Here is a 70781-nt window from a genome sequence, read left to right on the forward strand (position 1 = left end):
GGAAATTTTGCATAATATTGGTCCATGGATATGAACCTCACAAGAAATAGTACCCTCCTAAGTAAACCACCCCAACAGGGCAACAGAAAATCACACGTTGGTGAAACAAAACAGAAACCTTCACGTGAGACAGGTACCCAGAGCAAAACAAGGAAAACACTGAAAACGATGTAACAAGCCTGTTGTTCATAATTTCTCTTTCCCCTGAGAGGGGTGCACCATTCTTGCAGGTACTACAATACCAAGTCAATGGGTGGAGTGGACGGAGTAAGGTTCTATTCCAACTCCCCGCCCCAAACATCCACTTACTAAAATGTCCTGGCATAGAGGATGTGGTGTTGTTTCGTGTTGTTTGGTTGCTAAGTCCTGTCTGACTCTATGCATCTCCGTGGATTGCATCACGCCCAGACCTCCCGGTCCTTCAGTATCTCCTGGAGTTGGTCAAACGCATGTCCATTGATGTGGTGATGCCATCCAACCATCTCATTCTCTGTCTTCCTTCTCCTGCCTTCAATCTTTCCCAGCATCACAGTCTTTTCCAGGGAGTGGGTTCTTCCCATCAGGTGACCAATGTATTGGAGCTTCAGCTTCAGTGTCAGTGCTTCCAAGGAGAATTCAGGGTTGATTTCCTTTAAGATGGACTGGTTTGATTTCCTTGTGATCCAAGGGACTCTCAGGAGTCTTCTCAGTTCCAAAGTTCCAAAGCACCACAGTTCCAAAATTCTTTGGCCTCTGACATTTTTGTAGTCCAGCTCTCACATCCCTCCATGACTTCTGGAAAGACCATAGCCTTGACTATAGGGACCATTGCCGATAAAGTGATGTCTTTGCTTTTTAATACGCTGTCTAGGTTGTCGTAACTTTCCTGCCAAGAAGCAATCATCTTCTGATTTCTTGGCTGCAGTCACTATCCTCAGTGATTTTAGAGCCCAAGAAGAGGCAATCTGTCACTGCTTCCACATTTCCCCTGTTCGATTAGCAATGCAGTGATGGGACCAGTTGTCATGACCTTAGTGTTTTTACTATTGAAGGTTTGTTTTTTTTTTTTAATTAATTATTCATTTTTGACTGCACTGGGTCTTTGTTGATGCTAGAGTCTTCTCTAGTTGCCAGCAGGGGCTACTCTCTAATTGTGGTTCATGGGCTCTAGAGTACGGGCTCTATTTGGACCACGGGCTTAGCACGTCATCATGAACTCAGCCAGAGCCTGCCTCTGTAATGTTGGGCCTGGCCTGTGCTGGGCACAGCAGCTGCAGGGAAGTTTCTGTTCTCAGGGAGCAGACAGCTTCGTGAAAATAACCATAGGCAGCCCTCATGGCATGGGAAAGCCATGCAGCACATTTTCCATTGCGGCTGCCTGGCTGCAGGGTGCAGGGCATGAGGTGGGAACAAAACCAAGAATCTACACTGGTCTGCTTGCTGATGGACCTGGCCATGGGCTCAGGCCAGCTCTGCATGTGAAACCGGGTTAAAAGCGGTTGGGCTGCCTCACTTTTCTGAGTCTAAAAATGGGATGACGAGCTAGGGCTTTTGGTGACAGAGTGTGCGGCTCTAAAGCACATGTTCCAGCTTTCTTGCGTGTTTAGCTTGGGTTTTGTGAGTGCATTGCTATTTACCCCATGAAATCACGTGTACAACACTCTGCTTTGTAACTGGACTTGTATTATCACTTTTTTCTGTGACCACCCATTTCATGTTAGCTACATTGTTAGTCAGCTTATCATTAAATTAACCGTGAATCCTTTTAGCGGCCTGTGAAGTGGTAACTAGTCCATTCTGTGGTCTTTTGACACACTGTTTTTATAATTTGCATCATTGGCTAATTAGTTGATGCTTAAAATTCTTTGAGGATTTCTCTGTGGTTTCGTGCTTGATTTCTTTCCGAATATTTGTAAAAGAACAGTTCTGTATGTTTTCCTTGCTGTTGGAGTTCTCTGGCGGTGTGTCAGCTTTCATCATTGGTTTTGATTTCCTGTCTCATCCTGTTGTCTGCTTAGTTGTCATCAATCCAGACCCTCCCCCGCCCCCCGAGGCTGTAGTTTACCCATCCATCTCCCTTCCCCGTCCCCCCATTTGCTCTGGTCATAGCTGTGCTGTGGTCCACAGCGTGTGTGCCCTTAGTCGGGTCTGTGCTTTGTCTTCATGTCTCATTAAATGGTGTTTTCCCCCATAGCAGTAAGTTGAATTGGTGTATCACTATGTAGTTACAGGAGAAGGCAATGGCAACCCACTCCAGTACTCTTGCCTGAAAATCCCATGGACGGAGGAGCCTGGTAGGCTGCAGTCCACGGGTCGCACAGAGTTGGACACGAATGAAGTGACTTAGCAGTAGCAGCACTTAGCAGTTGTGTCAAAGCGGTTTAGTTGCCCCAGGGCATGTGGAATATTCCTGAACCAGGAATTTAACCAATCCCCTACACTGGCAAGGGGATTCTTAATCACTAGGCTAGGAAGCAAGTCCAGTACTGAGTTTTAGGCCAGCTTTTCACTCTCCTCCTTCACCCTCAGCAAGAGTCGTTTGTTCTGGCTTATGTCATGATCTGAACTTTGTGCTAACCTCAAAAGCCTGCCTTGTGTATCCAAAAGACAGTGGTCTTACTTTAGGCCCTCTTCTCTTCGGAACTCTAAGGAAGAAGACCACTCGTCAGTGGCACTGACCTCTCCTTGTCAGTCAGTCACCTGGATAAATGAAATCCCAGTACAACCGACACACTGAGTGGAAAGCCCATCATTTTAACCTCGACTCCAGGTGGAATCTGGTGTTTTTGAGCAGGAACTGCTTGAAGACAGAAAACAAAACACAGAAGTAATGTTAGAGATTTGTTCTAAAGATGACATCTCTGGATGACTGGGGATATCAAGTGGGAGCTTGGACACTTGCTCCTTTTGTAGCATGTATAAAAATGAGAGAGGGGAAACCAGTTTTCCAAAGACAGAAAGGAGTGGTATTTAGAAAAATAGAGGCTTAATTAATTAAGCAGACGCTTCAAACTACACCTCCGAAACTGTAGAAAAAGAAAGCACCAAGTTCAAGATCTGGCTGACTCCAGAGAAGAACCAGCTTCTGCCTTTGGGTACTTCCGTAAAGTGTCCCCGAGGGGGTGCACCGTTCCTGGAGGTACTGCAATACCAGGTCGATGCGTGGAGTGGACGGAGCAAGCTCCTATTCCAACTCCCTGCTCCAAAAATCCATTTAATATATTGTCCTCGGATAGAGGACGTATCAGATATTAAACTGATAAGAACAGATACTACACTTGATCTTAGCCAAAAGGCCGAGAAGCGATACCGTGGCACCGCCCGTCGCTGTCACCGTCCTGCTGTCCTGCATGTTGCACTCAGGGTGACCGGGTCCCCGCTCACTCCAGGTCTCCCTTCCTTGGCCTCGTTGACAGTGCTCTGGCGGCGCTACACCAGACGCTCGAGCAGAAGTTGGATTCTCCACGCTGTAAAAGAGAAATTCCTCATCTGCCCTGGCTGTGTGGATCGCGGGCGGAAGCGCCGCCTCGAATCTGCATGCCCCGCCCTCTGTCGCCAAGAAGGCGCGGCTCCGGCGGGACGGCAGCGCCCTGGGGACGGCCTCGGGGCGGCGGCAGGGGAGCTCCTCCTTGGTGCTAGTGGAGAGGAGAGACCCGACCGGAGTGGGTGCGGGGTGGCCGGCAAGAGGGACCCGTGCGACGAGCTGTTGGCCGAGAGTTTTTCTGAAGCCAAGGTCGCAAGACTCACTCGCCAGAAACGCCCGGACTGCAGTGTGTTACACAGGCCTCCGCCTGCGGAGAGAGGGGCCCCGTAGGGTCGGGTGTGTGGAGGGGGCTTCCCGGCCAGGCGGAGGGCGGGCCGGGCCGCGGGACGGGTTCACTGCAACTCCAGCGCCCTTGTCCGTCGGTGCCTCTAGGAACGAAAGCGATCCCGGGCTTCCTACCGAAAGGTCCCTCCGCCAAGGACCTCGTTTCCCTACCCCTCCTCCTCAGCTGTGGGCTAAGCTAGTGGCTCAGATTGTAAAGAATTCGCCTGTAGTACAGGAAACCTGGGTTCGATTCCTGGGTCAGGAAATCCTCTGGAGAAGGAAATGGCGACACACTCTGCTATTTTTGCCTGGGAAATCCTATGGACAGAGTAGCCTGGCAGCCTGCTGTCAAGGGGGTCGCAAAAGACAGACAGGACTTAGCGACTAAACAGCCACCACCACCACCATTCTGTTGATTGAGCTGTCACAGCCACTAGCCACATGCAGCCAGGAAGCGCCTCGCAGGTGGTTCCTCCCAATTCAGAGGTATTGAAAGTGTAAAACACACATGGGCTTTCAAAGACTTAGTATTAAAAACTGTAAAATATCTCTGTAATTTTGATATTAATTACATATTGTAATGTTATTTTAGATATATCTTTTTTTCCTGGGGAGGAGCCTCCACATGGTTTGGAAGAACCCTGAGGTGGGATGGAACCCAGGCCCTTGTCATCAAAGGCATGGAGTTCTATCCACTGGACCACCAGAGCATTTCTGAAATATCTTAAGTTAAAGAACATATTAAACTTAATTTCACTTGCTTCTCGTTATTTTTTTTTTATGCCTAAGAATATTTAAATTTATCTGTGGGATGGAATTGCAGTCCAGTGGTTAGGCCTCAGTATTTTCAGTGCAGGAGCCCAGGTTCCATCCTTGGCTGGGGACCTGGGGTCCCCAAAGCCAACACAGCATGTCCAAAGGGGGAAAAAAGTTACCTGGTATGAGTCACATAATTCTATAGAAAGCACTGGTACAGATGAAAGTGCTGAGAGGCTAAGCAATTGCCTAATGTGAAACAAAATCAGGATTCCCATTCAAGCATCCTGCTAACCACTGGGGCCTCAGGTTTTATTAACCAGGGGTCCAGAATTCATGCTTTTGAACTGTGGTATTGGAGAAGACTCTTGAGAGTTCCTTGGACTGCAAGGAGATCAAACCAGTCCATCCTAAAGGAAATCAGTCCTGAATATTCATTGGAAGGACTGATGCTGAAGCTGAAGTTCCAATACTTTGGCCACCTGATGCTAAGAACCAATTCATTGGAAAAGACCTTGATGCTGGGAAAGATTGAAGGCGGGAGGAGAAGGGGATGACAGAGGATGAAATGGTTGGATGGCCTCACTGACTCAATGGACATGAATTTGAGTAAGTTCTGGGAGTTGGTGATGGACAGGGAAGCCCATTGTGCTGCAGTCCATGGGATCACAAAGAGTTGGACACAACTGAGTGACTAAACTGGCTGGCTCCTGATATTTCAATTGGGATGATTAAGAATGCCTCTCTGATTAGAGTACTTGTGAAGTCACATGTGGAAATGCAAGCACATGGGAATGCCTTCATGAGAACACTCCAGGGAAAGTCACATTTTGCCTGTAAAATAGGAATGATACCATTTTACAGTGTTGTGAGCTATCTCTACCTACTCACCCTGAGCCTTCCTGTTTCACATCCCACTTTCCCTGGTCTTGTATTTCTGCTGGCCGCCAAGTCAGATTTACACCCATAATGCTCAAATGGCATAGCTATACATGTAGACATGGACACAGACACATAGAATGTAGGGGATTCGCAAATATACAGCCAATAGTGCTGTATTATTGCCGGGGTCCAGCCCCGGTGGATCCAGGGTAATTTGAAGGGGAGACGGAATCGGCATCCTAGGGAAAAACTTATTTAATTACAGATATATAGAGAGATTAGAAACGGATGGAAGTAGGAAATATTAGTGGAGAAAAGATGCTGAATAACAACTTGGTTTACGTGGAATACCAATCACCACCTACGTAGGCCACAGGCGTCTTTCTGTTCTCCCGAAGGAGAGGATGCACTGAGGCTTCCCCGGTCCGATCTTAGAAGCCCAGGCAAAATTAGCAGGCTTGGTGAGTACCCATGTTCCAGATGGGAATTCAGCCAGAAGGGGAAAGAAAGAACAACACGGGGAATCAGTCTTTCCAGAAACTGATCCCATTTCTTTATTTTTCAGGTTTGCTTATATACTTTTGCTATACATAGGGATGAATACAAAGTCATGCAGGGTCAGCAGACCTGACCGTTGTCACAATCAGGTGCTTCGTATAAAATTATACAAAGGTCTTATGGGTTTTACATCATCTTCTGGCCATGAGGACTGCTGACATTTTATGGCCCTTTCTGATAACGGTCAGTCAACCAGAAAACTTATTTTTTTCCAGGGGTGATTTTTTCTTAAACCAGGTGCCACCCTCCAAATAAAGTTGCATTCCTATAGAGTGAGGGTGTAGTGGGTTACAATCAAGAAAGGAATTTACTTCGCCTAAAGTTTAACATGATTAATCTTAAAGGTTAATACTTATTTCTCCAAAATGTTAGTTATATTCATTATAAGGGCAGGGAATATGGAGATTTAGCAGCAAATATTTGCTCAACAAATGAAAAACCCTTCACCAATATAATTTCTAATCAACCCACTATACTATACTAATAATTTTCTAACTTCTCAAAAGAGTCTGTATTTAGAAAGTTTTAAACATCTCGTGCCTCTCGTGGTTGGGAGGCTGTAAACAATCACGTGTGGCAGGATGAATCCGCTCAGGCAGACTAGAGAACCTTCAGAGGAGTTTGTAAGTTGAAACACTCTTGTCACGGCCAGGAATTTTTATTAACTGGAACTGCAAGTTAACTCCTTCTCTGAGAGAAATGGTGATGGGGGAGAGTCCCCCATAAAGTCAGAGGTGTAGGTGAGAGCATAAAACAGACTCTGGTTTTGGGGGTAGATGCTCGGGAACAGGGGGTTTCCTGAGGCTCTATCCCGCCTTTGCGTATGCTGAAGCCTCCTTCTTCATGACCTTTGCCATGGGCGGAGTTCCTCACGCTGGCTCTTTTGGTTGCTGAGCCTTTTTCAGCGCTTATGACAGTGCTCCAAATGTGCTTAGTTCTTGTGAATATGTGTTGACTAAATGGATGAGAGACAAATGAGGTCATGTAAAATGTGCTTAGCCTGGGCCTGACAACTCTTCAGGCCCTCCCATCCCATGAGGTCTGTTCAGATCTGGGTGCTCGGACCATCATCTGCTCACTCATTTGGTTTCCCTGAGAAGGGGTTGCTGTGGTCCCAACACTTCCATCATCTGTTCATGTCTCATAGACTTCCTCCTTGTCCTGCCTGGTGTCCTGCCCATTTGGACAGGTGTTTCAGTCTCCATTCTGAGTTGGAGGTGCCCTCAGGGCAGGAATGACTTCTGACCCGGGTCTCTCTACTAGCACCTGCCCAGGTGTGTCACTTCCCTTACAGGTGATCAACGACAAAATAGGTAAAGTAAGAAAAAAATATTTGTGGGCTTCCCTGGTGGTCAAGTGGTTAAAAATCTGCCTGCCATTGCAGGGGACATGGGTTCAGCCCCTGGTCTGGAAAGATCCCACATGCTTCAAGGCAACAAATCCCTGTGGCACAACTACTGAGCCGGTGCTCCAGAGCCCTACACTCATTCTTATCCTCCTACCTGGGTCTAGCTGACCTTGACTCAGTTGGTCTCGCCAACTTCCGGGTAAGGACACTTCCTGAGACTTGCATCAGGGAGTTCCAATCCAGAAGTCAAGGAACTAGCTTTTTTTTTTTTTTAATTAAAACAATTTGTGGCCACACTGTGTGGCATGGGATGTTACTTCACCAACCAGGTTCAAACCCCCAATCTCTGCTTTGGAAGCACAGGGTCCCAACCAATGGACTGCCAGGAGAGTCCCTCAAGAAGCTGTTCCCAGGCCTCTGATTTACCCGCTGATGGTTTGTTAGTGTCCCTGTGGGGGAACCAGGCGCTGCTTTTGGCACATTCCTGGTCATAATCTCATTGTACATCACTTGTTTCCCTGGGGAAATGTTCCCCCCCGCCCACCAAGTCTCAGGGGAGAGAGGCACTGGACTCACTCATGATACTTCTAAAGGTCTCCCAAGTCCAGAGGTCTTCCCACGAGGCCAGGCAGCCAGCTGTCAGACACAAACCTTGACTCATCCATTCTTTCGTCTGACGCTGATTTGCTAGGTGCCTCTGATGGGACAGAGCTGTTAGGGGTTTGTGCTAAGTCACTTCAGTTCTGTCTGACTCTTTGTGACCCCACGGACTGTAGCCCGCCAGTTTCCCCTGTTCGTGGGATTCTCCAGGGAAGAATACTGGAGTGGGTTGCCATGCTCTTCTCCATTTAGGGGTTTGGGTGATGATAACATCTCTGTTGTCCACTTCCAGGAGAACATTGGAAGTACTATTTGTCAGGGAATATATACAGCCTTGTGGGCAACTCTCTAGAAATCTGTTCTAGACCCTTTCTGCTCAAAGTATGGTCTGTGAACAGCTACAGCCCCATCACCTTGGAGGTGGTTAGAAATGCAGGATGCAGGCACAAGTCAGACCTCTGGCTTTTTTTGAAGGGGCTGCCAGGGCTGCTGAAGCAAAATGCCATAGGCTGGTGGCTTAAAGAATGGAAATGTATTTTCTTACAGTTCTGGAGACTGGATGTCCTCAACCAGTGAGAGCCCTCTCCTTGGCTTCCAGATGGCAGATTTCTCTCCATATCTTCATGTGTTAGACAGAGAAAGAATAAGCTCTCTGGTGTCTCATCTCATAAGGGAGCTAATCCCAATAAGAGGGCCCCATCCTCATAACCTCTTCTTAAACTAAATGCGCACCACTCCCCAGATGTCTCACCTCCAAATAGCGCTTCAAGTATGAAGTTCGGGGGCACGATTCAATCCAGAATCCCTGCCGATCCAGAATCTGCATTTAGTAGGGTCCACAGGGTACCCATGTGTACTTTATTTATTTTTAATTGGAGGATAATTGCTTTACCATGTCGATGTTGATTTCTGCCAGACATCAACATGAATCAACCATAGGTATGCATATGTCCCCTCCCTGTTGAACGTCCCTCCTACCTCCCTTTCCATCCCGCGCCACTAGGCTGAGCTCCCTGGGTCATGGAGCAAATACCCAAAGCCTACCTATTTTACATTTGGTAGTGTATATATGGGGTTTCCAGGTGGCGCTAGAGGTTTGACCCCTGGGTCAGGAAGAGCCCCTGGAGGAGGGCATGGTAACCCACTCCAGTATTCTTGCCTGGAGAATCCCATGGACAGAGGAGCCTGGTGGACTACAGTCCCTAGGATCACTGTGAGTCGGACTTGCTGGAAGTGACTTAGCACACACCCACGCACGCACTGTATATATATTTCAGTGCTACTCTTTCAATTCATCCCACCTGCTCCTTCCCCCTGTTGTGTCCACAAGATTTTTCTCTAGGTATGTGTCTCTACTGTCCATGTGCATTTTAAATTTAATTTTATTTGGCTGCCCTGTGTCGTAGATGCGGCTTGAGGGATCTTCGATCTTCATTGTTGCATGTGGGCAACACGTGGGATCTTTTAGCTGTAGCATGTGAACACTCAGTTGCAGCATGTGGGAGCTAGCTCTCTGACCAGGGATGGAACCTGGCCCCCCTGCACAGGAGCACGTAGTCTTAGGCACTGGATCACCAGGGAAGTCCCTTGTGCGAACATTAAAGGTTAGAAGCAATGCTTTAAGTCACACACGTTGAAAAAGAAATGGCAGTTGGTCAACTTGCATATGTCATTTTGTATGTTTTCTGAGGAAGATGAAACTGGCTTCCTGGGCCAAATTTTTTTATTCATGGAGATAAGCTAAATAGCTAGGAGGACTTTGTGCCAACCCCTTTGCTGAGTCCTTCACACATTTTACGTTCTTTAATTCTCATAATGACACTAAGAGATAAATATTTTCATCCCATTTACAGAAGAGGTTGAGGCTGAGAGAGATAAGTAATCTGCCCAGGGGCTTCTCTGGATATGTTCAGGCCAGGAGTGGAATTCATCTTCCATGTCAGTGGTCCCTCTAGAGTGGTCCCCAGTCCAGAAGCATCGTTATCCCCTTAGAACTTGTTAGAAATGCACGTTCTTGGGCTTGAGAGCCTGAGACACACTGAATCAGAAATTCTGGAAGGAGGCCCGAGCAATCTGTTTTTACCAAGTCCTCCAGATGATTCTGACAAACTCTCATCAGAGCATGCACCCATTCAAAGTTACGCCCCCTTCCAATGTGGGTCAGACAACATGGGTGACTTGACAGAAATTTATGAAACCAAGAAGCTGAATCAGGGACTTTCTGGTGGTCCAGTGGTTAAGAATCTGCCTCCCAGTGTAGGGGACACGAGTTCGATCCCTGGTCCAGAATTAAAATTTGCCCAAGCTGCGAGGTAAATAAAAAGTATTTTTTAAAAAAGCTGAATCAAACATGTAAGGTCGCTGGGGATTGGCCCCTGTTGTGAATGCTCTAGAGTCCCTCAGCTCAGATAACTGGCTGACAGCGAGTTCCCTGCACAGTGTGAGCCTGGCTTTCTCCCCCCAACTCACCTCCCCATCTCTCTCTAGTGGGCATATTCCTCCCATCTGGCACCTGTTGGCTGTTGCTCCCATGGCACTGTCACCCTCTTGGGGCTCTGGCTGCTGTTCCTTCCTGATCACCCAATGCCCTCCTGAAGGCAAGGTCTCCCCTAGTGCCAGTCTCCTGTGCAGATGGATGCTGGAATCTGTCCCCGAGTGGATCTGTCTCCTAAGACACCGCAACCTGCTGCAATTGCCTCTTCACCACCTTCTCCAGCCTCCAGCCTCCTCCCACCTCTGCCTTCCCAGCACCAGCTATTTGGCCTTCTGCTGCTGCTGCTGCTGCTAAGTCGCTTCAGTCGTGTCCGACTCTGTGCGACCCCATAGATGGCAGCCTACCAGGCTCCTCCATCCCTGGGATTCTCCAGGCAAGAATACTGGAGTGGGTTGCCATTTCCTTCTCCAATGAATGCAAGTGAAAAGGGAAAGTGAAGTCGCTCAGTTGTGCCCGACTCTCAGCGACCCCATGGACTGCAGCCCACCAGGCTCCTCCGTCCATGGGATTTTCCAGGCAAGAATACTGGAGTGGGGGTACCACTGCCTTCTCCGATTAGGCCCTCAGTAAAAGCATAAGAAATGTCACTGAAATCAGATTTCCTGCTCAGAAAGTGTTCATTTACATCTCATCTTAAACCTTACAAAAAACAATGAAAAGGGTGGCTTTTCCATTCCCAACCTCAAACTGTAGTGAAAGCCCTGTCTGAAAGGATGACTCCAGGGGAATTCCCTTGCAGTTCAGTGGTTAGGTCTCCATGCTTTCACTGCCAAGGACAAGGGTTCAATATCTGGTAGGGGAACTAAGATCCCACAAGCTCTGGTGGCATGGCCAGAGAAACAAACAAAAAGACCCCAGAAGGAATGAACCTGTCCAACTGGACTCCTCTTTGCTTCAGACTTAGGCAGTGACAGAGTCATCCACTAGGGGGCAGCATCTGCTCCTTTTCTGCCCTGGCCGGGGCTCTGGGACTTGGTTTTGGAGGAGTTGCCTCTGAATGGGCCCTTGGCGGGAGAAAAGGGTATCTAAGGACCCCTCCCCTCAGTTTTTCTTTTTTTAAATTCACACCCATTCTAAGTAGTAGGTTTGGTTTCCCCCATTTTATTCTTTTTTTTTTTTTTTTTGGTTTTGGGATCTTAAATCCCCAACCAGGGATGTAATCTGTGCCCTGTGCAGTGGGAGAACAGAGTTGTATCCAGTGGACAGCCAGGGAATTCCCGCTTTGTTTTACTCTTGAGGAAGCATAGCTGGGATTTGAAATACGTGTCTTTGTCATTCCCTGGCAGAAGCCGCTCTTGGACCTCGTCTCCCGCCCATCGCTCCTCCTGCAGACTCCTCTCCTCCCTTCAGTTGTGCACTCAGACAGGTCCTCGGTTGGGATGCAGTGGAGACAAGGATGTCCTCGGCTGCTTCCTAGGTGAGCTCCACCCATCCTGTACCCTCCCCTACTCCAGAGCCTGCGTTGTCCTGGGGAAAGGGACCTGGAATCATCTAAGCCCCTCATTACATGCTGAGGAAACCAAGGCTCCAAGGGGGCAGGTGGCTTTTTCAAGCCAGTTCACTTGTCAGGACAGGACTCATGATGACTCTCAGCCCAGGGTTCAGCCCATCAGGCCTTAAGGGACGCCTCTCTCTCCAGCGTCATCCCTTCCATGATCTCTCTTTGTCTCCTTCAAGAAATCCCTCCTCCCTGGTAAAGCTCTGAGGGTTCAGTATTACCCAGACCTTGCCTGGAAGTACAGGGTTTTATAGGTATCCCTCCCAACCCTCAAGGTGTCAGGGACCCCAGACCAGGAAACTCCCAGCTAAGGCTGGGTGCTTGGTTCCCACACTCAAGGAAACCCTTGAGTATATTTAGTCAATCCATCATGTAGTCATGAATCATGGAAGATTTCCTGATTGCCTACTGGGTGGCAGGCACAGTGTTGGGCACTGCGGAGCTGTGGCTGAGAAGAACCAGCTTCTGGGCTCAGCACTTAGTCTGGTGGGGAGACAGCTCTGAGGAAGACCCTCCACTCAGCAGCTGGAATCTGACCCAGGTCAGGGAGCCAATGGGAGGAAGCAGTAGGTCCCAGCTAGTCTGTCCTTCTGTCTGGAATGCTTCCTTGCCTCCTGGCCACTTAAACTTGCCTCTGATGTCACCATTGGAGAGACCTTCATGGGCAACTCCCTCCTCATGTAAAGTAGCTCTCCCCCGAGTCACTCTCGAGCACATTTCCTTGTTTTATTTTCCTTGATGGCTTATGCCACTATCTGAAATGACCCTCTTGAGTCACTGTCTGCTTCTCCCTACTCCTCATTATAATGTCCACTCTATGAGGGCAAGTCCTTATCCATTTCACTGAGGCCTTCAACCTGGCAGGCACTCCATCCATGAATGCTCAAAGCAAGAACATTTGAATGTTCTCTCTAGGAAATCCTCCAATGCACTAGGTCCTGGGTTGTGATCTTGTGGAGAGAAAAGCTTGCAGAAATGAGGCTGCCAGGAAACAAAATGGTCATTAATGGAGGAAGGCTCCCTGGGTCCTAGGCTAGATGTGGAGGTGGAGACTGGAGTTCCCATTTAAAGGATACTGGACTGGGGTAGGCACCAGTGTTGTCCTGACAAACTGAGCCCCTTCCTTCACCCCATCTTGCCCCACCTCTTCCTTGCCATTTGTTTATCAACGCCTTTCCTGGCAAAGGCAAAGGATGAAGGGTCGGGCGAGATTGACAGTTTCAGCTCTCTTATCTTTAATCAAGTGACAGGTTCCCTCTTGGGTGAGAGGCCCAGGAGATGTAAAGGAAGTGCTAAGGAAGTTTCAGAGATTGTGGAGGAAACAATATCTCTGAAAGCCCACTTCAGCTAATTTCTAGCTGGGTGACTTTCACAAGTTTCTTAACCTTTCTGTTCTTCAGTTTCTTCTTTTAGGGAAAACACACTTGGGTGGGGTCGAGAATTTTAAAAATTGCTAGAGCTGAGAGTCTTTGAGGACTCCAGCAAACCCAAATTGTTTCAGAGATCTGTTAGATGTTGGGAGCAGTGCCTTGTCCACAGGAGAGAAGAAATAATCCAGTATTTAAAAAAAGAAACAAAACTACTAAAGGCTTTGGACACCTCCTTATTACAGTGTTTTGAAAGATAAAAGAAAATTTGCATAATATTGGTCCATGGATATATGGAGAACATTTGAATGTTTTCTCTAGGAAATCCTCCAATGCACTAGGTCCTGGGTTGTGATCTTGTGGAGAGAAAGGCCTGTAAAAATGAGGCTGCAAAAAATAGTACTCCTAAGTATACCGCCCCAATAAGAAAACAGAAAATCACATGTTGGTAAAACAAAACAGAAACCTTCACATGAGACAGGTACCCAGAACAAAATGAGGAAGACACTAACAAAGCTATAACAAGCCTGTTGTTTATACTTTCTCTTTTCCCTGAAAGGGGTGCACTATTCCTGAACATACTACAATACCAGGTTGATGCGTGGAGGGGACAGAGTAAGGTTCTACTCCAACTTCCCTGCTCCCAAAATCCATTTACTAAAATGTCCTAGGATAGAGGATAATGGTATTGTTCAGTTGCTAAGTCCTGTCTGACTCTTTGTGACCCCATGGACTGCAGCAAACTTCCTTGTCCTTCACTGTCTCCTGGTGTTGCTCAAACTCATGTCCATTGATTTGGTGATGCCATCCAACCATCTCATCCACTGTCTTTTTCCTCCTGCCTTCAATCTTTCTCAGCATCATGGTTCCAATTCCCACAGCGGCTGCTTTCTCACCACACTGTCTGGTGCACTTAGACAGGCACCCAGCACCTAGATCTTGATTGAATGCCGGAGTCAATGGAAAAGGACAAAAAGGAGATAATATGGGGAAGTCGCTCTGGCTTAAACATGATTTGAACTTGTGCTGACCTGAACAGCCTGCCTTATGTATCCAGAAGACACGGCAGTCTTACTTTAGGCCCTCGTCTCTTCTAAGTAATAATACAACTTCTTCAGTGGCACTGACCTCTCCTTGTCAGTCAGACACCTGTATAAATGAAATCCCAGTACAACCAACACATGCTGATTTTAAAGCCCATCATATTAACCTAGACTCCAGGTGGATCTTAGTGGCTCTCTGTAGGAACTGCCTGAAATCAGAAAACACAGACACTTGATTACTGTTGAAGACATCCAAAGACAGAAAAGCCAAGCCAGTGCTTTGGAGGAGAAACTGGGAATACTAAGTGGGAGCTTGGCCACCCCTTCCTTTTGTAGCCTGGGCCAGGCAAAAATCTGGGGAATTTCCTTCTAAGACTGCTGGGCAAAAGGTAATCTTTCAAAAACACAGTTTAAGCAAATCTCACAGTTATACTTTATCAGAAAGAGAACTGGAGAAACGTTGCAGTTGTTCTGCAATTGTCAGGATTGGAAGCACTGTCAGAAAAAGCACAGAAAATAAACTTAGACCAGGTGGTTCAATCGTGGAAAAAAAAAAACCGATTTCTGTTTTTAGGTACTCCAGTGATAACCCCCGAGGGGGTGCACCATTCCTGGAAGTACTGCAATACTAGGTCGATGCGTGGAGTGGACGGAGCAAGCTCCTATTCCAACTCCCTGCTCCAAAAATCCATTTAATATATTGTCCTCGGATAGAGGACGTATCAGATATTAAACTGATAAGAACAGATACTACACTTGATCTTAGCCAAAAGGCCGAGAAGCGATACCGTGGCACCGCCCGTCGCTGTCACCGTCCTGCTGTCCTGCATATTGCACTCAGGGTGACTCGGGTCCCGCTCACTCCAGGTCTCCCTTTGCCTCGTTGACAGTGCTCTGCCGGCGCTACACCAGACGCTCGAGCAGAAGTTGGATTCTCCACGTTGTAAAAGAGAAATTCCGCATCCGCTCTGGCTTTGTGGTTCTCAGGCGGAAGCTCGGTCTCAAATCTGCATGCCCCGCCCTCTGTCGCCAAGAAGGCGTGGCTCTGGCGGGACAGCAGCGCCCTGGGGACAGCCTTGGGGCGGCGGCAGGGGAGCTTCTCCTTGGTGCTAGTGGAGAGGAGAGACCCGACCGGAGCGGGTGCGGGGTGGCCGGCGAGAGGGACCCGTGCGACGAGCTGTTGGCCGAGAGTTTTCCTTAAGACAAAGTCGCAAACTCACTAGGGGCTCCGTAGGGTCGGGTGTGTGCAGGGGGCTTCCCGGCCAGGCGGAAGGCGGATGGCCCACAGTGGGGAAGGGAGGGGGCGTGTGGATGCGGAGGGCGGGGCCGGGCCGCGGGAGGGGTTCACTGCAACTCCAGCGCCCTTGTCCTTCGGTGCTTCTACGAACCAAACCGATCCCGGGCTTCCTACAGAACGCTCGCTCCGCCTAGGCCCCCGTTTCCCTGCCCGTCCTCCTCATCTGTGGGCTTGGCTGGTGGCTCAGATTGTAAAGAATCTGTCTGCAATACAGGAAACATGGGTTCGATTCCTGGGTCGGAAAGATCCCCTACAGGAGGAAATTGCAACCCACTCCGGTATTTTTGCCTAGGAAATCGAGTGGACGGACAGAGGATCCTGGCGGGTCACAGGGTCCCAATGAGTCAGACACTACTTACAGACCCAAAACAAGAAGCAACGTTCTGTTGGTCTGAGCTGTCACAGCCACTAGCCACATGCAGCCAGGGAACGCTGGGCAGGTGATTCCTCCGAATTCAGAGGTACCACTGAATCCAGAGGTAGCAGAGAATTCAAAGGTTTCCAATTTCAAGAGGAAAACACTGGGATTTCAAAGATTTAGTATTAGAAATTCTAACATATCTCTATAATGTTGATGTTAACTACATATTGAAATACTTTAGATACCTGGTTTTTTGTGGGTGTGTCTGTGGGGAGGGGTGTTCCCCAGGGTTTGTAAGAACCCTGAGGAGGGATGGGATGGAACCCTCCCTGCCTTGTCATTGAAAACATGGAGCTCTAACCACTGACTACCAGAGAATTTCTGAGATATCTTGAGTTAAAGAATATATTAAACTTAATTTCACTCACTTCTCTCCTTTTAATATGCCTAACAATATTTGCTTTGACTTGCAGAAGGGAATTTCCTGGTGGTTCAGCGGTTAGGCCTCAGCGCTTTCACTGTGGGAGTCCAGGTTCCATGCTTAGTTGGAGAACTGGGATCCCAAAAGCCACACAGCATGGGCAAATTAAAAAAAACAAACAAACAAACCAGTTTGGTTATGTGTGTGCCTCACATATTTCTTGAAAGCACTGTTACAGATGGAAGTGCTGAGAGGCTAAGCAACTTGCCTAATGTGAAAAGAAGTAGGGATTTGCATTCAAGCATCCTGCTAACCACTGGGGCCTCAGGTTTTTTTAAACCAGGGGTCCTGATAGTTTAACTGTGGATGATACAAATGCCTCTCTGATGAGGGTACTTGTGAAGCTACACGAGGAAATGCAGCACATCAGAATGTTTTAATGAGTATATCCTAGAGAAAGTCACCTCCTGCCTGTAAAATAGAAATGATTCCATTTGAAGTCTTGCAAACTATTTACATCTTCTCATCCTGAGCCTTCCTGTTTCACATCTCTCTCTCCCTGGTCTTGTATTTCTGTTGGCTGCCAAGTAGCTTTGACACCCATGACGCTCACGTGGCATAGATACACGTGTAGATATGGACACAGACACATAGAATGTAGGTATGTTCACAAATATACAGCCATTAGTGCTGTATTGTCTTTCACCTTGATGGGAAACCTTTTGTTTGCTGGTCTATTCTCAGCACCTATGGTATGCTCTGAATACACTTGATTTTTGATGAATATGTGTTGAATGACTGGATGAGGGTCCAATGAGACAATGTATTCTGTGCTTAGGCTGGGTCTGACAAAGTCTTCAAATTTCTGAATCAGAAAGGAGGCCCCAGCTCTGTGTTTATCAAGTCCTCCAGATGATTCTGAAAAACTCCCAAATTTGAGCATGCACTCATTCGTGTGGGCCAAACAACATGCGTGACTTGACAGAAATCTATGAAATCAAGAAGCTGAATCAGGGACTTCCCAGTGGTCCAGTGGTTAAGTATCCACCTCCCAGTGCAGGGGACACGGTTTGATTCCTGGTGCAGAACTAAGATTCCCCCATACATAGAGGCAACTAAGTCTGAGTGCTCTGGAGCCTGTGTGTCACAACTAAGACCCGAAAGAGCCAGAGAGTAAATACATTTTTAAAAAGCTGAATCAAACATGTAAGGTCTCTGGGGATTGGCCTCTGTTGTGTAAGTTCACTCCAGTATTCTTGCCTAGAGAATCCCAGGGACAGAGGAGCCTGGTGGGCTGCCCTTCATAGGTTGCACAGAGTCAGACATGACTGAAGAGACTTTGCATGCATGCATGCATACACTGGAGAAGGAAATGGCAACCCACTGCAGTGTTCTTGCCTGGAGAATCCCAGGGAGAGAGGAGTCTGGTGGGCTGCCGTCTATGGGGTCGAACAGAGTAGGACACGCCTGAAGTGACTTAGCAACAGCTGCAGCAGTGTAAGCTCTAAAGAATCCCTCAGCTCGGAAAACTGGCCGACAGCAAGTTCCCTGCACAGTGTGAGCCTGGCTCTCTCCCCTCAATTCACCTCCCTGTCTCTCTGGTGGGCTTGTTCTGCCCACTGACAGCTGCAGGCTGTTGCTCCCATGACACTGTCACCCTCTTGGGGCTCTGGCTGCTGTTCCTGATCACCCAAGGCCCCTCCTGAGGCCAAGGTCTCCCGAGTGCCAGTCTCCTGTGCAGATGGATGCTGGAATCTGTCCCTGAGTCGCTCTGTCTCCTAAGACACCGCAACCTGCTACAACTGCCTCTCTACAACCTTCTCCGCCCTCCAGCGTCCTCCTGCCTCTGCCTTCCCAGCTCCAGCTATTAGACCCTCAGGAAAAGCATAAGAAATGTCACTGAAATCAGATTTCCTGCTCAGAAAATGTTCATTTACATCTCATCTTACCTCCACAAGAACCACTTGAAAAGGGTGGCGTTTCCATTTCCAAACTCAAACTCTAGCGAAGGTCCTGTCTGAAAGGAAGACTCCAGGGGAATTCCATGGCACTTCAGTGGTTAGGACTCCACACCTTCACTGCAAAAGGCAAGGGTTCAATACCCAGTAGGGGATCTAAGATCCCACAAGCTGGGTGGCATGGCCAGAAAAACAAACAAAACACCCCAGAAGGAGAGAAAGGAACCTGTACAACTTCACTCCACTTTGCTTCAGATTTAGGCAGTGACAGACTCATGCACCAGGGGGCAGCATCTGCTCCTTTTCTGCCCTGGCCTGGGCTCTGGGACTTGGTTTTGGATGAGCTGCCTGCGAATGGGCCCCTGGCGGGAGAAAAGGGAGTCTAAGGGCCCCTTCCCCTCAGTTTTCCTTTTCACATTCATTCTAAGTAGTAAGTTGTGTTTTCCTCATTTTATTATTTCTTTTCTTGGCCTTGGCATCTTATTTCCCAAACCAGGGATGTAACCTAGGTCCTGTACAATGCAAAAACAGAATTGTTACCCTGGACAACCAGGGCAGTTTTCCCCTCTCCAATGTATTCTTGAGGAAGCACAGCAGGAATTTGAAATTCGTGTCTTTGTCATTCCCTGGCGGAAGCCGCTCTTGGACCTCGTCTCCCGCCCATCCCTCCTCCTGCAGACTCCTCTCCTCCCTTCAGTTGTGCACTCAGACAGGTCCTCGGTTGGGATGCAGTGGAGACAAGGATGTCCTCGGCTGCTTCCTAGGTGAGCTCCACCCACCCTGTACCCTCCCCTACTCCAGAGCCTGCGTTGTCCTGGGGAAAGGGACCTGGAATCATCTAAGCCCCTCATTACATGTTGAGGAAACCAAGGCTCCAAGGGGGCAGGTGGCTTTTCCAAGCCAGTTCACTTGTCAGGACAGGACTCATGATGACTCTCAGCCCAGGGTTCAGCCCACCAGGCCTTAAGGGAGGGCCTCTCTCTCCAGGGTCATTCCTCCCATGGCCTCTGTTTTTCTCCTCTAAGAAATCCCTCTTCCCCAGTAAAGGCTTGAGGATTCCATATTATCCAGACCTTGCCTGGAAGGAAGTACGGGGTTTTATAAGCATCCCTCCCAACCCTCAAGGTGTCAGGGACCCCAGACCAGGAAACTCCCAGCTAAGGCTGGGTGCTTGGTTCTCACACTCAAGGAAACCCTTGAGTATATTTAGTCAATCCATCATGTAGTCATGAATCATGGAAGATTTCCTGATTGCCTACTGGGTGGCAGGCACAGTGTTGGGCACTGTGGAGCTGCATCTGAAAAGAACCAGCTTCTGGGCTCAGCACTTAGTCTGGTGGGGAGACAGCTCTGAGGAAGACCCTCAACTCAGCAGCTGGAATCTGACCCAGGTCAGGGAGCCAATGGGAGGAAGCAGGTAGGTCCCAGCTAGTCTGTCCTGTCTGGCCACTTAAACTTGCCTCTGATGTCACCATTGGAGAGGCCTTCATGGGCAACCCCCTCCTCCATGTAAAGTAGCTCTCCCCCCAGTCACTCGCCAGCACATTTCCCTGTTCGTTTTCCTTGATGGTTTACGTCACTATCTGAAATGACCCTCTTGAGTCACTGTCTGCCTCTCCCTACTCCTCATTATAATGTCCACTCTGTGAGGGCAGGTCCTTATCCATTTCACTGAGGCCTTCAACCTGGCAGGCATTCCACTCATGAATGCTCAAAGTAAGAAGGTCTGAATATTCTCTCTAGGAAATCCTCCAGTGCACTCTGTCCTGGGCTGTGATCTTGTGGAGAGAAAGGCCTGCAGAAATGAGGCTGCCAGGAAACAAAATGGTCATTAGTGGAGGAAGGCTTCAAGGGCTCCAGGCTGGATATGGAGATGAGGACTGGAATTCCCATTTAAAGGATACTGAACTGGGCCAGGCCCCAATGTTGCCCTGACAAACTGGGTCCCTTCCTTCACTCTCACTTTGTCCCACCTCCTCCTTGCCATTTGTTTATCAACGCCTTTCCTGGCAAAGGCAAAGGATGAAGGATAGGGGAGAGACTGCCACCTTCAGCTCTCTTATCTTTAATCAAGTGACAGGTTCCCTCTTGGGTGAGAGGCCCAGGAGATGGAAAAGAGGAGCTAAGAGGTTTCAAAGACTGTGGAGGAAACAATATCTGTGAAACTGATATTGTTCACAGCCCACTTCAACTAATTTCTAGCTGGGTGACTTTCACAAGTTACTTAACCTTTCTGTTCTTTAGTTTCTTTTTTTAGGGAAAATACACTTGGGTGGAGCCGAGAATTTAAAATATTCCTAGAGCTGAGAGTCTTTCCCTGGGGGCTCCAGCAAACCCACACTGTTTCAGAGATCTGTTAGGTGTTGGGAGCAGTGCCTTGTCCACAGGATAGAAGAAATAATCCCGTATGAAAAAGAAACAAAACTACTAAAGGATCTGGACACCTCCTTATTACAGTGGTTTGAAAGTTAAAGGAAAATTTGCATAATGTTGGTCCATGGATATGAGCCTCACAAGAAACAGTACCCTCCTAAGTAAACCACCCCAACAGGGCAACAGAAAATCACACGTTGGTAAAACAAAACAGAAACCTTCACGTGAGACAGGTACCCAGAGCAAAACAAGGAAAACACTGAAAAAGACGTAACAAGCCTGTTGTTCATTCTTTCTCTTTCCCCTGAGAAGGCTGCACCATTCCTGCAGGTACTACAATACCAAGTCAATGGGTGGAGTGGACGGAGTAAGGTTCTATTCCAACTCCCTGCCCCAAACATCCACTTACTAAAATGTCCTGGCATAGAGGATGTGGTGTTGTTTGGTGGTGTTCAGTTGCTAAGTCCTGTCTGATTCTTTGTGACCCTGTGGATTGCAGCACGCCGGACTTCCCGGTCCTTCACTATCTCCTGGAGTGGCTCAAACTCAGATCCGTTATTCGGTGATGCCATCCAACCATCTCATTCTCTGTCTTCCTTCTCCTTCTGCCATCAATCTTTCCCAGCATCACAGTCTTTTCCAATGAATGGATTCTTCCCATCAGGCGGCCTAGTCTTGAAGTTTCAGGTTCAGCATCAGTCCTTCCAAGGAGAATTCAGAATTGATTTCCTTTAAGATGGACTGGTTTGATCTTGTTTCCAAGGGACTCTCAGGAGTCTTCTGCACCACAGTTCCAAAGCATCAGTTCTCTGGCCTCTGACATCTTTATAGTTCAGCTCTCACATCCACACATGACTACTGGAAAGACCACAGCATTGACTATAGGGACCATTGTCCCAACACCAAAGTGATGTCTTTGCTTTTAAAACACTGCCTAGGTTTTTCATAGTTTTCCTGCCAGGACACAATCATCTTCTGATTTCCAGGCTCTGTCACTGCTTCCACATTTTCCCCCTTCAATTTAGCCATGCAGTGATGGGACCAGATGCCACGCTCTTAGTGCTTTTAATATTGAGGGTTTTTTTAAAAAAAATAATTATTTATTTTTGACTGTACTGGGTCTTCATTGATGCATCAGGCTTTTCTACTTTCAAGCGAGGGCTACTCTCTAATTGTGGTTCATAGGCTCTAGAGTACAGGCTCAGTAGTTGTGTCAAAGGGGTTTAGTTGCCCCAGGGCATGTGGAATCTTCCTGGACTAGGAATTGAACCAATCCCCTACACTGGCAAGGGGCTTTTTCACTCATTCTGGCTTATTCATGATTTGAACTTTCTGCTAACTTCAAAAGCCTGCCTTGTGTATCCAAAAGACACAGTGGTCTTACTTTAGGCCCTCTTCTCTTCGGAACTCTAAGGAATAATACAACTCCGTCAGTGGCACTGACCTCTCCTTGTCAGTCAGTCACCTGGATAAATGAAATCCCAGTACAACCGACACACTGAGTGGAAAGCCCATCATTTTAACCTCGACTCCAGGTGGAATTGAGTGTTTCTCAGCCGGAACTGCTTGAAGACAGAAAACAAACCACAGGAGTAACGTTAGAGACCTCAATGGAAAGTGGGGGCATAGAAACAAAAGATTCAAGCGAGTGTTCTGGTTCTATCTTGAAGATGGCATCAGGAAAGACTGGGAATATCAAGTGGGAGCTTGGACACCAGCTGGTTTTGTAGCTTGTATCAACTGAGAAGAGATCTCTAGTCTTTCCCATTCTGTTGTTTTCCTCTATTTCTTTGCATTGATCGCTGAGGAAGGCTTTCTTATCTCTCCTTGCTATTCTTTGGAACTCTGCATTCAGATGCTTATATCTTTCCTTTTCTCCTTTGCTTTTTGCTTCTTTTCTTTTCACAGCTATTTGTAAGGCCTCCCCAGACAGCCATTTTGCTTTTTTGCATTTCTTTTCCGGATCTTGATCCCTGTCTCCTGTACAATGTCACAAACCTCCGTCCATAGTTCATCAGGCACTCTATCTACCAGATCTAGGCCCTTAAATCTATTTCTCACTTCAAAGGGACTTGATTTAGGTCATACCTGAATGGTCTAGTGGTTTTCCCTACTTTCTTCAATTTAAGTCTGAATTTGGCAATAAGGAGTTCATGATCTGAGCCACAGTCAGCTCCCGGTCTTGTTTTTGCTGACTGTATAGAGCTTCTCCATCTTTGGCTGCAAAGAATATAATCAATCTGATTTTGGTGTTGACCATCTGGTGATGTCCATGTGTAGAGTCTTTTCTTGTGTTGTTGGAAGAGGGTGTTTGCTATGACCAGTGCGTTCTCTTGGCAAAACCCTATTAGCCTTTGCCCTGCTTCATTTCGCATTCCAAGGCCAAATTTGCCTGTTACTCCAGGTGTTTCTTGACTGCCTTCTTTTGCATTCCAGTCCCTAATAATGAAAAGGACATCTTTTTGGGGTGTTAGTTCTAAAAGGTCTTGTAGGTCTTCATAGAACCGTTCAACTTCAGCTTCATCAGCGTTACTGGTTGGGGCATAGACTTGGATTACCATGATATTGAATGGTTTGCCTTAGAAACGAACAGAGATCATTCTGTCGTTTTTGAGATTGCATCCAAGTACTGCATTTCAGACTCTTTCGTTGACCATGATGGCTACTCCATCTCTTCTAAGGGATTCCAGCCCACAGTAGTACATATAATGGTCATCTGAGTTAAATTCACCCATTCCGGTCCATTTTAGTTCGCTGATTCCTAGAATGTCGACGTTCAATCTTGCCATCTCCTGTTTGACCAGTTTCAATTTGCCTTGATTCATGGACCTGACATTCCAGGTTCCTACGCAATATTGCTCTTTACAGCATCGGACCTTGCTTCTATAACCAGTCACATCCACAACTAGGTATTGTTTTTGCTTTGGCTCCATCCCTTCATTCTTTCTGGAGTTATTTCTCCATTAATCTCCAGTAGCATATTGGGCACCTACCGACCTGGGGAGTTCCTCTTTCAGTATCCTATCATTTTGCCTTTTCATACTGTTCATGGGGTTCTGAAGGCAAGAATACTGAAGCAGTTTGCCATTCCCTTCTCCAGTGGACCACATTCTGTCAGACCTCTCCACCATGACCTGCCTGTCTTGGGTGGCCCCACACGGCATGGCTTAGTTTCATTGAGTTTGACAAGGCTGCGGTCTGTGTGATTAGACTGACTAGTTTTCTGTGATTATGGTTTCAGTGTGTCTGCCCTCTGATGCTCTCTCGCAATACCTACCGTCTTACTTGGGTTTCTCTTACCTTGAACGAGGGGTATCTCCTCACTGGCCGCTCCTCCTGACCTTGAACGTGGAGTAGCTCCTCTCGGCCGTCCTGTGCCCGCGCAGCCACCACTCCTTGGACGTGGGGTTGCTCCTCTCGGCCACCAAAATTAGAGATACCAAGGGAACATTTCATGCAAAGATGGGCTCGATAAAGGACAAAAATGGTATGGACCTAACAGAAGCAGAAGATATTAAGAAGAGGTGGCAAGAATACACAGAACTGTACAAAAAAGATCTTCACGATCCAGATAATCACGATGGTGTGATCACTCACCTAGAGCCAGACATCCTGGAATGTGAAGTCAAGTGGGCCTTAGAAAGCATCACTATGAACAAAGCTAGTGGAGGTGATGGAATTCCAGTTGAGCTATTTCAAATCCTGAAAGATGATGTTGTGAAAGTGCTGCACTCAATATTTCAGCAAATTTGGAAAACTCAGCAGTGGCCACAGGCCTGGAAAAGGTCAGTTTTCGTTCCAATCCCAAAGAAAGGCAATGCCAAAGAATGCTCAAACTACCACACAATGCACTCATCTCACACGCTAGTAAAGTAATGCTCAAAATTCTCCAAGCCACGCTTCAGCAATACGTGAACTGTAAACTTCCAGATGTTCAAGCTGGTTTTAGAAAAGGCAGAGGAACCAGAGATCAAATTGCCAACATCCGCTGGATCATGGAAAAAGCAAGAGAGTTCCAGAAAAACATCTATTTCTGCTTTATTGACTATGCCAAAGCCTTTGACTGTGTGGATCACAATCAACTGTGGAAAATTCTGAAAGAGATGGGAATACCAGACCACCTGACCTGCCTCTTGAGAAACCTGTATGCAGGTCAGGAAGCAACAGTTAGAACCACATGGAACAACAGACTGGTTCCAAATAGGAAAAGGAGTACATCAAGGCTGTATATTGTCACCCTGCTTATTTAACTTATACGCAGAGTACAACATGAGAAACGCTGGGCTGGAAGAAGCACAAGCTGGAATCAAGATTGCCAGGAGAAATATCAATAACCTCAGATATGCAGATGACACCACCCTTATGGCAGAAAGTGAAGAGGAACACAAAAGCCTCTTGATGAAAGTGAAAGAGGAGAGTGAAAAAGTTGGCTTAAAGCTCAACATTCAGAAAATGAAGATCGTGGCATCGGATCCCATCACTTCATGGGAAATAAATGGAGAAACAGTGGAAACAGTGTCAGACTTTATTTTGGGAGGCTCCAGAATCACTGCAGATGGAGATTGCAGCCATGAAATTAAAAGATGCTTACTCCTTGGAAGAAAAGTTATGACCAAGCTAGATAGCATATTCAAAAGCAGAGACATTATTTTGCCAACAAAGGTCCATCTAGCCAAGGCTATGTTTTCTCCAGTGGTCATGTATGGATGTGAGAGTTGGACTGTGAACAACGCTGAGCGCTGAAGAATTGATGCTGTTGAACTGTGGTGCTGGAGAAGACTTTTGAGAGTCCCTTGGACTGCAAGGAGATCCAACCTGTCCATTCTAAAGGAGATCGGGCCTGAGTGTTCTTTGGAAGGACTGATGCTAAAGCTGAAACTCCAATACTTTGGCCACCTGATGCGAAGGGTTGACTCACTGGAAAAGACTGATGCGGGAAGGAATTGAAGGCAGGAGGAGATGAGAACAGAGAATGAGATGGCTGGATATGCCCGACTCGATGGAGACATGAGTTCGAGTAATGTCAGAGAACTGATGAGCGACTGAACTGATCTGAACTCACCTGAGAAATAAAAGTGCAAAAACTCTCAAGATTTTAACACAGAAGGAGGATGTTTCAGGGAAAGAGGTTTGAGCACATCCCACAAAAGGACCTAGCTGAATCCTGGAAAGTGCTAGTTTCTGCTTTTAGGCACTTCCATAAGTGTCCCCGAGGGGGTGCACCGTTCCTGGAAGTACTGCAATACCAGGTCGATGCGTGGAGTGGACGGAGCAAGCTCCTATTCCAACTCCCTGCTCCAAAAATCCATTTAATATATTGTCCTCGGATAGAGGACGTATCAGATATTAAACTGATAAGAACAGATACTACACTTGATCTTAGCCAAAAGGCCGAGAAGCGATACCGTGGCACCGCCCGTCGCTGTCGCCGTCCTGCTGTCGTGCATATTTCGCTCAGGGTGTCTCGGGTCCCGCTCACTCCAGGTTTCCCTTCCTTGGCCTCTTTGACAGTGCTCTGGCGGCACTACACCAGACGCTCGAGCAGAAGCTGGATTCTCCACATTGTAAACGAGAAATTCCGCATCTGCCCTGGCTTTGTGGTTCTCGGGCGGAAGCTCGGTCTCGAATCTGCATGCCCCGCCCTCTGTCGCCAAGAAGGCGTGGCTCGGCGGGACGGCAGCGCCCTGGGGACGGCCTCGGGGCGGCGGCAGGGGAGCTCCTCCTTGGTGCTAGTGGAGAGGGGAGACCCGACCGGAGGGGGTGCGGGGTGGCCGGCGAGAGGGACCCGTGCGACGAGCTGTTGGCCGAGAGTTTTTCTGAAGCCAAGGTCGCAAGACTCACTCGCTAGAAACGCCCGGACTGCAGTGTGTTACAGAGGCCTCCGCCTGCGGAGAGAGGGGCTCCGTAGGGTCGGGTGTGTGGAGGGGGCTTCCCGGCCAGGCGGAAGGTGGATGGCCCACAGTGGGGAAGGGAGGGGGCGTGTGGATGCGGAGGGCGGGGCCGGGCCGCTGGAGGGGTTCACTCCAACTCCAGCGCTCTCGTCCTTCGGTGCTTCTACGAACCAAACAGATCCGCTCCCTCCGCCTAGGCCCTCGTTTCCCTGCCCGTCCTCCTCAGCTGCAGGCTTCGCTGGTGGCTCAGATTGTCAAGAATCCGCCTGTAAGACAGGAATCATGGATTCGATTCCTGGGTCGGAAAGATGCCCTAGAGGAGGAAATGGAAACCGATGACGGAATTCTTCCCTAGGAAATCCCGTGGACAAAGAGGAGCCTGGCGGGTCACGGGGTCCCAAGGAGTCGCACGCTACTTAGCGACAAAACAACAGGAAACACGTTTATCTGAACTGTCACTGCCACTAGTCACATGCAGCCAGGGAGCGCTGGGCAGGTGGTTCCGCCCGATTCAGAGGTACTGAAAGTGAAAAACACACATGGGATTTCAAAGACTTAGTATTAAAAACTGTAACATATCTGTAATGTTGATATTAGTTACATATTGAAATGATATTTTAGATATTTGTTTTGTGTGTAGGGGGGGTGGGGTGGGGGGAGGTGTGCCTCAGGATTTACAAGAACTCTGAGATGGAACCCCTGCCTTTGAAAGCATGGCGTGCTAACCACTGACCACCAGAGAATTTCTGAGATATCTTGAGTTAAAGAACATATTCAAGCATCCTGCTAACCACTGGGGCCTCAGGTTTTTTTAAACTGGGGGTCCTGATATTTTAACTGTGGGTGATAAGAATGCCTCTCTGACAAGCATACTTGCGAATCTATCCATAGAAATGCAAGCACATGGGAAAGTCTCAATGAGAACACCCTAGGGAAAGTAATTTCTTGCCTGTAAAATAGAAATGACTCCAACTGAAGTCTTGCAAACTATCTACACCTACTCACCCTGAGCCTTCCTGTTTCATATCCCCCTCTCCCTGGTCTTGTATTTCTGTTGGCTGCCAAGTGTCTTTGACACCCTTGATGCTCACATGGAATAGATATACATGTAGATTTGGACGCGGACACATAAAATGTGGTATATTCACAAATATACAGCCATTAGTGCTGTATTGTCTTTCACCTTGATGGGAAACCTTTTGTTTGCTGGTCTATTCTCAGCACCTATGGTAGTGCTCTGAATGTACTTGATTTTTGATGAATATGTGTTGAATGACTGGATGAGGTTCCAATGAGACAATGTATAATATGCTTAGCCTGGGTCTGACAAATTCTTCAAATTTCTGAATCAGAAATTCTGGAAGGAGGCACCAGCTCTGTGCGTATCAAGTCCTCCAGATGATTCTGACAAACTCCCCAATATAAGCATGCACCCATTTGTGTGGGCCAGACAACATGGGTGACTTGACAAATCTATGAAATCAAGAAGCTGAATCAGGGACTTCCTGGTGGTCCAGGGGTAAAGTATCTGCCTCCCAATGTAGGGGACATGAGTTCGATCCCTGGTGTGGAGCTAAGATTCCCCCATACTTCAGGGCAACTAAGTCTGAGTGCTCTGGAGCCTGTGCATCACAGCTAAGATCGGTTACAGCCAGATAAGTAAATACATTTTTAAAAGTGAAAGTGAAGTCGCTCAGTCGTGTCCGACTCTTTGCGACCCCATGGACGGTAGCCTACCAGGCTCTGCAATCCATGGGATTTTCCAGGCAAGAATACTGGAGTGGGCAGCTGAATCAAACATATAAGGTCTCTGGAGATTAGCCCCTTTGTTAAAGCTCTGAAGAGTCCCTCAGCTCGGATAACTGGCCAACAGCGAGTTCCCTGCACAGTGTGAGCCTGGCTCTCTCCCCTTAACTCACCTCTCTGTCTCTCTCTGGTGGGCTTGTTCCTCCCCCCTCACAGCTGTTAGCTGTTGCTCCCATGGCACTGTCACCCTCTTGGGGCTCTGGCTGCTGTTTCTGGCTGGTCACCCAAAGCCCCTCTTGATGCCAGCGTCTCCCCAAGTGCCAGTTTCCTGTGCAGATGGATGCTGCAATCTGTCCCCAAGTGGATTTGTCTCCTAAGACATCACAACCTCCTGCCACTGCCTCTTCCCAACCTTCTCCGCCCTCTAGCCTCCTCCCGCCTCTGCCCTATTGGCTATTAGGCCCTCAGTAAAAGCATAAGAAATGTCACTGAATTCAGATTTCCTGCTCAGAAAATGTTCATTTACATCTGATCTTACCTCCACAAAAACAACTTGAAAAGGGTGGCTTTTCCATTCTCTCTGTACATTCAAGCTGTAGTGAAGGTATTGTCTGAAAGGAAGACTCCAGGGAAATTCCCTTGTGGTTAGTTGAGTGGTTAAGACTCCAAGCTTTCACTGCCAAGGGCAAGGGTTCAATACCTGGTAGTGGATCTAAGATCCCACGAGCTGGGTGGCATGGCCAGAGAAAGAAACAAACAAAATGACCCCAGAAGGAAGGAAAGAAACCTGTCCAGCTTCGCTCTACCCACTTTGCTTCAGGTTTAGGCAGTGACAGACTCATGCACCAGGGGGCAGCATCTGCTCCTTTTCTGCCCTGGCCTGGGCTCTGGGACTTGGTTTTGGATGAGCTGCCTCTGAATGGGCCCCTGGTAGGAGAAAAGGGTCTTCAAAGGCTCCTTCCTCTCAGTTTTTCTTTTTTCTTTTCACACTCATTGTAAGTAGTACGTTGTGTTTTCCCCATTTTATTCTTGTTTTTTTTTGGCTATGGAATCTCTTTTCTCCAGCCAGGGATGTAACCGTGCTCTGTGCAGTGGAAAACACAGTTGTAACCAATGGACACCCAGGGAATTCCCTCTGTTTTATTCTTGAGGAAGAAAAGCTGGGATTTGAAATATGGGTCTTTGTGATTTCCAGTCTGAACCCATTCCTGGGCCACCACTCCCCTCCCATCCCTCCTCCTGCAGACTCCTTTCCTCCCTTCAGTTGTGCACTCAGACAGGTCCTCAGTTGGGATGCAGTGGAGACAAGGATGCCCTCAGCTGCTTCCTAGGTGAGTCTCACCCATCCTGTACCCTCCCCTACTCCAAAGCCTGAGCCATCCTGCGGAAAGGGACCTGGAATCTCTAAGCCCCTCATTACATACTGAGGAAACCAAGGCTCCTAGCGGAAAGTGGTTTTCTAAGTCAGCCTACTTGTCAGGACAGGAGTCATGATGACTCTCAGCCCAGGGTTCAGACCACCAGGCCTTGAGGGGGGGCCTATCCCTCCAGGGTCATCCCTTGCATGGCCTCTGTTTTTCTCCTCTAAGAAATCCCCTTTCCCCAAGGTCTGAGGGTTCAGTATTACCCAGACCTTGCCTGGAAGTACATGGTTTTTAGGTATCCCTCCCAACCCCCAAGGTGTCAGGGACCCCAGACTAGGAAACTCCCAGCTAAGGCTGGGTGCTTGGTTCCCACACTCAAGGCACCCCTTGAGTATATTTAGTTCATCTATCATATAGTCATGAATTATGGAGGATTTCCTCATTGCCTGTTGTGTGGCAGGCACAGTGCTGGGCACTTTGGAGCTATGGCTGTGAAGAACCAGCTTCTGGGCTCAGCGCTTAGTCTGGTGGGGAGACAGCTCTGAGGAAGAACCTTCACTCAGCAGCTAGAATCTAATCAAGTCAGGGAGCCAATGGGAGGAAGCAGGTAGGTCCCAGCTAGTCTGTCCTTCTGTCTGGAATGCTTCCTTGCCTCTTGTCCACTCAGTCTTGCCTCTGATGTCACCATTGGAGAGGCCTTCATGAGCACCCTGCTCCTCCATGTAAAGTAGCTCTCCCCCCAGTCACTCTCCAGCACATTTCCCTGGTTTTTTTTTTTCCTCGAAGGCTTATATCACTATCTGAAATGACCCTCTTTAGTCATTATCTGTCTCTCCCTACTCCTCATTGTAATGTCCACTCTATGAGAGCATGTCCTTATCCATTTCACTGAAGCCTTCAGACTGGCAGGCACTCCATCCATGAATGCTCAAAGTAAGAATGTTCTTGAGCATTGTGAATCCTCCAATGTACTAGGACCTGGGCTGTGATCTTGTGGAGAGAAAGGGCTGAAGAACTGAGGCTGCCAGTATAAAAAATGGTGACTAATGGAGGAAGGCTCCCTGGGCCCCAGGTTGGTTGTGGAAATGGGAACTGGAGTTCCCATTTTAAAAGAGACTGGACTGGTGTTGCCCTGACAAACTGAGCCCCTTCCTTCAGCCCTACCTTGCCTCACCTCCTCCTTCCCATTTGTTCATCAACACCTTTCTGGGCAAAGGCAATGGATGAAGGGTGGGGTGAGATTTCCAGTTTCAACTCCCTTATCAGATAATCAAGTTATAATTTCCCTCTTGTGTGTGAGGCCCAGGAGACGTAAGAGAAATGTCAAAGAAGTGTCAAAGATTGTGGAAGAAACACAAAACAGTGTGTCTGTTTTCAGTCTCCATGTTCTCTCTTTCCCTTTGTATTTTTGGTTTCACAGCCATTTTATCCAAGCCAAGTTTGGCCAGTTTTTAGCTGATCGACCTTGGACAAGTTACTTCACCTTTCTGTGGTTTGCTGTCCTCTTTTTAGAGTAACTCTACTTATGACATGGTATGAGTTGTACATTTAAAAAGGAGTACTGGGGATTCCCTGGTTGTCCAGTGGTTAGGACTCTGCACTTCCGCTGCTGAGGGTGAGGGTTCTATCCTTCCCTGGTCATAGAATTAAGTTCTTGCAAGCTTCGAGGCCAAAAATAAAAATGTTTTTAAAAAGAAAGAAAAGAATAAAAGGAAAAGTATGCCAAGTTCCTTGACCACAGCTTAGCATACAGTGGCTACTTAAATAGGCCAGTTGTTCCCAACCTCCTGGTCTGTGCTGTCTTCCCCTCTTGCTAACTCAGTTACTTTCCTGTTCCTTAGCTCCTGCTGCATCCTGCCAGCCCCCAACATGGGGGGAGGTGTAAAAGCTAATTACTTAAGGTCTTGATCTCTTAAGGGATTTGGGGAAGCTCCCTGCATCGTTAAGGAAAACCAGGTGGCTGGTTTGTAGCAGGAAGGGGAAGAGGAGGTGGCAAAGCAGGCTGGTGCTAAACAGATGGGAGCTAGTGGGTAGGAAGGGCTAAGCCCTCCTCTCTGGCAATGGCTTCCCTCTCCTTTTCTTTTTATTTCTTCTTCTTTTTTGGTATTTATGTATTTTGCTTCATCAGCTTTTAGTTGTGGCATATAAACTCTAAGTCGCAAGATGTGGGATCTAGTTCCCTGACCAGGGATCAAACCGGGGCACCCTGTATTGGGAGGGCAGAGTCTTAGCCACTGGACCACCAGGGAAGTCCCCATCTTCCTCTTTTCTCTAATCACCCTTACAGACAGTTTTCTAAAAAGTTAGTATTGTGATGCATAATAAATGCAGGAATCCAGCTTCCTTGTGAAAATGGAAATAGTATAGTTAAAATTTGCTTCTCCTTTGATCCCCTTCTCCACGTTCAGTTTTACCTTTCTCCCTGCAGGTAATCACTGTTAGCCTCTGGTCACACTGTCCCTTTGTGACATCTCCTCTTCAGTGCTGCCCAGATTAAATCAGGCTATAGTGACTGGGGAGATGCCACGCAGTGCTGTCCACCTCCCAATCAGTCCTACACAGTACTCATTAATTTCTGGAAACCTTTCCAGGAGCTTCTAGTTGACACTTTCCCTCCTCTGAAGTCTTACATATGCTTATCTCATGATTTACAAAGTCCCAGTGTTCCCTGTCAGTGACCAGTCTTGTCTCCCTCACTAGAGTATAAGCCCTCTGAAGCCAGGCATTTGTGGTCTGTACATCCGCAATGTCTTCGTAGTTTCTTTGGCTCGTGCAGCGCAAACAGTATGAATGAAGTCAGCAAACACCCTGTGAAGTGAAGAATTTTGCCTTTATCAATTTGAGCAAGGTAGGGTCTGCTATGGCAGGCACTCTGACCAGAAACTGGGGGAATTCTGCTAATAATCTCCCTGACTTAGAGAGACTGAATAGGTAAGTGGTGAGGGGCTGAGGCACTGGATTCAAACATATCCTTGCTCAGCCATTTACTAGCTATGTGTGATGTTAGACAGGGACTTTCTAGGTGGCCCAGTGGTAAAGAATCTGCTTGCCAATGCACAAGACTCAAAAGACAAGCGTTCCATCCCTGGGTTGAGAAGACCTCCTGGAGAAGGAAATGGCAACCCACTTCAGTATTCTTGTCTGGAAAATTCTATAGACAGAGAAGCCTGGCAGGCTACAGTCCATGGGGTGGCAAAGAGTTGGACTTGACTGAGCACGCACGACATTAGACAAGTTATTGAGCCCTTCAGAGCTTTCTTCACCTGTGTAGCGAGACCACACCAGTCCCTACCTCCTGGGCTGTTATGGGGATCAATAGGGCTAATAGGTTTAGGCTGTTTTATGGGATTCCAGGTTCACACAGGTTAAACCATTGCATTAGGAAAAATAAAGGAGGAAGACTTGTCAACATCTCTCGAGTAGACCCTGGCAGAGGAAGCGCACACGTGGACTGAATATCGCTGCCTGTGTGAGAGGCATGTGGGGGTATTGAGAGTATTATGCTCTTCACCTCTCCTCCCTAGCCAAACGCTGCCACGCCCCTTCCACCTTCCATCCCAGGTTAATCCCGAGTTTAATTCCAAATACAGGCAATGGTAGAAAAGATCAAATAAAACGGTCACCAATTGATCAGAGTTGCATCACAGTGGGGACCGGGTTGTAATCCGCGGATCTCCACGCTCCGCCCCGCCTCGCTGTCGCAGGGCCTCTGATTGGCCCATGCCACGTGACGTCACATGGGGGTTTTAAGGCCGAGTGCCCCTGTCAGCTCTGCAGTGCCCGCGCGCTGGAGACCGGCGTGGATACTAGCGGGGCTGGCACGGAGGGGAGCGGGGAGAGCGCGGCTGACGGGAGGTAAAGGCGCTGCTCAGGCCGAGCCGAGGGGGTCTGGGTACGGGGCGGTGGAGCTGAAGACGGCGATCGGAGGAAGGCGGGCAGCGGAGTGTCGCAGTGTCGCGGGGTATTGGGGAGGGGATCTCAGTGTAAAGAGGGGCGTGTCAACCGTGGGGTTGTGGAAGGCGAGTGGGAGTGGGCCTTTCTCTCCGATTTCAGCACCCGTACCCTGATTCTTAATTTCGGGTCACTGCCCCCCAGATGCAGGTTCCCCCGAGGATTCTCTCCTGGGGAGCTGGGGTCGCGGTGCCTGCTGCCACACCACAAGCGCGGAAGCTGACTGTCCCCCTATCCAGGCCTCTCTCTCCAACCTCAGTGTCCTAGGAGTTTCTCTCGGTCTCATCGCCCCTGTCATGGCCCCCAGGCGACGGGGGAGAGCCTCTGTTATACCTGCAGCTACTTAAAAAAAAAAAAAAAAGAAAACAAATTTTTAAAAAGCGGGCTGCTGATTTCGGACGTGATCAAGAAGTTGCAAATTTCATGTTTGTTATTAAACATGATCCTCCTCTTTTCTCCCATGACCTTTCCCTGTTCAGATAACCCAGCTGTGATCCCCAAAGCCTGCAATTTCAAGGTCTCCTCCCTGCCTCTTCTGTGAGCCCCAAGACCTGCATCTTAGCTAGAGTTCAACATGGGGAACCACTTGACTGAGATGGCGCCCACCACCTCCTTCTTGCCCCACTTCCAGGCCCTGCATGTTGTGGTCATTGGGCTGGACTCAGCTGGAAAGACCTCCCTTCTTTACCGCCTCAAGTTCAAAGAGTTTGTCCAGAGCATCCCCACCAAAGGCTTCAACACAGAGAAGATCCGGGTGCCCCTGGGGGGGTCCCGTGGCATCACCTTCCAAGTGTGGGACGTTGGTGGGCAGGAGAAGCTTCGACCGCTCTGGCGCTCCTACACACGCCGGACAGATGGCCTGGTGTTTGTGGTGGATGCTGCTGAGGCTGAGCGGCTGGAGGAGGCCAAGGTGGAGCTCCACCGAATCAGCCGGGCCTCGGACAACCAGGGTGTGCCTGTGCTGGTCCTGGCCAACAAACAGGATCAGCCCGGGGCACTGAGCGCCGCCGAGGTGGAGAAGAGGCTGGCAGTCCGGGAGCTGGCTACTGCCACACTCACCCACGTGCAGGGCTGCAGTGCTGTGGATGGGCTGGGCCTGCAGCCAGGCCTGGAGCGCCTGTATGAGATGATCCTCAAGAGAAAGAAGGCTGCCCGGGCAGGCAAGAAGCGACGGTGACCTGAGGCTGCCCCTCCTCACCAGTAGGGGTCTGTACACTTGGACAGCCAGGCAGAGCCTGTGGCCCCTCACTCAGTCCCAGGGTGCAGGACCTGTCCACCTCAATGGAGGACCAAGAAGCACAACAGGGGTCCTGTTTGGGGCAGCATGGGGGGCGGGCGACGGGAGATGGGATGTGTTCTCACATCTCTCCCTCATCCTCACTTCTGGGGAAGTGGAGGCTGCAGGACTGTGGAGGCTTAAATGTAAACTGACTCTACCTCGACCCTGTTTCCTGTTTTTCTTCTCTGGCTTTTTGATTGGATGTGTTTAGGGACGAAGGAAAGTTGCTTGGAGAATGCATTTGGAATAAATGAGAACTAGCTCTTGCCTCCCCCCACCCCAACTAAGGGATGTCCCTAGGTTGCTTTTCTAGGGGGTGCCAGTCATGATTGTCTATATTTTTGTGTTTGTATGAAAGTGCCAAGAATCCCTCCATCCCCCCTTTGTAGACTTACGACTGTTTTTATAAGCCATGTATGTCCTCTGTATAATTATTAACTATTTTTTAGCATTTGCCTATAAGTTATTAAAGACTGATGATGCTGTAGCTCTAACCTTGGTTTGGCATTTTCCTTTCCTTACCTTGCCTCAGGGATAGTCCAAGATTTCCAGATGGGCAGGCAGGGGTGGGGAGGAGGGACTTATCTTGAAGCTGAATTTGCAAAGCAAGCCCTTTTCTAAAAAATTAGATTGTGTGTTCATGGGGCAGCTGCTGGGGATTACAGAGAGTTTAAGTAACTCCATGTTATTGCCTGATCTATGGATAGAGGAGCCTGGTGTGCCACAGTCCATGGGGTTGCAAAGAGTCAGATACAACACACACACACATCACATTGCTTGATCTCTGCTGGTTTTTTGGGGGTCCCTTCTTTCTCCCTTTCTTCCCTCATCCTCTGGCTCTTACTTACTCTTGATACTAACTGGTCCTTGCAGGCATTAAAAAAAAAAATTATCATTTTTGGCTGTGCCGGATTTTTGTTGCTATGTGGGGGCTTTCTCTAGTTACAGTGAGTGGGGGCTACTCTTCATTGAAGTGCACAGGCTTCTCTTTGCTGTGGCTTCTCTTGTTGTGGAGCATAGGCTCTAGGGTGCGTGGGCTCAGTAGTTGTGGTGCATGGGCTTAGTTGCCCCAAGACATGTGGAATCTTCCCAGACCAGCTATTGAACCTGTGTCTCCTACATTGGCAGGTGGGTTCTTTCCCACTGGACCATCAAGGAAGTCCCCTTGCAGATTTAACTTCAAGTTTTGGCAGGTGTGAGCTGCTCCTATGTTCTTGCCCTTGGGGCCACCTCTTAGGTCTGTATAGGTAAGTCCTCAAAGGGCCTCTGTCCCACCCCCAGCACTCAAGTGGTTAGTCTGATTTCCTCCCCCAACCCAGCACACACCTTGGGGGATGAGGTGAGAATGGAAAGTAATTTCCTCCTGGCCTGAAGCCAGCTCCATGTGCTCAATCCTGCTGACTGCAGCTCACTGGCAGCAATGGCAGTGACTGGTGCTGGGGAGGCCTGGGCTGGCTTGAGCCAGCCTGGCTCCTATGACTAAACCCTGACTCGTCCAGCTCTGGGAATGGTAGCTATTTCCACGAGAGGGAAAGTCTAGTAGCTGTTTGAGCCAGGTGGGAGTGAGGACTGCTGGATATTGGTATAGGCCACCAGTGTTAGCAATGATGGAAAGCATAAAATGCTGATGTCGTGACCGCCTGCCCATCCTCACCAGCAGGAGGGCCAGCTGTGTCTGAGGACAATTAGATCCTCCTAATCTGAGTGGGAGTCATAAGTAAAAACCAAACACCATCAATTCTTTCCAATCCCCAGTCCTGCTCCCACCCTTTGTGCAAACAAGGGCTCCCAAGAGCCAGTTCAGAGTCCTGGCTCCAGAATCAGATGAAAGGACCTGGGGATAGAGGGGAGATGCTGGCAACCCCATCCTGGGGAGCCTTCCTAAGGAACTCTTCTTCCTAGCCAGTTGGCAGAAGCGGAATTTCGCTGAATTGGGGCCAGTTCAGATTTGCTACACTTGTGCACCGTCCCTCCCCCAGTCCTCAAGGTGCCTGGCAGGATGGGGGTGGGTGTGCATCCATCCGGAAGGGTGCCCAAGTCTGCGTCAGCACTGGGGCCTGCTGGGCAGAGCTGCTGGACTGGTTCTGCTGGGGACACGTGCTACCTGGCCCCCGTCCACACACACCTGTGATTCATCTGTCCCAGGCCTTGGGGCAGAGTCCTCTCCTGCAGCTCAAGAGCAGGCTCGGGAGGCCCTGGCTGGAAGGACCCTAAGCTCTTGCTGGGAGATCTTTCTTCCCGATTCCACCCCAATTCTCTCTTCTGTCTTAAAATCTCCAAGGACCTGTTCTCTCCAGTTTTGGTCTCCTGGGGGACTGAGGTCTCTGGATTTGGGGGCCTATGTTAAAAAACCTACCTGCCAATGCAGGAGACATAAGAGACAAGGGTTCTTCTGTCCTGGGGTCGGGAAGATGTCCTGGAGGAGGAAATGGCAACCCACTCCAGTATTCTTGCCTGGAGAATCCCAGGGACAGAGGAGCCTGGCAGGCTACAGTCTATGGGGTCGCAAAGAATCGGACATGACTGAGCAACTTAGCGTGCATGCAACATAACTCGGAGTGCTCCCCCGTCCCTAGCAGAGAGGCCTCTGCGGTGCCAGCTCTACAGCCCTGCCAACCACCCTTCCTCCCCATCTTATTCGATTGTCTTCTGCTCCTCTCCTCCCCCCACCGCCCCACCATGCTCCAGCCCTGGGGAGGGGTCATGGTCCACAGGAGACCTGTGAATGTCCCAGCTCTTCCCCACAGCCCTGTGCCCTGACCACCTGGGGGGTGGAGGAAGAGGATACTGGTGGCAAGTGACAGTGGAATGGAGAAGCCAGTGGCTCTGAAAGGGTTGTAGGGAGAGGGCAGCACTGGGGTATTCTGATTAGAAAGCTACATTCTGGCTGGGTGGGGATCCAGAGCTTTGAAATAATCTTTCTGCCTTAGTCCATCAAAGGAACAGAGAGGTGGGAGGGAGGTGATCACCTCAGGGATTCTGTGTGTCAAACTCTGGGCCAGCTGGCTTGGGATGGGAGTGGGATCAGCATTGAGGGCAGGTTGTAGTCTCTTTGTCTCAGCTTCTTTATTAAGCTTCCTTTTTTAAGAAAATTATTTAGTCATTTATTTTTGGCTGTGCTGGGTCTTTCTTGCTGTGCTCAGGCTTCCTCTCGTCACAGCAAACGGGGGCTGCTCTCTAGTTGCAGTATGCTGGCTTCTCATTGCTGTGGCTTCTCTTGTTGTGGAGCATGGGCTCTAGGGTGCGCAGGCTTCAGTAATTGTGGCACATGGGCTTAGCTGCCCCGAGGCATGTGGAATCTTCCCCGACTAGGGATTGAACTTGAGCCCCCTGCCTTGGCAGGCGGATTCCCAACCACTGGAGTGCCAGGGAAGTCCAGGAGAATTTCTTTGAGTCCCTGAATAGGTACTGAGGGAAAGGCTCCCTCAGGGCTGAGGATGTCCAGGGACCAGGAGTGGTGGTCAGGGACTGACTGCCTGTGAGGTGAAATTGAAGGAAACCAGTGGACCCAGCACTGGGGCTCCCTTCTGGGCTGCAAACCCCTCCCCTAGCCACCTCTTTTCGCACAGTTTGGATGGTGAAATCCAGGTGGTGGGCATTTTCCCTGGGTGCCCTGTGCTTCCCCATAGCCCTCATGAATGCAAAGATGGCAGTGGTCTCTCACCTTCCCATTCCCCCTCCAGTCCCCCTATGCTGCGTGTGCTCAAGGCAAAGAAAAAGTAGCAAAAAAGAGGGGCTTCCCTGGTGGCCCAGTGGTTAGGAATCTGTGCCTCCACTGCAGAGGGCATGGGTTCGATTCCTGGTCAGGGAACTAAGAAAGACCCTGCATGCTGCTTGGCGAGACCAAAACAAGGAAAGGAAAAAAGTAGCAAAAAGGGAGGAAAGAATTCCTTAAGTGGGCAGTGACTTGCCAGAGGATAAAGCTACTTAGTGGTGTGTCCAGATCCTTCCTCCCAGGCTGGCTCTTTGGATTCCCTCGGCAGACAACAGGAGATAGGAGACAGGGAGCAAGTCCAGGACCTCCCTGCCCTGATTAGATTAGGGGCCAGTTTCCGCTCCCCCATTCCCCTTCCTGAAGAGTGGGGACTTTATCTTAAAAGCCCAGCAGAGCTCTGGCCTCAAAACTGGCCAGAAGTCCCCACCCTCCTTTCACATTGACCATGCATCATGCCAAGTCTTTCTGGAGATGGACACCACCATGGCCTGGGAAGCACTGAGTTCCACTGAAGAACTAGGAGCACACAGGACAGCCTGTTCTCTAACACGGACCTTTTCTGAACGGAAGCCAGGGAAGGGGAGGGAGCGAGGGCCTTAGTAAGGAAGGCCCAGGCCAGCAGGGATGGGCAGTCTGTATCTAGCCACCCATCATTTCCAAGGCCATCTGTAGGACCTGGCTGGGGAGTTTGTGGATGGGTGTCATGGAACCTCTTCTCCAAGCTAAGACAGAGGAGGGTGTTTGTTCATCCCTCCTTCCTTTAAAAGATGCGTTTGTTGTTTTTTTTTTCACTGCTCTTCCCTGCCTCACTTGATTACCAAAGTTATAGGTCTTTGTTATGAAAGAAACTTAGAAAATGGAATGCCCCATCGTCTAAACTTCAGAGCTAGCTAAACATTTTGAACAGGTTTTTATATATAATCTTTCACATATATATATGACACATATGGGATTATCTCAGGCATATTGTTGTACAGGTTATATCTTGGGCATAATTCAATGTCAGGACATATGGATTTTTCTCATTCTTTTTGATGACTACATGAGATTCCATTGTATGAATGGACCTTCATTTATGAATTAAATCCACAGTGTGTCCCCAGCAATGAACTTCCTTGTATATATTTCTTTGTACACTTGGAGATTTCCTGTAAGATGATTCCTAGAAGTAGAACTGCTGTGCCAAAGGGTACACGTATTTCAAATTTTTCTAGATAGTGACCAAGTATGTATGTGTGCCTTTAGAGCGTGTTTGAGTGTGTGTGTTGGGGGAGACTTTAAACCAGCCTCCTTGCCCTCCATCCTCAGATTTTAAGGCCTCTTTAAGCTGAGGGGTGTGTGTGTGTGAGCGGGTGGGAGGAGGGGTGGAGGGATGGGGGTTGGAGGTGGGGGGAGTGGGGGGGGGGGGGTGTGGAAGCGATAGACTTTACAGTGCTCTTGCTTTATGGGAGGTAAGAAATACAATCACCAGCGAAGGTAGAGGATTTGCAGGCCTGAGGATTGAGCTCCACCCAGGAATGCCTGGCTGATGATGGAGGTGGGCAGATGGTGAGGACACCCTAAGCACCCAGCTCCTCATAGGCGGCAGGCAGAGTGGGCGAAACAGTTCCTGAAATAAATCCCTGGGATTTGGCCCAGGGAGGGAGTGAGGCTGAGATAGGAGCGCATGCTCTGAAGGGAATGTTAACAGATTTGAGCTTGAAGGAGGGCAGCTGGGGCCCAGGACCTCCCCGCCCAACCAACCTATAGGGGCCCCCACCAGCCACTATAACTCATGGGATCCCGGAACCGGAACTGGAAGGCAGAGTGTGAAGTATCAGATCTCTCGGCTACCCCGGACTGTTTGGGACTCCATCTCTATTTAGTTTATTCAGGTCTCTGCGCTAATCCGGGTCTCTGCCCCTCCTGGATAGAGTGGTGTGATGGTGAAGGGGGAGAGGAAGGAGGTTTTATCTCTTTAGCACCTCCCATCCCCCTCGTAATAAATCTGGTGAAAAGACTGGTGGAGTAGGGTGGGGCTGACAGCTGGCTTTTAAAGATTGCTGAAAGTGAGGTTTTGTGCCTTTGATTGTGTTTGTTTTTATAAGATCATGCCCTGCTTTCCATTCCAGATGCTGACTCTCATCCCTCAGGAGAGAGAAGGCAGAAGTGCTTGCTCATTCCTGGGAACTCTCCCTCCCAGTGTAATGGGGGAGGAACAGAGCCACCAGTCAGACCAGGCAGCACCCCAGAAAGTAACCCACGAAGCAAGATTTCTGTGACCTTGACCAAGTTACTTCTTGTCCCCTGACCTCAGTTTACCCATCTGTAAAGGGAGGGGGTTGAATACAGAATTATCTTTTCTGGTTTTCTTTCTCTGGTCCTCAGTAGGAGGTGGGCATGGGGAACTCCTTAATGATCTTTCTGTCTTCCTCATCTTTTGTTGAAATGACCTTGTTTTGTTTTTAAGTTTGTTTACTGTCTGTCTTCATCTCCAGGTTGTACAGGACAGCCTTCATCCATTTTGCACACTGCTCTATCCCCAGGACTGTGGCAGGCACACTCATAAGTGCGGTGGGTGATCATCTTGTATCTATGGAATGCGGGGTGTCCACCCAAAGGTTGGAGGGCTGGGGTGTCACCTCAGTGAAGAATCTGTTTTAGTCTATAAATGCTAATAGCATTCAGGAAAGACACTATCAAATAAGGTTAGGGAGTTTATCTGGGAGGGTTTCCTGGAGGAGGCGAGGAAAAGAAGCAGATTTAGAACTGGAATTAAGTATTCTGATGAAGTAGGGGCTTGGAGGACCATGGGATTGGAAGTACTTTCTTGGTCCTACCTTCTGCTCAGGAGGCAAGACCTGAAGTTGAGGTTTAACAGACAGTTTCGTTCCTCCCTTCCCAGTAATTAGTTACCTGGCCTGGGACGCTGCCTAGAGCCTGTTCACCACTCCTCTACCCCAGCTCCTCCCAAGGTCACCCCAGGATGGCTTAACTGTATCTAGATCCCATTATCTGCCTTGGCACTCCAGAGGAGCCCAGCATAGGGCAGGGGATAGGGAAGGGACTCCCAAGTTCTAGACTTGTGACATCCAGTATGGCAGCCACCAGCCATATGTGGCCACTGAGCAGGGGAAGTATAGTTGATCTGAGACCTGTAAATGTGAAATATACAACAGATTTTGAAGCCTTAGTATGAAAAAAGAATGTATACCTCTCATACTTTTTTATATAGATATTGTTGAGTTTTTGAATATATTGAGTTAAAATGCTTCATTAAAATTAGTTTCATCTGCTTCATTTTACCTTTAAAAAATGTGGCTCCCAAAAATTCTTAAATTACATATGTTGTTCACACTCAATTTCTTTAAAAAATATTGTTACTATTTAAAATTTGTGTATTTATTTGACGGTGTTGGGTCTTGGTTGCAGCATTCAAACTTCTTAGTTGTGGCATGTGGAATCTAGTTCCATGATCAAGAATCGAACCTTTGCCCCCTGCAGTGGGAGTTCTGAGTCATAACCACTGGACCATCAGGGAATTCCCTCAATGTAATTGAAAACACCTTATCAAACTATGATTCTCACTGATTCAAACCTGATTACTTTGCAGGTGATTTTATAGCTTCAATCAGGGTGTGTTTATGCTATAAACCATCTCTTTAAACTGTCTGTTTGCTGATGAGCCCAGTTAACTAGAATCCACAGAAAATTCCTAACCTGATTTTACTCAATAGCTTTTGACCTTTCATCATACTGCTGAGATAGTAGCAAGTGTTGATAGACTGAAGTTTCATCATCTTCCCATCACTTGATGCCTTCTTCAGCCCAGCCCTCTCCCAACCCCTGAAAGGTGCTGGAGCAGAAAGAGAGCTCAGGCAGGAGCTACTGAAGGGGAAGATGCCAGCTGGGGGATCTGGATTATCTGCTCCTGAGTTTGCACAAACATTAGCAGGTGGCCCAAATGTGTGTGTATGTGTAGTGGGAGAGGTCAGTTCTACAATAAAACCCTCCACCCAACTTGTCTCCCCCCACCCTCCGCCCAAGAGCATCAATCCAATCAATCACTCATTCTTTCAAAAAATCGCCTATAATATCTTCAGGTTTAGCTTTATTGTGCACAGACACACCTTCCTTGGCACTGGAGCGAAAGGTATAACCTGTACTCAGAGACGTTCTAGATCCTCGCTGCAGAGCCTGAGACGGATTCAATAGGCACGAGGTTTATTGAGGGCAAAGTCTCAGGAAAAGAGGAGAGAGGGAAGCAGGATGGGGCAGGAGAGGGGCTCAGCAAAAGCCCCTTCTCACAGCTGGAGTCTGATTTGGACTTCACTCAGTAGGGAAGCTCTGGATGGAGCCTGGAACCACAGAGAGGAGCCCCCTGAGACAGAGAAGGTAGTCTTTGGTACCCTTCCCCCAGCCCATCTGTTAGTTAATAGGCTGCTGGTTGCTCAGGTCTCTAGAGAAGAGGCCACCACAAATTGTTGGAGTCATTGGAACCAACACTTACAGCCAGTAGAGGGGCCTGGGCGGGGCGTCAAGGCATCCACTCAGGGTGTAGACCGAGAGAAGTCGCTGACCTGGGCACGCCAGAGCCCTGATTGCTGCCTGTGTTTGGCAATCCTGTCCTCTTTCTACTTTCCCTCTGGGTCTCAACCTCAGCCCTTATCTGCCCTCTTCCCACCTTGTTTCTCCCTCTGTCTGTTTCTTGGTCCCTCCCTACCCCCAGCATTCTTGGTTCCTGCCTCTGAGCTGCCCTTTCTCTTTGAAAGCCTCCAGGAAGTTGGGGTACTGGGTTGCCCATGTTGACCTCTTTCCTTGTCAGTGGGTCAGTTGAATCCCACTGTTCCCTTAGAAAACTTTGGGATCCCAGGGGACATTTGACTCAAATCCCTTCTGTTGCGTGCTTCCTTTAAGAGGTGTATCCATCCCCACCTCCTCTCTTGGAACAAGGACACTTGAGGAGAAATTCATTCTCAAGGCTTGACTCCTACTTAAACATCACAGGATACATTCTCTGGAAGGAAAGGGTGGAATCTGGGCTGGCTTCCTTAGAAACTTCAGCACTGGAAAGACACCTCCTTTCCTTGTCCCCTCTCAAATTCAAACAGAGACTGGGAGAAAGGAAGAGATGATTGTTTCTGGTCAGAGGCTGGGGGATGGATGGACTGAGCTCTGAACCTCCCTTTTCTCTGGCACAGCCCTGTTTGTAGAGATGCCAGAATTCTGATCAAAAAAGCAAGGGAGAGAAAAAGAAAGTTTTCTCTGAGGGCATTTGGTTACATTTTCATACCCCAAATCACACAGAGGGATGCAGCGTCATGCGCTCCATGACCCTCCTATCTCTAGCATGTGGATTTCCTGTGGTTTGTCACACACACACATGCAGACACACACACACACCCCTCTTGTTGAAACCAGGACTGCTGGTTCCAGGGAAGGGAGTGAGGAAGCAGCTGTGGACAGATGTGGGTGGCCACATACTTCTCCCTCTGGGAGGTGACACTTCCACTACACCTCCACAGGTTTCATCTGAACCTCACCCTAGACCGGGCCCTGTGTATCCGGGTGGGCAGGAGGGATGGAGGAGGTGCGCTGGCCCTCTGCCAAACAAGGAAAACATTCTTAACAGGCCCTTGAACTCTGAGCAAATCAATTCTTCCAAGGACCAAATCTGGAGGAAATTCAGCTTAAAGAACAGCAGCAGAGGGACTTCCCTGGAGATCCAGTGGTTAAGACTCTGAGCTTTCACTGCAGGGGGCATGGGAGCTAAGATCCTGCATGTTGTGAGGCACGGCCAAAAAGAAAAGGAAAAAAGAACAGCAGGGGATTAGGCCCTAGATTGCTGGGTGAATTTCAGTGACAGTTGATAGACGGAAGCACCCGGGAGGAGTTTGGGGGAGCATTCATCTTTCCTACTGTATTGACAGAAGGCAGGGTGTGGGGCCAGGATAAAGCATCGGGTCTGGATAGGGGAAAGCGACCCTGGCAGTCCCAAGCATTTGGCATCTCTGAATCAGAGGAAGGGACTGCCTGACCGGACGTGTCACCCCCATTAGGCTGGGGCTGAGGCTGTAATTGCGGTAATTCGTTGATGAATGCAATTTGCAGCTGGCTTCTCTCCCTGTGACAGGCCTCAATTAGAGCTGCCAGAGGGAGCTGAAATGGGAGGGGGAGCTGGGATGTTGTTTCCAACTGCTTCTCCTAGTCCCCTCTCAGCTCGTTGTCCCACCCTGAAACAAGAGGGGATTTTTTTGAAAAAGGAGAGATTCCTTAGGGTGATTCATTATCCCCTTATCTCTACGTATTAAAAAGCAGAGACATCACTTTGCTGAAAAAGGTCTGTATAGTCAAACCTGTGGTTTTCCCAGTAGTCTCATATGGATGTGAGTTGGACCATAAAAGAAGGCTGAATGATGAATTCCGATGCTTTTGAATTGTGGTGTTGGGAGAACACTCTCGAGAGTCCCTTGGACTACAAGAAGATGAAACCAGTTAATCCTAAAGGAAATCAACCCTGAACATTCATTGGTAGGACTGATGCTGAAGCTGAAGTTCCAGTACTTTGGCCACCTAATTCGAAGAGCACACTCACTGAAAAAGACCCTGATGCTGGGAAAGATTGAAGGCAAAAAGAGAATGGGGTGGTAGAGATGAGATGGGTAGATAGTATCACCGACTCAGTGGACATGAATTTGAACAAACTCATGACCGTTGAGTCTGTGACGCCATCCAACCATCTCATCCTCTGTTGTCCCCTGCCTTCAATCTTTCCCAGCATCAGGGTCTTTTCCAAAGAGTTGGCTCTTCGCATCAGGTAGGAAAGTATTGCTCCAGGTGCTGAGGGATTTGAAAATAAAATGTGACATGGAAAGCCTCCTCTGGGAGACAGTAGAGGACAGAGGAAACTGGTATGCTATAGTCCATGGGGTCACAGAGTTGGACACAATTGAACAGTTTTCCCCCAACCCCCAAACTTATCCCCAGAGATATAATTTCAGAACAAATGGTGCTACGTGGAGAGAGAGAAAGATATAAAATGAAAGATACCTTCCTTTAGGCTGGAATGGTATGGATTTTAAAACTCAGTTTTGGGATTTGCCTGGTGGTCCAATGATTAAGACTTCACCTTCCAATGTAGGAGGTGCGGGTTTGATTCCTGGTCAGGGAGTTAAGATCCCACATGTCCCACAGCCAAAAAAACAACAAAATATAAAACAGAAGCAATATTGTAACACATTCCATGAGGACTTAAAAAAAATAGTCCACATCAAAAAAGAAATCTTAAAACAAAACAAAATCCCCTCAATTTTAATTTAGCTTAGTATTTTCTCATTTATTTAAGAGCTTCTAAAAGTCCGGTGGCTCAGACGGTAAAGTGTCTGTCTACAATGTGAGAGACCTGGGTTCGATCCCTGGGTTGGGAAGATTCCCTGGAGAAGGAAATGGCAACCCACTCCAGTCCTCTTGCCTTGAAAACCCCATGGACGGAGGAGCTTGGTGCAGGCTACTGTCCATGGGGTCGCAAAGAGTCGGGCACGACTGAGCGACTTCACTTCACTTCAAAAGTCCTAAAGGAAGGCAGACCTTTGAGCCAAAATGCTTATATCTGTCTTATAGTCCCCTGTGCCTCTCATCAGACAAAGGGGGAAAAAAAAAAAAACAAGATAGGATAATGGAAAGGAGAGAGGAAAAACCAACTTCCCATAGATACATAATTTTAATTTCAAAAGACTGATAGGGACACTAGAGACCATTCAGTCCAATAGTTTTCAAACTGTTTGAAAAACTAACAGCAATGTTCCTTCCAACAAAATCTAACAAAGAAACTCCATGTGCAAAAAATGTCATGACTGATCTGGTGAGAGTAAAAGTGGGGGCTCTGAGCCCCCTGGACCGTCCTCTACCCTGAGTCCTGCCTCCCCTACTTCCTGCCTCTGTGACCTCCTGATGGTGGTATCTGTAAGGATCACCCTTTAGTTACGGTGACCAACATCCTGGGTCTGTCCTGTTTTAGCATCAAAATTCCAAAATCTCAAGAAATCTCTCAAACCAGGGCAGAGACAACTGGTTACTTTACCTTCAATGGAGCATAGTTAGAAAAGCACATTACAATCCCTTTGATATAACGATGAATACACAGAGGCAAAGAGAGGGGACATGGTTTGAAGTCCTGTGGTTAGATTCCCCATGCCCAGGTGCGGCCTGTGTACTAGGGTGTAAATATTGCCCCTCTGTCCTGTATCCCTGTGAGAGGTACAATTATCCCCTTCCTAATTTTTCTCCTCCATCAGAGCCTTTCTTGTGAAGGCTCCCCTGATTCCTCTGGAAAGAATTATTATGTCTTCTCTTCTAATTCTTCTTTTAGAGCATTTAATCTTGAGTCTCCCACTTGGATTGGGAGACTCTTGGTTCCACGTCACGTTTATTTTCATATCCCTCAGCACCGAGTGCAATACTTTCCACCTGATGTGAAGAGCTGACTCTTGGGGAAAGACCCTGATGCTGGGAAAGATTGAAGGCAGGGGACAACAGAGGATGAGATGGTTGGATGGCATCACAGACTCAATGGACATGAATTTGAGCAAATTCTGGGAGATGGTAAAGGACAGGGAAGCCTGGCATGCTGCAGTCAGAAATGACTCAGCACTGAACAACAGCACCTAGTGAAGTGTCTGGAATAGAGCAGGCATTCAAAAGATGTTTTTAGACAGGTGGATGGATGGATGGACAGACAGATGGATTTGGAGGATAGATGGATGGGAAGATTGATAGATGGAATGGATGGGTGGATAGAAAGACGGATAGGTAGAAGTCTGGGTGCCATGTTGAAGGCTTTGGAATGGAACAGCTGGGCAAGTTCTAAGCAAGTTCCTCTTGGATCAATTTCCCTAATATGGCCATTTTGTTTGAATTTGACTTTTGAATTATCTAATAAACCCATATTCAGATACAGGGACTGAAGAAGCTTCCCAACCCAATTAAGAGTCATTTAAACTGATCATTTTTTTTTATTTTGGATTACTTGTGTCATTGCTTTCCTGCACGGAAAGTTACGATTTAACTACACAAATACAATATTTGATGAAAATATCTCAAATAGGCAGCTGATGGCAGTGACGAAGCGTATCTGAAAATAAACAGTTTAAAAATATCAGCAAAGGGAGAGTGTAGGAGGCAGGGAGCGAGGGTGAGCAGTTGGTGAATATAGCAAGCAAGATGGTCAGGACTCAAAGACTGGAATCTGATGGAAGGAATGTATATGAAGTGTGGAACGTCTCAATTAGTATCAAGAGATGATAGGATTAAAAAAAAGAAGAAATAATAGGACTGAAAGCTTTGAAAGAAAGAGGGGAATGATGTTGATTGTATTCTGAAGAAAAACATTGTGTGATAAATTGTTTCAATCGTGTCTGACTCTTTTTGATCCTATGGATTGTAGCCCACCAGGTTCCTATGTCCATGGGATTCTCTGGAGTGGATTGCTATGCTCTCCTCCAGGGGATCTTCCTGAGCCAGGGATCGAACCCTTGTCTCTTATGTCTCCTGCCTTGGCAGGCGGGTTCCTTACTACTAGCACCACCTGGGAAGCAAAACATTAGACTAAATGATTCTTCATGATTCAGGACCTACTGTTCATTCAACTGCAATTTACTGAGCATCCATTCTGACCCACGTGTCAGGCCAAGCACTTTCGCTTACATTATCTCAGCCTATCTTGCCTGGGGGCAGGAAGATGGAGTCTGTACACTCTCAGATGTGCAAATTCTTCTCCAAGGATCTCATCCACACCCAGAATTTTAATCACAGGAGGTATGCATCAGCTCTTAAATGTTCATCTCTAGCCCCACACTTTACCTCCAGCCCATGCTGAATATGGATGTCTGCAAGAGAGATCTTGCTAAACTCAAGAGACTCCATGTTGAACTCGTCTGTTTCCAGCCCAAATTTTCTCCTCTGCTCAGATTCCCCAACTCTATTCAAGGCATGCACATCTGATTCACTCAACACCCAAAACAGGACCTGGGCATCATCTTCTTCTCCCTCCCGTGACCCCCAGGTTCCCTTGCTGGTCACCATCTCCAATAAGTCTAATTCCTAGATACTGTTCAGATCTGTGTCTTCCTCTTCCTGCCCTCAGAATCATCCTAAATGCAGGTCCTCATCATTTCTCACTGGGCTACAACCCTAGCTTCCTTGGTGGTCTCTTATTTGCCCATCTTTTTTTTTTTCTTTATTATTATTATTTTTAATGTGGACCATTTTAAAAAATGGCTTTCTTTATTGAATTTGTTACAATACTGCTTCTGTTTTATTTTTTATTTTTATTTTTTTTTTTTGGCCCTGAAGCTTGTGGAATCTTAGCTCCCTGACCAGGGATCAAACCCGTACCCTCTGCATTGGAAGGTGAAGTCTTAACCACTGAACCCCCAGGGAAGTCCCTTACTTCTCCCTCTTGAACCTGGGAATCTCTTCCCCACTTGGTTGCCAGACTCATTTTTCCGAAATGCAAATCGGGTCAGTCACCTCCTCCTGTTAAGCCTTTTGATGAAAGCCCAGCTGTGTTGAAAACAACATCTAAACTCCTTAACATCTGCAACAAAGGTGCTCCTCCTTTGAGCTTTCCTCTGCTTAGCCCCTCACTGGGCTGCTCCAGATCATGGCCCATGCCCGCAGGGTTCTCTCTGTGTCAGCCCCAGGCCTTTGCACAGGCTGTTCCTGCTGCCCAGAAATGCCTCTCCTCCCCTGATCACTGATCTAATTCCTCCTCTTCCTCTTGACTCAGTGTGTTGGGTGTGGCCTCTTCCAGGCAGATTCCCTGACTACCTCTTCACTCCTGAGTCTGGGTGAGGTGCCCCTCCTCTGACCTCTTACTATGCCCAGTGTCTCTTCCCTTCCTCTGCTCTCTCTGCAATACAGTTGCCTGTTTACTAGTCTGTCTCTCCCACTCCAGTGTGTTTTCCCAGGACAGGTGTGCATCCCTGTGCTGATTGTGCTGCTTGGCATGTAGTATGCGCAGTAAATGTATGTTGAATGAATGTATGACCTCCCATCCTTCATCATGAATGAGCCTTTGGTTTGTTGGTTTGTTTTTGACTTCACCAGGTGGCATGTAGGATCTTAGTTCCCTGACCAGGGATCGAACCCACGTCCCCTGCAACACACTCTTAACCGCTGGACCACCAGGAAAGTCCCCAGCCTTTGATATCATCCTCTCTCTCGGGGAGGCCAATTCAGGACAGTTTAAGCTAGAACTCAGAAAGTGCTGTAGGAGTCGGTATACATTTCTCTCTCTCCCTCTCCCGTCTAGATCAGATTTTGCCAGTGGCCACACCCTTGGCACAGACGCAGGCAGCTCAGTCTGCAGGACGTCAGCTGGCAGCAAACAGCCCTTCCATTCCTCCCTGGCTCTGTCTTCTCTCAGCACAAACTGCTTTTCCCTTTTTGGGTGTTCAGAGTTCTGATAGCCGAGGACTGGGTGGGAAGGTGGCAGCAGCAGGCTGTCTGCAGGGAGGTAGAAAAGGGTGTGTGTGTGTGGGAGAGCCAAGTTGTGGGTGGAAGCATGCTATGTGGGCCCTTTTGAGGGAGAAAGAGAATTTAGCTCTCTGGGCTGTCTGGGGTGGAGCAGCTGGGATGTCCTTGTCCTCTTTTGTTCTCTGAAAGTTGAGATTGCCCTGTTGATATTAGCCTCCTAAATATTAGTGGGCTTTCTAAGGGAAGAAAAAGAGACAGATTTTGGATTTTCAGAACTGGCCCTGTACACTTTCTTGCTACCAAACCACAGTATGGAATCTTGGGGGTCAGATTACTGCTGATCCCTTGTTTTGGAGACTATAAGGAGTTCTGCCACATACTTCATTCATGTATTCATTACCTGGGTGATGCCAGATGCTGGGGACCCAGAGATGGACAAAGCTCAGGGCTCACAGTCTAAATGGGGTGAGTCTGTAAATGAAGATGTTATAACAGTATGGTTAAGGGTAGCTGCCAGAGCACGAACTTGGTGGACTCAGAGGGCGGGTCATTTTCTCTGTGGAAAGGCATCAGCTAAGAAGGTGACACTGGCTTTCCAGGACACCTTCCTGCACCGCCTTCTCAGAGGAAAAAGGAAAAGTGTTTGTCTCTCAGTCGTATTCGACTTTTTGCGACCCTGACTCTTACAGACCCGTGGTGAACTGTATCCTGCCAGGCTCTTCTGTCCATGGAATTCCAGGCGAGAATACTGGAATGGGTTGCCATTCCCTTCTCTAGGGGATCTTCCCGACCCAGGGATTGAACCTGTGTCTCCCACATTTCAGGCATATTCTTTACCATCTGAGCCACCTGAGACGGTTTAATTCTTCATGAGGAGAATGGCATCATATTATATGGTAAAGAGAGTAACTGAATTCAGAGAAGACAACATAGTTTCAGATCCTGATTCACCAACTCATTCATTCATTCAGTAAATGCCCTCAATCAGCTGTGAGACCTTGAAGAGTTGACAGTAATTCTCTGAGCGTCAGTATTTTTATTTATATATTTGGGATTCGCGTGATACCCACCTCATTCTTTTTTGAAGATTACATGAACTAGTATATGGGACAACTGTTTGTAAGCTGATAATCGCTTTGCAAATGTGATCTGTTATTTGCCTTTCCACGTATGCACTCCTTCAGCCAGCCAGTAACTACTGAGGGACCTCTTATTCTTTTGGCTGCATCATGCAGCCTGTGGAACTTTCCCAACAAGGGATCGAACCTGTGCCCTCTACAGTGGAAGTACAGAGTCTTAACCAAGGGACCACCAGGGAAGCCCGAGGGCCCTCTTCTAAGGAAAGATTGACAAGTACCTCTTTGTGGTAGGAGACTGTTTCATGCATGTGTGTGTGTATGTATGCTGTGCGTGTGTGATTGAGGGTCTGTGAGTGATTATAGAGAGCCTTCTGTCTCGTCTGAAGGGAAGTCCTCGCTTCCCTAGCCCCCAGCCCTCAACACTGGGTGCAGGTGGGCACAAGCTCTCCTCTCTTTCTCTCGGCTGAGGGATGCTGGTACACGGAGGAGGCTGACAGGGTGCATGACTCACCAGCCTTAGTCACCCTGCCTACAAGACTTCTCTTCTGACAGGATGGTGACCCAAAATAAGATGAGTGAAGATCAAGGTAGTGTTTCAGGCTGTGTCTCTGTGGGGCATCTGAGCCACTAGGAAGGCAGCCAGATTCGTTATTTTCCATGCCTGCCAGCCCCTCACCTCTCACATCAGGAGCATCCCAGAGAATTCTGGAATTGAAGGGACTTCACAGTGAGCAGTACACTGGAGGTACTTTCCCACCACAGTCATTGCCTCTGTAGATCATGGCCAGCCACACCATCAGCTCCAGTGTGCCTACAGTGCTCTACAGTTTACAAAGATACATTTTTAAAAATTATTTTTATTTGTTTGGCTGTGCTGGGGTCTTAGTTGCAGCATGCAGGATCTAGTTCCCTGACTAGGGATCAAACCTGGGCCCCATGCATTGGGAATGTGGAGTCTTAGCCTCTGGACCACCAGGGAAGTCTCACAAAGAGTTTTAGCACATTTCTATCACTAGATCCTCACAAGGTTCTATCACAAGATCACTCCCAGACAGGCAGAACACTATAGATGTGGTGGAGTGTATGGCCTCTGGAACCAAACAATCTGCATTTGAATCTGTTTTTATTACTTCCCAGCTGTCCCTGGTGGCTCAGACGGTTAAGCATCTGTCTACAATGCGGGAGACCTGGGTTCGATCCCTGGGTCGGGAAGATCCCCTGGAGAAGGAAATGGCAATCCACTCCAGTACTATTGCCTGGAAAATCCCATGGACAGAGGAGCCTGGTAGGCTACAGTCCATGGGGTCACAAAGAGTCGGACACGACTGAGTGACTTCACTTCAGCTGTGGGAGTGAGCAAATCCCCTCACCTCGCTATGCCCCAGCTTCCTTGTTTAAATAAGGAGGCTAATAATAGTACCTACTCTGTATAGTTTTTGTAAGGACTAATGGTTTATTTGTTTATTGCTCATCTCTCCAAATTAAACCATAAACTATAGAAAGGAGGGATCTTGTTTTGTTTGTTGAGTGTCTGGAGCATTTAGAACAGTGTCTGACACAGAGAAGTTCACGAAAAAATACTTGTGCAATGAATGAAGAAGCCTGGAGCAAGCCAGACCCACAGTAGGTCCTGTAGGTGTTAGCTCCTATAGTCAGTTTGGGCTGTGTGTATGTTCAGTTGCTCAGTCGGGGCCGACTCTTTTTCGACCCCATGGACTGTAGCCTGCCAGGCTCTCCTCTGTCCATGGGATTCTCCAGGCAAGAATACTGGAGTGGGTTGCCATCCCTTCTCCAGGGTATCTTCCCAACCCAGGGACTGAACCTGCGTCTCCTGCACTGGCAGGTGGATTCTTCACCACTGAGCCACCTTCAGTTCAGTTCAGTCGCACAGTCATGTCTGACTCTTTGCGACCCCAGGAGTCGCAGCACGCCAGGCCTCCCTGTCCATCACCAACTCCCAGAGTTCACTCAGACTCACGTCCATCAAGTCCGTGATGCCATCCAGCCATCTCATCCTCGGTCGTCCCCTTCTCCTCCTGCCCCCAATCCCTCCCAGCATCAGAGTCTTTTCCAATGAGTCAACTCTTCCCATGAGGTGGCCAAAGTATTGGAGTTTCAGCTTTAGCATCATTCCCTCCAAAGAAATCCCAGGGCTGATCTCCTTCAGAATGGACTGGTTGGATCTCCTTGCAGTTCAAGGGACTCTCAAGAGTCTTCTCCAACACCACAGTTCAAAAGCGTCAATTCTTTGGCACTCAGCTTTCTTCACAGTCCCAAGTCTCACCTCCATACATGACCACTGGAAAAACCATAGCCTTGACTAGATGGACCTTTGTTGGCAAAGTTATGTCTCTGCTTTTCAATATGCTATCTAGGTTGGTCATAACTTTTCTTCCAAGGAGTAAGCATCTTTTAATTTCATGGCTGCAGTCACCATCTGCAGTGATTTTGGAGCCCCCCAAAATAAAGTCTGACACTGTTTCCACTGTTTCCCCATCTATTTCCCATGAAGTGATGGGACCAGATGCCATGATCTTCATTTTCTGAATGTTGAGCTTTAAGTCAACTTTTTCGCTCTCCACTTTCACTTTCATCAAGAGGCTCTTTAGTTCCTCTTCACTTCCTGCCATAAGGGTGGTGTCATCTGCATATCTGAGGTTATTGATATTTCTCTCAGCAATCTTGATTCCAGCTTGTGCTTCTTCCAGTCTAGCGGTTCTCATGATGTACTCTGCATATAAGTTAAATAAGCAGGGTGACAATATACAGCCTTGAGGTACTCCTTTTCCTATTTGGAACCAGTCTGTTGTTCCATGTCCAGTTCTAATTGTTGCTTCCTGACCTGCATATAGGTGTCTCAAGAGGCAGGTCAGATGGTCTGGTGTGCCCATCTCTTTCAGAATTTTCCACAGTTTATTGTGATCCACACAGTCAAAGGCTTTGGCATAGTCAACAAAGCAGAAATAGATGTTTTTCTGGAACTCTCTTGCTGTTTCTGTGATCCAGCAGATGTTGGCAGTTTGATCTCTGGTTCCTCTGCCTTTTCTAAAACCAGCTTGAACATCTGGAAGTTCATGGTTCACATATTGTTGAAGTGTGGCTTGGAGAATTTTGACCATTACTTTACTAGCGTGTGAGATGAGTGCAATTGTGCAGTAGTTTGAGCATTCTTTGGCATTGCTTTTCTTTGGGATTGGAATGAAAACTGACATTTTCCGGGCCTGTGGCCACTGCTGAGTTTTCCAAATCTGCTGCTATATTGAGTGCAGCACTTTCACAACATCATCTTTCAGGATTTGAAATAGCTCCACTAGAATTCCATCACCTCCACTAGCTTTGTTCATAGTGATGCTTTCTAAGGTCCACTTGACTTCACATTCCAGGATGTCTGGCTCTAGGTGAGTGATCACACCATCATGATTATCTTGGTCGTGAAGATCATTTTTGTATAGTTCTTCTGTGTATTCTTGCCACCTCTTCTTAATATCTTCTGCTTCTGTTAGGGTACTATAACAAAGATACTGTAGACTGGGTGGCTTAGACGCAGAACATTATTCTTCACAGATCTTAAGGCTGGCAAGTCCAAGATCAAGGTGCTGGCTGATTAGGTTCCTCCTGAGTTGCAAAGAGATGCCTTCTTGTGCATTCCTACTGTGGCCAAGACAGAGATTTTGTGTCTCTTCCTTTTAATTAGGGCATCACCCTCATGACTTGATTGGCCCTAATTACCTCCCAAAGGCCCCACATCCAAATACCATCACACTGGGGATTAGGGTTTCAACATAAATTTTGAGTGTGTGTGTTGGTGAGGGGCAGATAGAAACATTTAGTCTATAGCAGCTACTATTATAGAATTTCCCTTATTTGGGGGATGTAGAAACTGAAGTTTAGAGCACTTGACATGAATTGCTTCAAGTCACAAAGCCAAAATATGGTAGAGCTGGAGCTTATAATGGGACTGCTTACTCTAAATCAAGGGCCATTTCTCTCTGTCTTTTTAAAAAATATCAGGGAGGTCACTTAGCCTCCCTCAGGGTCCATATCTTGCCTAACTATGCAGCTCTTCGTTTTACTTTTTTATTTAAATTACTATTTAAATTTATATTTATTTTTTGGCTGTGCTGAGTCTTTGCTGGTTTCTCTAGTTGCGCTGCGTGGGCTTCTCATTGTGGTGGCTTCTCTTGCTGGAGAGCATGGTCTCTAGAGTGATGAGCCCAGTAGGTGTGGCACGTGGGCTTAGTTGCTCCATGTCACGTGGTATCTTCCCAAACCAGGGATTGAATCCCTGTTCCCTACATTGGCAGGCAAATTCTTAAGCGCTGGACCACCAGGGAAGTCCCAAGGACCATTTCTCTTATACCACGGCTATCCCAGTTCCTTCTCCTATTTTCTCTCTTTAATTTCTCCCCTCACCCTCTCCAGGTTAATACTCATTATAGTTGGGTTGGTTGAGTTAATCTAGTTCCTTTTTCACAGCATAGAGAGCTGTAGGACTTCCACCAATTCATAACTTCTGTATGAATAGTTTCTCCATCTCTTAAATGGACATCATAAGAGAACTTACCCCATAGGTTCAGTTTTGTGAGGACTAAATGATGGATAATGTATGGCGAGTGGTAGGCACATGGTAATAATAGCTCATGCATATAAAATATTAACCATCATCTTCATTATCTTTTAGTGGCCACTAGGCAGAATTTAAAATATATCTTTGATTTAGATCATAGGTTATTAGAGTTGGAAGAGATCTTAAAGAATATGGTCCAACCTTTTAATTTTACATATGAGGAAATAAAAACCCAGGATCATTTTTCTTGCCCAAAGGTTGAGTACTTGCTAAAAATATATATATCCTAGAGGAAACCGGGTGGAGATTTGCAGGGACTCTTTCTACTATCTTTACAATTCTTTGGTAAATCTAAAATTATTTCAAAATAAAATTAATAATAACAGCAACAACAATATCTGTTGCGGCTACTCCTAAAATATATCACCTAAATTATAAAGCTGAAACTTCCCTGGTGCCTCAGATGGTAAAGAATCTGCCTGCAATGTAGGAGACTCAGGTTTGATCCCTGGGTTGGGACGATCCCCTGGAGAAGGAAATGGCAACCCACTCCAGGATTCTTGCCTGGAGAATTCCATGGACAGATGAGCCTGGTGGGCTACAGTCCACGTGGTTGCAAAGAGATGGACACGACTGAGTGACTAACATATATATGGCAGGAAATGGAATGAGGTTGTGGGGGTTGGGAGGAGAAGTAGGGAGGTATTTAGGAATATCCTTTTCCAATTCCTTTGTTCCTCTCAAAAAACATATTGACTTGTATTTCAGTGCATTTACACCGTCTCTGTTATAGCTAGTAAACCCATCCATCAGTCTCTTCTTTTCAGTGTCCATTTGATTTTTTGTGTTATCAAATAACCACTTGATTTTAAAATTTCCATTCCCTGTAAAAATTCTCCATTTTGTATACCTTCTATTTTCCAAACCTGTTAAAATAATTATTTAAAAACCTTTGTCTTCTTCTGTGAATTCACAGTAGAATCTGCTGTGAATCTACTACTGCGTATTTTTTTCATTTGATTATCAGTCATATATTTCTGTCTTTTCACATAGGTAGTAATTTTTGATTGCGTGTTAGAAATTATGTATCTAAGCACTGTAGTCTCCACAAAACGGTTATTTTCCACCAGAGACAGTTTATTCTACCTCTGTAAGATACAAAGTGTGGCCAGTCCCATTAATCCAATGGGGGTCTTGTGGGGGTGAGGCTGTATTACAGATTTGATGAGATTCAGCGCACCTTGGATTTGCTCTATTTTTAAATGTGACCGTCCTAAGCTTCCAGCTGAGGCCTGGCAGATTGTGTCCTCAACACCAGGAGAAATATAACAATTTCTGTTTTGCTTTTCAGAGGTTTGTCAGTGTCTCTTTTTAGCTTTCCTCCCTGCATACCTTTGGAATTCAGCATGGGTTTGGAGGAGAAACTGGCTGCATATGGGAGGTCCCTAACGTCTCTCATTTTGGTTTTCTAGTTCTTATGTAACTGTTGGAAGCTCTAATGGCTTTTCTGTTCAGCAGCAAAGCCCTCTGTTTAGGACGAGCCCAGATTATCAGTGTTTAGTCCTGCTCAGAATTCGTGAATGCTCCCAGGGGAAAATGAACTATAGACTTTCAGTCATTTCTATATAAGATCCCCCTCTAACCCCGAGAACATTAGTCCATCTAGAGAATTTCTGTAGCTCTCTAATGCTTTTTTTTTGGAAGTATAGTTAATTTATAGTGTTGTGTTAATTTTTGCTGTACAGCAAAGTGATCCAGTTATATATACACACGTAAACATTCTTTTTTAATATTCTTTTCCATTATGGTTTAATTCATGATACTGAATGAATTAAACCATAATGCAGTTCCATGTGCTATACAGTAGGACCTTGTTCACCCGTTTTATATATAATAGTTTGCCTCTGCTAATTCCAAACTCCCAGTCCTTCCCTATCCCACCCTCCTCCCCCATGGCAACCACAAGTCTGTTCTCATTTGTGTCGTATTTTAGATTTGACATATAAGTTATATCATATGGTATTTATTTTTCTGACTTACTTCATTTAGTATGATAATCTCTAGGTGCATCTCTGTTGCAGCATACGGCATTAGGCTGAGTAATATTCCATTGTATGTATATTACCACATCTTCTTTATCCATTCATCTGTTGATGCCATTTAGGTTGTTTCCCTGTCTTGGCTATTGCGAATTATGCTATGAGCTTAGGGGTGCATGTATCTTCTAGAGTTACAATTCTGTCCACATCTAATGCTTTTATAAATGTTAGTTCTGCAGTTTATCTGACTTTTCTAGCTGTTCCTGGAGAAAGTGCTGGCTTGCTATGAACTATTCCATCTTACCCAGAAGCACTCCCAAAAGAGATATTACAATAGACTGAAAAATCGGGACAATATCTATTGCAAAATCCTTTTTTCCTTCCTTTCATCTTCGTTCTTTTTTCCCAATAGCCCTGCATGTGTGTGTGTGTAGAAAAAGGAGTGGGGCCTTAGGGTCGATTCCAGATCTGCTACTTACCTACTGCGTGAAATTAGAAAATTTATTTTATCTCTCCATATCTCAGTTTGGGGCTTCCCTGGTGACTTAGACAGTAAAGAATACACCTGCAATGCAGGAGAACCCTGGTGTGATTCCTGGGTCTGGAAGATCCCCTGGAGAAGGGGTGGGCTAACCACTTCAGTATTCTTGGGCTTCCCTGGAGACTCAGACAGTAAAGAATCCGCCTGCAATGCAGGAGACCTGGGTTCCATCCCTGGATTGGGAAGATCCCCTGGAGGAGGGCATGGCAAGCCACTCAAGTATTCTTGCCTGGAGAATGCCCATGGACAGAGGAGCCTGGCAGGCTGCAGTCCATGGGATCACAAAGAGTCGGACATGACTGAGTGATTAAGCACAGCACAACTATCATTTTGCTTTATATTATCATTTATATTTTCATAGTTGTTTCCCAGTTCAAAAAGACTATGATATTTTCTGCAAAGTGGTCTCACTTGGTGCTACTCAGTGTAGGTCCTCAAACCAGCAGCATCATTATCACCTTGGAACTTGTTCTAAAGGAAAATTCTTGGGCTGGTGGACAGACCTATCCAATCAGATGTCTGGAGAATAAGTTCTCCTCGCCCCAACTTTCCAGATAGTCTCTAAGTTTGAGAAGCACTGATTTAGCCAACACACTCTTTACATAGTTGCCCACCTGTTTCTTTATATCACCATTTGAAAGTTGTACACTATTTTTGTACATAGAACTATCAGTTTTCACATTCATCATTCATTATTAGAAAATTTTAACCTTGACACAATAATTTCAACACATAGAGCACAGAGATTTTTACTCCAAGGTACATTGGGAATGTTTATCTCTACAGAAAAAGAATATTCATATATACTAATATATTGGTATGACATGCCTTGTTTGTGTTACTGATGTTATAACTGACAAGATATGATGGCAAAATATGTGGCCACATGATCACCCATCACATACAAGTTCAGGAATGTCACTGAAGCACACATTTCACAACTCAGTTTTCCAAAGGATAAAGTCAAAGCAGAATAGCAAATTTTGGTCATATACTGAGATCAAAGGTGAACTTTGAGACATTTTTTTGTAGCTATTGTTAACTGTCAAGGTGGCCTTGTGTCCTTCAGGGTCCTGGAGGGGCTTCAGTTCTTCGTCGTTCAGCCTTCTTTATGGTCCAACTCACACATCCGTACATGACCACTGGAAAAACCATAGCTTTGACTATACAGACCTTTGTCAGCAATAATGAATCACAAATAGGAAGGGGATTCTGCCCTAATCACATCCTTGATAGGAGCCAGAAGGTCCCTACTGAAACTGTTTTGGAATTTCATTTGGTTATTTCCTCTCCTTTCCCAACCTATCAATGTGATTGACAATGTCATGAGATACTAGATGGGAAGATGCTTCATAATCCAAAGGGAACCAGGAGAGGAGCCCAAGTATTACCTTCCTATCAGAAACCATGGCCCAGGGACACAGTGTCTCCTTATGAACACATGATGGTTCTTGAAGAAATGCCCTTTGAGGATTGTTTTGTGGTCAGAATATGTTCTCTGCAGCCTCCCATTCTTTCATTTATTTCTTTGCTTGCTCACGTGGCCAACACTTCTTGAGTTCTGCTCTATGCCAGTCCCTATTCTGGGCTCTGGGCATAGAGGAGCCTCAGCAAGGCAGATCTGGCCCTTGCCCTCAAGCAGCCATCAATGGGACAGGGTTCCAGAGGATTCTGATGCTGTGTGATACAGGCACCAGGATAAGGGGACACACAGGGACCCTAGGATCACAGAATCCTCGAATTGTGGAGCAGTGAATGTTTGCCTAGCATGGGATCCCCCAGCCCAATTTGTGACATCCCTTTGCTCTAGCTCTTGGGTCCGGGGTGGACAGCAGATGGGGAAGGTCTGGGAAGGCTCCATACAGGAGGAATCCAAGCTGGGCATATTCCTACCACAACCCTATTGCCCAGACTCCTGCGTCCCCTGTAAGGTGTCTGCCAGTCGTGCCATTTCAGCCTTCTCCAATTAAGCATCACCAAGGCAGGGAGACTTGGAGTGCAGCCTGGCCAAGGGGTTATTTATTCCATCACTTGAATCACAATACAACTCTAAATTTCCCTTGATTTGGCTAATTCAAGAGATTAAGGCCCAGATGTGATGGGGGCAGGGTTGCCATTAAGTGTCACAAACCCCTCATTTTGTACCAGCTGATGGGAGACCATAATTGCCCAGATGGTGGGAGAGCATGATTAGTCCCTCTTTTATGCCCAGCCCCATGAGAGATGAAATTAATCATGGAGCCAGGGTGGGAGGGGCTCTCCTGTCTCATCCTCTCTCAAGCTGGCAAGAAGATCCCTGATAAATATGCAGTAGAGGAAGCTGGTCAGTCTTCCTGCTTTTCCAATCTAGTCTAGCTGTAGTTGAGGATTCTGGCAGATTCTGTGTTCAATACAATTTTCCCTCCAAGTTCTCTCCTAGTGGCTGCATGTTTTGCTTCTTCCCTTTTCCTGAACACTTTACTTCTTCACCTCCCACTCACCCCTTTTAATATGCTTTTGTGTTCTTGGCAACATTCTTATAAAAGTCAACAGTAAACTCCTACTAACCAAGATGAATGGCCTTCAGGACTGTTTTTTATCTATTTGACTTCCCCATGATGTTTGGAGTGGTTGGTCTCGTCTTCCTTCTAGAAACTCTCTTTTCTTTTCTTCTGGGATTTCTGCTCCTCCTTTTCTGATCATTTCTTTTCCATCTCCACCTTCCTTTTCTGTCCTGAAAATGTTGACAAGTTCCCAGTTCTCTGTCTTAGGTCTTTGGCTCCCTCAGTGAGTAGCAGATACTGCTGGTCACTCATGCAACAATTATTCTTTTTCCTTCTTGTTCAGGGAAGGTGACCTCTCCTCTGAGCCAGGGGACGAATCATGATTGGTCCAAGAAGTCACAGTAAATAATTCATCTTTGCCTGTGATTTGTTTAAGGGTGGACATGTGACATAGCCCTGGCCAGTGGGGCACAAACAGAAGTTTAGGTGGAAGGGACTTCAGGAGACAATTGTACAAGCAGACTTTGGTACCTTTAAACAAAATGTGAGAATATGGCGTCTGAAGCCCTGGCATCTATCTTGTAAGCCTGGGGAGAAGACCAACAGGTTCAGTCATAACATGCTGCCCTGGAGCTTTGATATAGTTAAACCACCAAATGCATGAGTCTTGGCGTGGGCCTGCTATTCTCATTTTTAATCTGCTGATACTATCACTGATCCACAGATAAGGAGATTCTAACATCTCCCATGACTTCAACTACCAGCCCTCTGCTAATGCCTCCCAAATATATATATCTAATTCAGACCTGCCTGCAGCATTATAGACATCATCATCTAGATATCCCTCAAACCTCATGTCTAAAACAAAATCCCATCCAAATATCCTCTTAGGGAATTCCCTGGTGGTCTAGTAGTTAGGACTCTGCACTTTCACTACTGAGAGCCCAGGTTTGATCCCTGGTTGGGGAACTAAGATCCCACGAGCCCTGCAGCCTGGCCAAAAACACATTCAAAAATAAATAAAAATAAATAAGTACTCTCTTATTCTCAGAGGAAGTCATTTTACCTCCTGTCATCCTGCAATAGTTTATTCACACCTCTACTAGAGCACTTGTCACGTGGGTTTATTTGTGTTAACTCTCTGTCTTCTCTAGAATTTATACTCCCAGAGGGCTGGAATTTTAACTATCTTTAAATCTCTAGTATCAAGTAGGAGCAGGCTTCCCTGGTGGCTTAGTGGTAAAAGATCCGCCTGCCAGTGCAGGAGCATTGGGTTTGATCCCTGGGTCAGGAAGATCTCCCGAATAAGGAAATGGCAACCCACTCAAGTATTCTTGCCTGGGAAATCCCTTGAACAGAAGAGCCTGGCAGGCTATAATCTGTGGGGTAAAAAAGGCCGGACATGACTTAGCAACAATCAAGTAGGAGATCATTACATTTTTGTTGGATACGTTAATTTGTAAATGTTCAGATGTGTTCAGTTGCAAGTAATACAATAGCTAAAGAATTGTAACTTAAATTGTAAAGCCATTTAATTATTTCACAAAACATGAAGTTTTGAGAATTAGTTAAGCAGCTCAGCAAGGTCAGATTCGAACTGGGAACTTGTCGAATCTGGCACTGAGTCAGAATCTCTGAGATTCTCTTGGCTCAGAAGCTCTGAGAATCTCTGACATTCTTCATGGGTTGCAAGATAGCTGTCACAACTCCAACATCACATCCCCATACAACCGCCTTCCAAGTAGGAAACAAGGCCAAGAACTTCCATTTCACATACCTCTTTCTTTTGGAGGAAGGCAAATCATCTTTTTGTTGGTAGACAGGACTGTTAGATGTTTCTTTGGAACAGTTGCTGTCAAAAGGAATAGCAATGACCACGAATGACTTAGATGAATCCTGGGTCATCCTTAGTGCTGGGTACATTGCTGTGTGACAAAAGCAGGGTTCTGAATCAAGGCAGAAGAGGAAATATCTACCAGATCATAGATACTCTATGCTTGTCACTGATGTGTTCTTCCCTGCTCCAAGGTCTGCCAGAACCTTCACTGCTGTCTTGGGCACTTCTAGCATACATGTGGTTCTATGGCGAACTTGCTGCCCTGACGCAGGAACAATCCCTAAAGGCTCCACATTTAGTGACCCATAGCTGAGGTGGTTATGTACAGTCTTGCAGCTTTGTGAACGTGTCCTCTAGCAGAGCTGCTGTAGACAGTTGTGAGGGTTGTTTGTTGCACATGAGGGTCAGTGTCAAGGGGAGCAAGCCAGGACCGAAAATCCAGCTTCAGCTCTGCCATGCACTGTGGTAGGGGGTTGTGTCTCCTTGGAGGTAGGGGCTTCTTGTCCCAATCCTCACAAAGGCACCCTAAAGCCTGGGTCTGCCCTGTCTCCCAGAAAAGTTGTAACAATTTATGCACGTTCCAGCAGTAGGACAGAATGTGTGTCTCTGTTACCCTCTCCCATGCTAGGTATTATGGCTTCAGAAAATCTTTCATAATCTCTTATCCAGTCCCCCTGACTCCAGCTGATCTCTATGTACTTACTCCCAGATTTATCTTCCTCCAAGTCTTAGATCGGCCACTTCCTTGTTTAAGATCTTCTATGACTTTCTCTTAGGTATAAATCAAACCCCTTACTTGGCCTCTTTGGTCCCGCAAGACCTGGCCCCACCCTAAGCTCCTGGCCTTATTTCTCAGCATGAATCTTTGGCCTGAGCCAGATATTTGCTTATGCTGTCCTCCACCCTCAAATTCCTTTCTTTTCTGCTTGTTCTCAAAGCCATGGCTTGATTCCCATCTCCTGCAGAAACATTCTTTGGTCACTCTAGCCTGCCCTCTTATCACCTCTGAATTCCTTCAGTTCAGTGGTTCTCAGATTTGGCTGCACCTTGGGTTTCCCTGGGGAGTTTTAGAAAATACTCAAGGCAGAGTCTACCCAGGGGCATTCTGATTGAATTGGTCTGGGTGCCAGACTGGGCACTGGGAGTTTTAGACCCTCCAGGTGATTTGAGCGTGCAGGTAAATTTCAGAACCACCCACTGAAATCATTTGGCCTTATTGTCTTGCATGTGGGAGAGCTTCTGGGGGAACTTTAAAAATCAGATTCCCAGGCTGCACCTCTAGAAATTCTAACATCTGTTTTTTTTTTTTTTTTCCAAGCTCCCCAGGTGATTTTGATTTGCAATGTGATTTAGGACCTCTGTACTTCTCTCATGTTTTTTTCATATTCCCCAAGGGGCCATGTGCAGAGGTGGTGCTTAATAACATGACTGTTGATACATTGAGTACGGAGAAATAAAATGACCTAAGTATGTAGAACAGATCTGACAACTATAATGTTCTGTGCAAGTGTAAGAGTTTATAATGAAGAGGTTATTGAGGGACTTCCCTGGTGGTCTAGTGGTTAAGAATCTGCTGGCCAATGCAGGGGACACAGGTCCCTGGTCCGGGAAGAGCCCACATGCCTCAAGGCAACTAAGCTCACGTACCACACTACTGAGCCACACTCTAGAGCTCATGTTCAGCAACTGCAGTGAAAAGCCACACACCGCAACTAGAGAGAAGTTCCCTCCTTGCTGCAACTAGAGAAAGCCTGTGCGCAGCTATAGAAACCTGGTAGAACCAAAAATGAATAAAACAAAAACAAGTATAACGAGGAGATGCTTTGTTAAAAAAAAAAAAAATCCTTGGTGTCCAGTGATTACGACTCAGTGCTTTCATGCCTTCACTGCAGTGGACCCAGGTTCCATCTCTGTTTGGGGAACTAAGATCCTGCAAACTGTGCAGTATGGCATAGAAAAAAACAAAAAGACAGTTATTATGACTATTTTAAAGTCTCAAACTTGTCTTTGCAGTTTTTAAGGCAGGGCTATGTTTTGTGCCAATGAGTGCTTGGGGGCAGTTTGTTGGGTGGGTGCATGAAGGTCTCTTTTGATATCATAATGCTGGTCAGTACTCAGGCTTTCAGCCTCAGCACAAGCCCTTACCCATGTCCTAGACTATGGCAGCACTGAGGACTTCTTGGTTTGGAGAATAAACTAGAGCCCTGAAGGTTACTAAATGTTACCCTGTTAATAATCTAGGGCCCTGAGTGTTACTAAGGTTTGTATTTTTAGGTCAGAGGCAAAACCAGTTTAAAAAAACAAAACAAAACTCTGTTTCTTCTCCTTCCTGCCCCTCCTTATCCCCAGGTACAAATGATGATGTGGGCCTTGCCTGGAATAAAAAGAATCCTCTCCTTTTTTCAACTGAGCAGGGATTTTGCAAAGGAAGACAAGATTAGGGTGGGGATAGGGACAAGGAGGTGCTTTGGAGGAGGGTTGGGACTAAGCTGGGGGTTGGGATGGAGGTTAAGAGGGGAGAGTAGAAGATGGCAAGTCCCGCTTTTATTTTTTCCTCTTCCCTCTTAATAATTATAGAAATAATACATATTCAGTATGGACATGAAAAACACAGAGAGAGCCTCTCAGAAATATATAGACATATCTGACCACCGTGATCCCACTACCTAGACAGAATCATTATTTGAATTTATTTCAATCTTATACCTATGCACAACAAAAATGGTATCATGCGGTAGCCTGATTTTTTAAATTTTCATCTAGCAATATATCATAAACATTGTAAATATTCTTCTATAGCTGAGGTTGGCAACATTTTCCCATAAGGATTAAGATGGTAAATATTTCACCATCTGCAGGCCATAAGGTCTGTTGGAACTACAGCAGTCATATAGCATGAAAGCAATTGTTGAGGGCACAAAGACAACGAGCATGGCTGTGTTCCAATAAAACTTTATTTACAAAAGCAAGAGAGAGGTCCGTTTGGCCTGTGGGTGTGACTCCTGTTCTATATAGCATTATTTTTAGAGAGCTTACTAGGTTCCCACTGTATGCCTACAATGTTTATTCTCTTACCCTTGAACATTAAATCATTTCAATATTTAAATATTATAAATATCACTGTAAGTAATATCTGTGCACCCTGGATTTCTTCCTTGGGATAAATTCCTAGAACTGTGATTGCTGGGGCATGGGATTTGCCTAATTTTTGCCCAGTTGCCCTCTAGGAAGTACAGTAGAAGAGAATGCTACTCACTTCTTGCACCATTGGGTATTAAAATTCTCTTTAATCTCTGTCAATTTGACAGATGTTTTAAAGTTGTTTTTTTTTTTTTTTTAATTTGGCCATGATCATAATCCCAAGGGGTCTTCATTTAATTTTCTTTTCTTTTTTTTTTTTTTGGCCACTTCAAAACCAAAATTTGCAGATTCATTGGGGTTTTTACCTGTCCTTTGTGTTCAAGGCTGAAAGTATTTTTTAAAAAATATTTATCTACTTATATTTTTGGCTGTGCTGGGTCTTCATTGCTGTGTGCGGGCTTTCTCTACTTGTGGTGAAGGCTATTCTCTAGTTGCGATGTGTGGGCTTCTCGTTGCTTTGACTTCTCTTGTTCCGGAGCATGGGCTCTAGGGGCACAGGCTTCAGTGGTTGTGGCACAAGAGCTTAGTTGCCCCAAGGCATGTGGGATCTTCCCGGAGCAGGGATCAAACCCATGCCCCCTGCGTTGGCAGGCAGATTTTTAACCACTGGACCACCAGGGAAGTCCAAAGCTGTTGGTTTTGGGTAAGTGATGAACTGCAGTAAAAACTCTTTGAAAAACAAATGACTTGGTCTGGGTTGGGACCCCAGATTCCTGCTCTCAGTAAGTGTTTGGTGGAGAGTGAGACAGGAAGATTGCTAGAGTCTGAAGTTAAATATCATCTCTCCCCACCTCCAATTAAAGGAAAACATCTTTGTGATTTTTGTCTAAGGAAACAAACCCGACTCCAGGGGCTGGGGTGATGTCCTGCTCTGTGACACAGGAAGCATTGCCTTTGTGTGGCTTCCAGGCTTTGCTGGCTTCTTAGGAGTTTGATTTGGGAAAGGGAAAAAGAAGGCAACTGCCATCAGTTCACAAGATGAATGGCTAAAGGATGCTGCTGGTGAACAATTTGCATCTTACCGCGGTTTGGGAGTTTGGTGAATGGCCCATGATTGCAGATAAACACCACCTGCCACGCTGTCCACCACAGCCCACCGCCCTCCTCCCCAGCCGCCCCCCCCCGCCTTTGCTTGGAAGAGAGGTTTTGCTCTTGGGCAGGATTGCTGTTCTCCTTTTCCTTCACTCTCCAGTGCTTTTATGCTAACGCTTTGGAGCTAGATGAGCAAATTGGATTTATAGGAAATCTAGCTGGTTCCTCTGGGAAGAAGGAAGAGCCATTTCCAATTGAGGTTCGTCTTCATTTTTATTAAATTGGAAAGTGGTGGCTGCAGAGGCCCTTTCCCAGTCCCCAAAGGTCCCCTTTGTATGGTCTGTGGGCAGCATACTTGTTGGAATGCAAATTCCATGGCTCTACAGCAGACCCAAGGCAAGCCAGGATTCTGAGTTTTTAACAGGCACTCCTGGGATTATGGACCCTGACACAGTGGGTTCTAAACCTAGGTAAGCCTCATAATTATCTAGAGGGGGTTAAAAAACTGTAGATCCTCAGACCTCAGACCCTGAAGATTCTGACTCCACAGATCAGCAGTCTGTGTGTGGGAAGTGGACAGGGTTTTCCCAGGGATGCTGGGAAGCAGCCATGTCTGGGAATCACTACCCTCAGGAATTTATCAGGTGAAATACTGCAGGACCTGGGACTTCCCAGGTGGTCCAGTGGCTGAGAATCTGCCTGCAGATTCCCAGCCTCCTGGGGACACAGATCGGATCCCCGGTCCGGGAAGAAGATTCCACATACCGCAGGGCAACTCAGCCGTGCACCAGAACTACTGAGCCGACACTCTAGAGCCCTCAGGCTGCAAGTACTGAAGCCCAAGTACCCTAGAGCCCGTGCTCTGCAACAAGAGAAGCCACTGAAATGAGAAGCCCACGTACTGCAACTAGAGTAGCTCCCGTTTGCCGCAACTAGAGAGAGCCCATGTGCAGCAACAAAGACCCAGCAGAGCCTAAAAAAATAAATTTAAGAAAAGTAAAGAAGAAAAAGAAATACCCTAGGACCTGGAACAGAAGGGGCAAGGCAGGAGACCTAGAAGCAGGAATCCTTTCTGGGGGCTGCCTCCATGTACCTCTGAAGACCTGGGCTGGAACCTTGGAGTCAGAGGGGAGTTAACTACAGACCTCAGAGAGAGGTCTTTTGAACCAGCTCTTCCTTTGCTCCTGATCTCGGCACTGAGCCTAAGGCGGGCTGAGCTATGGGGTGGGGCACAAAGAGCACTGGGCTAGGTAGATCCAAAATTTTCTTGCTAATTTGACCGGCTCTGTGAACTCAGACAACTTTCCCTAACTTCTCCGGGTGGGTTTGTTTTTTTTTTTTAATTAATTACTTATTTTTTGGCCATCCTGGGTCTTCCTTGCTGCACGTGGGCTTTCTCTAGCTGCGGTATGAGGGCTTCTCATTGTGGTGGCTTCTCTTGCTACAGAGCATGGGTTTAGTGTGCGTGGCTTCAGTAGTTGTGATGTGTGGGCTTAGCTGCCCAGTGGCATGTGGAATCTTCCCTGGGCCAGAGATTAAACCCATGTCCCTTGCATTCGCAGGCAGATTCTTAACCACTGGGAAGTCCTCTGGATGGGATTTTGATGTGTAAAATGATGATAATAATTTCCATTCTAGACACTATGTGTTATTTATTAATGTAGGGAGGAATCGAAATAATAAATTATACTAGGAAAATGCATGAAATCACAGACTTGCAAATGTAAGCCACTTTATATATGTATGTATGGATTTTTTTTTTTTAATGAAAATCCTCACTGCTGGTGAAGTTGTAGTAAAGTTGGGGCATGTATAGACTGCCAGGAAACATTGTAAATTGGTACCTATCCCTGGGAGACTGATATGGAACTGTGTGCCAAAAGCCATGAAGATATCCACACCCATTGACTCAATAGTTTCTGGAAATTATTTGAATAACTAAAGCAGAGGCAGAATTATGTATATAAACATATGTATTGCAGCATTCCTGATAAAGCAAGAAACCCAAAATCAATAAACATGGAAATTAGCTAAACATTTATCACTTGGGAGAGTGTTTAAAATTAAAGTAGGTCTGTGCAATGGAACACTATGTAGACTTTGAAAAGATCATTCATTATGAAAACCATATAACAACATGAAAAACATTTCTAAGTGTTAAGTGAAGATAGCAGAACCCAGATGGTACACACTTTGCCTGTATCTATGTACACTATAAGAGCAGGTGTAGACAGGGAATGGAAGTAAAATGCAAAACTGAGAGTAGTTATGCAGGGTGTTAGGACTATCTGTACTTTTCTCTTGTAAACTTAAAAAACATTAACTGTGGCACCTTTTTTTTCATAATAAAAATTATTAGTTCCTAATGCTCAAACTACCACACAATTGCACTCATCTCACACGCTAGTAAAGTAATGCTCAAAATTCTCTAAGCCACGCTTCAGCAATATGTGAACTGTGAAATCCCAGATGTTCAAGCTGGTTTTAGAAAAGGCAGAGGAACCAGAGATCAAATTGCCAGCATCCGCTGGATCATGGAAAAAGCAAGAGAGTTCCAGAAAAACATCTATTTCTGTTTTGTTGACTATGTCAAAGCCTTTGACTGTGTGGATCACAATAAACTGTGGAAAATTCTGAAAGAGATGGGAATACCAGACCACCTGAACCTGCCTCTTGAGAAACCTATATGCAGATAAGAAAGCAACAGTTAGAACTGGACATGGAACAACAGACTGGTTCCAAATAGGAAAAGGAGTACATTAAGGCTGTATATTGTCACCCTGCTTATTTAACTTCTATGCAGAGTACATCATGAGAAACGCTGGACTGGAAGAAGCACAAGCTGGAATCAAGATTGCCAGGAGAAATATCAATAACCTCAGATATGCAGATGCCACCACCCTTATGGCAGAAAGTGAAGAGGAACTAAAAAGCCTCATGATGAAAGTGAAAGAGGAGAGCGAAAAAGTTGGCTTAAAGCTCAACATTCAGAAAACGAAGATCATGGCATCTGGTCCCATCACTTCATGGGAAATAGATGGGAAACTGTGGAAACAGTGTCAGACTTTATTTTTTTGGCTCCAAAATCACTGCAGATGGAGATTGCAGCCATGAAATTAAAAGACGCTTACTCCTTAAAAGGAAAGTTATGACCAACCTAGACAGCATTCAAAAGCAGAGACATAACTTTGCCAACAAAGGTCCATCTAGTCAAGGCTATGGTTTTTCCAGTAGTCATGTAAGGATGTGAGAGTTGGACTATAGCGAAAGCTGAGCGCAGAAAAATTGATGCTTTTGAACTGTGGTGTTGGAGAAGACTCTTGAGAGTCCCTTGCACTGCAAGGAGATCCAACCTGTCCATCCTAAAGGAGATCAGTCCTGGGTGATCATTGGAAAGACTGATGCTAAAGCTGAAACTCCAATACTTTGGCCACCTCCTGAGAAGAGTTGACTCATTGGAAAAGACCCTGATTCTGGGAGGGATTGGGGGCAGGAGGAGAAGGGGACGACAGAGGATGAGATGGCTGGATGGCATCACCGACTCGATGGACATGAATTTGGGTAAACTCCGGGAGTTGGTGATGGACAGGGAGGCCTGGCGTGCTGCGATTCATGGGACACGACTGAGTGACTGAACTGAACTGACTGAGACTGTGAAGATTGTTGTACATTCGTGAAAGCTTGTTGGAAGGGAAATTGCCATGTTTGACTTGTATTTTCGTTCCTATCATCCCAGGTTGGTAAGATTGGATGCCCAGCTAAATCCTGGGAAGGAGGAACTGGAGTAACAGCTCTGGGTACTTTTAGGCCAGATCCTGGAGAAGGAGAAGAAAGCACATGGGTTTTAGCTTCAAGAAGCTTGCAAAATAGAGAAGTAAACAATTTTGGGGGTGTTTGTTTATCCCAGTGGTTCTTATCT

General features: G+C 46.9%; 1 protein-coding gene, 1 long non-coding RNA gene and 3 other non-coding genes across 11 annotated transcripts; 1 reads left to right on the forward strand and 4 right to left on the reverse strand.

Annotated features, from left to right (window-relative positions):
* Positions 1-3096: 3096 nt before the first annotated feature.
* On the reverse strand, positions 3097-3287 carry LOC114117111 (U2 spliceosomal RNA). The gene has a single exon (XR_006061411.1). It is a non-coding gene; the product is annotated as a U2 spliceosomal RNA (small nuclear RNA).
* Positions 3288-13134: 9847 nt separating this feature from the next.
* On the reverse strand, positions 13135-26373 carry LOC105616380 (uncharacterized). 6 transcript variants are annotated; one of them, XR_009595356.1, is made up of 4 exons: positions 24044-26373; positions 18362-18732; positions 15122-15833; positions 13135-14828 (listed from the first exon to the last, which is right to left on the reverse strand). It is a non-coding gene; the product is annotated as an uncharacterized LOC105616380 (long non-coding RNA). The 6 variants fall into 6 exon arrangements; XR_009595355.1 differs by lacking the exon at positions 13135-14828 and having other exon boundaries at positions 14966-15833; positions 24044-24445; positions 26149-26373; XR_009595353.1 differs by lacking the exon at positions 13135-14828 and having other exon boundaries at positions 14966-15833; positions 18362-18490; positions 24044-24238; positions 24341-26373.
* LOC114117121 (U2 spliceosomal RNA) lies at positions 14929-15119 on the reverse strand. The gene has a single exon (XR_003590906.2). It is a non-coding gene; the product is annotated as a U2 spliceosomal RNA (small nuclear RNA).
* Positions 25956-26146, reverse strand: LOC114117112 (U2 spliceosomal RNA). The gene has a single exon (XR_003590897.1). It is a non-coding gene; the product is annotated as a U2 spliceosomal RNA (small nuclear RNA).
* A 7144-nt stretch (positions 26374-33517) lies between the features above and the next one.
* On the forward strand, positions 33518-35468 carry ARL4D (ADP ribosylation factor like GTPase 4D). 2 transcript variants are annotated; one of them, XM_027974466.2, is made up of 2 exons: positions 33518-33599; positions 33840-35468. In XM_027974466.2, the coding sequence occupies exon 2, from the start codon at positions 34270-34272 to the stop codon at positions 34870-34872; it is 603 nt and encodes a 200-aa protein (XP_027830267.1). In that variant the 5' UTR covers positions 33518-33599; positions 33840-34269; the 3' UTR covers positions 34873-35468. The 2 variants fall into 2 exon arrangements, with proteins under 2 accessions (XP_027830267.1, XP_004013011.1); XM_004012962.5 differs by having other exon boundaries at positions 34175-35468.
* The last annotated feature ends 35313 nt before the right edge of the window (positions 35469-70781 follow it).

Source organism: Ovis aries, chromosome 11 (assembly GCF_016772045.2).
Source record: "Ovis aries strain OAR_USU_Benz2616 breed Rambouillet chromosome 11, ARS-UI_Ramb_v3.0, whole genome shotgun sequence".
NCBI classification, from domain to species: Eukaryota; Metazoa; Chordata; class Mammalia; order Artiodactyla; family Bovidae; genus Ovis; species Ovis aries.

What these genes read in the sequence shown, in the direction of transcription:
- ARL4D (XM_027974466.2), top strand. Translation starts at nt 34,270, where the DNA reads ATGGGGAACCACTTGACTGAGATGGCGCCCACCACCTCCTTCTTGCCC.